General features: G+C 40.2%; 2 protein-coding genes across 4 annotated transcripts; both read left to right on the top strand.

Moving 5' to 3' along the window:
• Positions 1–13068: 13068 nt before the first annotated feature.
• Positions 13069–20118, top strand: LOC117473362 (glycylpeptide N-tetradecanoyltransferase 2-like). The gene is made up of 11 exons (XM_034118919.1): positions 13069–13287; positions 13556–13700; positions 15375–15493; positions 15650–15741; positions 16629–16745; positions 16883–17053; positions 17738–17846; positions 18672–18842; positions 18963–19130; positions 19372–19509; positions 19917–20118. Exons 1-11 carry the CDS (start codon positions 13168–13170, stop codon positions 19938–19940), a joined length of 1374 nt encoding a protein of 457 aa, XP_033974810.1. The 5' UTR covers positions 13069–13167; the 3' UTR covers positions 19941–20118.
• A 1536-nt stretch (positions 20119–21654) lies between these two features.
• Positions 21655–69314, top strand: svild (supervillin d). Of its 3 annotated transcripts, none has more exons than XM_034119167.1 (30): positions 21655–21992; positions 34995–35529; positions 41411–41445; positions 44944–44996; positions 46644–46741; positions 48008–48092; positions 49749–50329; positions 50972–51104; positions 55328–55363; positions 56147–56294; positions 56954–57037; positions 57310–57396; positions 57652–57835; positions 57955–58127; positions 59104–59265; positions 59485–59621; positions 60048–60195; positions 60649–60794; positions 61039–61214; positions 61406–61541; positions 61755–62055; positions 62348–62502; positions 63729–63831; positions 64036–64243; positions 64328–64461; positions 65291–65446; positions 66064–66207; positions 66884–66996; positions 67472–67627; positions 67971–69314. In XM_034119167.1, the coding sequence occupies exons 2-30, from the start codon at positions 35144–35146 to the stop codon at positions 68055–68057; spliced, it is 4545 nt and encodes a 1514-aa protein (XP_033975058.1). In that variant the 5' UTR covers positions 21655–21992; positions 34995–35143; the 3' UTR covers positions 68058–69314. The 3 variants fall into 3 exon arrangements, with proteins under 3 accessions (XP_033975058.1, XP_033975057.1, XP_033975059.1); XM_034119166.1 differs by having other exon boundaries at positions 47990–48092; XM_034119168.1 differs by lacking the exon at positions 55328–55363 and having other exon boundaries at positions 47990–48092.
• Positions 69315–72089: the final 2775 nt, after the last annotated feature.

The following is a 72089-nucleotide window of genomic DNA, read 5'->3' as shown; positions in this document are numbered from 1 at the left end:
TCCTCTTTTGTTTTCTTTGTTATGTTCTCTGTATTTTACATGTTTGTGTTATGTGTTATGTGTAACGTTGCTGCCTTCTTGGCCAGGTCAGCATTGAAAATGAGATTTTATCTCAATGTTTTTATCTGGTTAAATAAAGGTTAAATAAAAATAAAAAAAATAACCCATATTTGCTCCACGATGGTAGTAGTTAAAAAAAAGCTTGCCAGCACATTTGACAAGACAATAAACGAACATAATCAATTGCAGTCACAAACTTTGCTCAGTATCTTGCACTATAATTTATTTTTTAATAACTTGACATTTGATAATTATCTCTGCATACCAAAGTTTTAGTTCTACTTTAGGGAATTGAGAAAGACTGGCTGCCTGGCAGTTATGTCTGGTATTTCATAGATAATTGGTCACAACAGGAGTTCAAACTGATTCACAGTATGATGTCATTTTCCTTTCCCCTTTTAAATATTGCCTGAAAATGTAATTGTTACTCCGACGGATTCATTCAGTCATCTTACGACAATCCCACTGTCTCTGCCAGCCAGTCATCCGAGTGTTGCCAGTCCCTCTGATGGCTCAGCATACAAGATCTGTGTGTGTGTGTGTGTGTGTGTGTGTGTGTGTGTGTGTGTGTGTGTGTGTGTGTGTGTGTGTGTGTGTGTGTGTGTGTGTGTGTGTGTGTGTGTGTGTGTGTGTGTCCTGTAGCTGCATACATGTGCACGTCTTTGTATTTATGACTCATCTGTGTGGAGGATTGACTGCATGCCTTCTTCTCATCCGGTTGTCTTGTTATCCTGAGATTTCCCATCGACGCGAAAGTGTGTGTGTGATTGTGTAAAATATATGCACATTTTGGGGAGAGTATGACACTATACAGTACATGCTTTTCCTCCTTCTCTTAAGGGGATCGCAAGGCCGCATGGTCAGCCAGCCAGTCTGTCACAGAAATTCATAGCCTGAAGGTTTACATCCTAATGACCTTGACATATCATGTCGTGCTACCAGTACATTTCCACTTGATCTACAATTCAGTTTGTAGTATCATCACCAAAACACTAATTACCAAAGGCTGAAATTCTGAGCTGTATGCATACCTCAATATAAGTATATTTGTAGTCCCTTTGGATTTTAATGACCCCATTAACCTCCTTTTGTGGACGAACCTCTGGGCAAACTGACAGCTTTTTAGACATTATAGCTTCTATTTTAAATAAATTACCATAATTTGCTGAGCAAATTCATGCCTCCAACAGACTGACACATAATGTCAAACCTCAACTCACTCACAGACTCGCCTTATCTTCTGTCAAGCCGTGACGTTAATCTCCCAAATGTCTAGGGCTTGGGAAATGGTGCTGCCCTGTAAAAGTAGCATGGTTTATAGACAATTATGAGTACACATTTGTATTTTAAATAAACTGTGTCAACTAACTGTCATATTGTGTACATTAGGGTTGTACAGCACAACAAACTAAACATTGGTTTCTGTTTTGTGTTATTGTTCAGATGTATCTACACTGACCCTTCTGTCTCATCTCCTTTTTTGTCTTTGTCACTAAGGATCGCAGCTTGAACGGCCTCTCTTTGTCTTTGTACGTGTCAGAAACTGCTCCACTCTACAGTATGTATATGTGTATTCTTCTGCCCCTTTCTCCATTCCTTCCGTCCCAACCCCTGTCTCTCTCCCTCTCTCTCGGTCTCTATGAGGGAAACGGAGCCAATGTCTCCTGCTCCATCACTCTCCGTCCGTCTGTCTTTGTGTGATGCTCCACATCTTTTACCAATGTCAAAAATAGACCTGTTCCCTTCTGCTCCTTTTTTTATATTGCCCCCTTTCGCCTCTCTCTGTCTTTCATAGATGTCAGGGAGACATTTGTGTGCTCTGAATGAGGAGTAGAGGTGATGCTTGGATGTTTTGAAGCAGAACTGTCTGTCTAACCGTCGGAATGCAGACTGAGACCTATTGATTTCTGGTTTACGGAGGGATCAGAAGCTAATCTGTATGGTGTGCACACAAACAGAATGACTCACACACACTTATGTACAAAAAATAAAATGCTCACACTCACTAACAAATGTTTTCCCCCCATTACAGTAAGTAAGTGTTCATGCACAAATTAACAAATAAACAAAGGCTTTCATGGAGAATCAAGAATGTTTTCATTGAAATTGAAGTATTTGGGCACGCACGCATGCACACACACACACACACACACACACACACACACACACACACAAACAGTACACTTAAGGTCATAACAGGGGTGTACTAAATGCATTTTGATTCGTCAAGGTACCATCCATCGGTTAGAAAGATTATTCTCTAATACACAAAGTCAATTAACACATTTACATTTAGACATTCACACTCAAACACAATACACACACAATCATTCATGCATTTCAAACAAATAGAACCAAGGCAATCGTTTTAATTGTCTTATTATTTTCCAAGCAAAGGGATTTAGTAGGCTCACAGGCTGAGTCACTCTGACAATGACACTCCCCATATCATCAGCTCCCCTTTTATTATTTCCTCTCTCCCACCAACTCCTTATATTTATTAAGTTCATCCGTCATTTCTGCCTTCTGTCATGTTGATTTGCGGTGAAATTCAGATGGAACAACAGAGCTATAAAAACTAAATCAGAGCCGTATCTTCATCCTAAACTTTCTTCGTCTGACCCCGAGGTTTTCCAAAAAAAGATGATCCTTCTTAGTGTTTAAGCTGAAATTGAAGGTTGATGTAATAACAGATTTTGACAAGTAGATTGATAGGATTACGGTAAAGTTTTTGAAAGAGCAGGATTGATTGTAGTCGTGGGACGATTTCTGAAACTAATAGCGCGGTAAGAATAGGGTATAAGAGATATGTCTAAGTGTTGCATCTTCTGTCATGATGATTTGTGATGAAATGTGTATGAAATATTGTCCTGGATTGAGACAAACTGTTTCCTGAACTGACGCAGAGTTATCTGTCTGACCCAAAGGCTGCAGCTGTCAGATTGAAAATAGTTTTTCCTTTAGGCTTGAACTTTTCTGCTTTGACACTTCTCATAAACTGGCGCAGCATCCTAAGTGAGGTCACTGGCTGAGTTAAATGGGTAACTAAATTATTCCAGAGATATTGGTGTCAGACAAATGTATTTATAAAGTCCTTTTCATAAACAGCCTTGTCAAGAATTCTTAGCAGAGAACAAAGGATTATAAATGTAGATGGAGACAAAAGACAAAAAATAGAACAAAACATTAAAAAGTCATGATATTGTTGGCAGGTTTTATTAGCATAGTGATGTTGTATGAAGTAACCATCTTTCCAATTCCATCCCACATAAAGTGCATCTCACACACGTAATATGAGCCAACAGGAAAATAAATGATAGAAAATTTCGCCTGCAAAAGCATCGTCTACTTCTACCGGCTTCATTGGCAGGTAACCAAACCCAGCATATGGAGGTTCACTTAAAGCACAAAATGAGTTTGGCTGCAAGAATAATGGGAGTGACTGATACGTTTTGGTATGCACAAACCAACATGGACAGAATCCAAAAGAGGATTTGTTTTCTGCCTGGAATATTATCAAATGAGGGGGTTTATATAGTTGCATGAATAGAGGCAGCGTATACATGCTGGTAAATGTGTCTGCAAAGTTACAGACAGTGGGGGACAACGCAAATTAAAACTGTAGTCAACTAAAACTTTTATAACTTTTAAGCATAAAAAAGTTTTTGTAAATGCTATACTCAATTAGTAAGTCATTTGATGTTTAATGAAGTCCTCAGGTAATAACAAATGTAGTTGTTTCGGTAATGTAGTATGTTATAGGAGAACATATTTAAAGACATGTAATAAATAAGGGGAGGCTTTGGTGCAGTTTTCATTGTGTGTGTGGGCTTATATTTTCCTAAAAGTAGTGTTTGATTTGATATGACTGCCTCCTTGACTGGTCTTAAAAAATTAAAAAAAGATTTTTGATTTCATGAGACATCCTGGTTAAGGTGAAATAAATAAATAAGGTGTTGGAGAAAGTGTTGTTAGAAGAACATTTTAAAGTAAGTCAATGTAAATTGAAAAATAAATGGTAACTCACACAAACCAATTAAAAAGTAACTCACTTTTACTATATATACTTTAAACTTGTTACAGGAGCCCTTGTTTTCTTGTCAAATGAGTACATGTGTACAGCTCTCATGTTGGTATCACAGTGGTATCAATCTTCTCATGAATGCTGTAAGAAAGTAAATAAGCATCCTTTCCAACAGTAAACATGTTTAAAAATTCTTATTGTTAACTTGTACATTTTCAAACTTGGCCCTTAGTCGGTGCATTACATTTCACACTGCTTGCTTTTTTTGTTTTAGACTGAAATTATTCTTGATGTCTGCAACTGACTGGCTAAGCTCATATAATGATTACTAAATCATTGAAAAACCTTAAAAAAGCTCATTGTAAATATTTGTCCTTTAAATAAATGTAAAAGGTTTCAACTGAATGCACCCTGAAAGAAATACAAACAACGAACTCACACAACAAGAATCAGATTTAGTTTTTTTGCCGCAATTTCCCATAAAATCACCTGATGCCAAATGACTGCTCTCTCCCATTTAAGTCCTTCGTATTTGGAAAGAAAGCCATCTTTGCACTGCTCATATGCTTTACATTTTTTATTCCATTGAGAACATTTGTGTCTGGTCATGTTTTGTGTTTTTGTGAATTGGCCCTTTAAAGCAGGCCAATTCAAAACATTTTCTTTTAGAGAAGCTGTCGTCTTTCATTTCAGTCATTTGATCATTCTATAGGTTAGACATCACTTACATCAAATGCTGTAGGCATTCAAGCTCTGCCATGTTTCCAATTATAGCCAATGTTAATCGGCTTATTTTTATGAATCTCATCATTGCATGGTGTGTTCATTTGGCTGCTAACTGGATAATCTTTATTTTCATTTCATTTTATTTCATGTCAAATGCTATAATGTGGAATTGACAACAGGAGGCCTATGTTGAATGCCATGCCAGGCTAAAAATAATGAAAATGCTGCCTTGAATGCAAGCCACTCATTCTTAGGAAGGCATTGCATTGACTAAGAACTTAAAACATACCATTACCAACCTTTTCTTCTGAAAACCAAACCAGTCTTAAACATATACTTTGTTTACCTTGTATTTCCTGCGTGGGAGCTGAGTGGGAGTTGTCCCTACACCTGTTATTGACATTATGCTGCATAAAATGTATAAAGTTGTTAAAATCCAAGATATTGGGTACCGAATAATCTTAATTAAATCCACCTGCAAACAAGTTGTAGTAGCTGGCTGTGGTTCACATACAAGATTGAAGTTTGGAAACAACTTTACAGACTAAATCTATTTATACCTCCCTGTAAGTAAGTTTCCAAAGTCCTTACAACTTTTCTATGAGCAGTCAAGGAAGTAAATAACGATTTTATTTGATTGTTAAATCTTGATTGTCCTTGAGAGTTGTCAGGAATTTTCCTTTTCAATCGGGCCAAATTGAATTTTAGAAAGGTACAGAGCAGGCAGGTGAAATGTGTCTCCGTCCACTTTTTCCTTTTCATTCCTTTGCAGGCAAAAAACAAGAGAATAAGAAACACAGAGAGAGGTAGAAAGAACGGGAGGTAAGCTGGAGGTCAGCCACCGTTGTAGATGTAATGGTCATTGTTGTAAAGTCAATGTTTCGATCTCCTAGAACAGCCATTTACTTCAAAAGTCTTCCCCTGTGTCCTTGGACAAAATATTGAATCCTGCTCGCTCGCAGTCACTGTCACCATAATGTCAGCTACATGCCTTAAATGTAAGATGGACAAAATGACAAGTTGCCAATAACACTGTCGGCCAGCTTCAATATTGAATGCTGGTCCTTTTTCTGCAACAGAATTTGGCTCGGAGAGAAAGTATTTAGCTTGGCACTCAAGGGGAATGCAAATACGGTTGTCCAGCCCACTCAACATGGCCAAATAATTATAGACAAACGAGGTTGCATGATTTAAGAGGGAGGGTCTTCCAATCAAGACAAAACCAAGCTTTGTTTTTCGGAGTTGTTGACAACATCAAAGTATTGTCTTGGGCTCTTTGATGAAAAGATGTTGATTAGGACACATAAGGACACAGAAAGCACTGATTCCACAGGCAGAAAAATACTGGTGATGCCTTCGGTAATTTTACTAGACAGTTAGACTCAGACTTCTTGTTTCATGGCTAATTTTGAAAAAGTTTCAACTTTCAAGGAGTTGGTTTCAAAGGTTTGCTTTCTTGTAGCTTACAACATGAAATGTTTTGATGTTATGACCACAAAGGGATGTATTATTTATCAATTTAAGCCTGCGTGTTTATGTGAAAATCCCCCGTCTGTTTGTTTTATCCTCACCGTTGGGGGGAGGCAGTTAGCTCAGCCTCAGGCCAGACACCGTTTTTAAGGTAGACAGCCCATCAAGGTGAGTGACTAGTGTACAGAATAGAAAGTGTACTTCCTGCCCTTAGAAAATACTATGTTACTGTTTTCCACAACCTATTTGCTAAACAAGATCCTGATATTGGAAGTTGTTGCTATTAGGTGATGACACTAACTCGTTTTTAAAGTTATGGACGAAAATGCACTCCAAGTCAGGGACACTGAGATCAATCATTTACCTTGAAAAAAAAAACAATGCTATTTGATAATGATTTGAAAGATGTCAACTCACGTACACATTCAACACATGAGACTTCTTTAAAACTGTGATGCAAGATCGTTTTAACAGGTCATTATGGTTTAAAAAAAGTCTCATACAGAACAAAATGTAGGTTAATTCATTAAAATTGGTTTGCATGAATACATTTAATTCATTGGCCTAAAAAACCCTTGTTTCATTCGATACGCTCAGCCTCACTATATTCTGTGAGGCCATTAGCTTTAAGTCGCTAATGTTAGCAAACGTTTGCTAGTAACTGAAGTAAAACGGGCATTACTGAAATAGTTTGGTAGATAAAAAAATCTTCTCTACTTCTGCTACTATTCTTCAGGTTTATCCTTTCATATTTGTCCAGTGACAATGAGTATAAAACAAATACAAGGAAAGATAGAAACAAACTGACATAAAAAAGCAATAGTGCTAATGTTAGCAACTGTTTCACTGAAACAGCCACAAACACTTTGGTGAATATTCTCTACTTTTGCTACTTTTATTCAGACGTATCCATTTATCTTCATCTCTTGACAATGAACGTAAAACAAAGAGGAGTAAATAGAAAAACAAACAGAGATAAAATAGCAAATAACAAAGCCACTTCCACTGCTTGCCAGTTATTGATTACCAAGACTGAATGCGAAAAGATAAACAAATATTGAAAAGCTGTTGTGTCTCGTAAAATCTGTTAAGTTAATGTTTTTAGTTCAGTCTTGTATCCTGTTTTATTTTGTAGTAATCTTTCCTTCTTGTTGCAGATCACCTCACTTCCTCCCTTTGTGTGTTTTCCCTCCACTGTGATTGTCGACCCCGCCCTAATTGTCTGCACCTGTGCCCCCTTAGCCTGCCTATAGATCCTGGGTGTTTCTCAATCGCGAGGATATTGGCTTCCAAGCCAATATTTCAAGGATGCTACGTCATCAAGTGGCGCAGCAGGACCGTTCCAATGTCCAGCATACTTGGAATTCCACCGAGGCCGCGTCCTTGGTTTGGGGAAAATGTTGAGGCTGCACATGGGTAGACTTCGTGTCCTTAAAATTCCCACAATGCTTTGCGCACGGACCAATTTCCCCAAATCAGTGGCGGAAAATGTAAGGCGGGGCCTCTCATATGACGCACACCTGGCACACTTGTTAGCCTGTTCCATTCTTCTTCGTTTTCCGAAGCCGTGGCTTGGAAGCATACTTGCTTCGTTTCTGAAGGAAGTGACTTGGAAGTACGCGACTACCAAGCCAGCATCCTCGCGATTGAGAAACGGCCCCTGTCTCCCTTGTCTTGTTGCCAGTTCGTTTTGTCCCATGTGCCAGACAGCCAGCGTCAAGTCCATGTCTTGTCCTCAGGGTATCGTATTTGCTAAGAGCTAAGAGCCGAGTTTGGAATTTACTTTGTCCTTTGCATTTTTTGGAACTACTTTGGTTAACTTTTCCTCTTAAGAGTGTTTTTTTGTTATCTACCTGTTACCTCTACGGAGTGATTTTCTGTTGTGCACATAGTGCAATTTTTTCAGTAAAGACTTTCTTTTGTACTTTGTTTGTCGAGTCGTGCTTTTGGGTTCATACTGGTTTACCTAGCCGTCACAAAAGCCCAATCATTCCTATCCGCTGATGAAAAGTATTCACTAAACATGTGGAGATCGTGACTTATTTGACAGTCACGACTGACAAGAAGAACTGAGATGAATGAAATACGTAAGTAACAGAGAAAAGACAAGGAGGAAACAAGAAGCTGAAAGAGAAATCTGAGAGACTGAAGACAGCAGAGAGAAAGAGAGATGCAGAGATTGTTGTTCATTCATCCGACCTCTCAAACAACAGAGTTACAGACACAGAGACAGACGAGAGAGAAGGGGGAGAAGAAAAAGCGAGGAGGATCTTGTTCGGCAGAGAGATCACAGCAATACAGATCTATTTACAGATTAGTAATGGGTCTGACTGTGTCTGTGTGTCTGTGTGTGTGTAGTCTGATAGTTCTTGCAGTATGTATGCACACACACACACACACACACACACACACACACACATACACACACACACACACACACACACACACACACACACACACACACACACACACACACAGCCAGCCAGCCATTAGGGGGAACAGTTTTATAAAGGTGACCCTCTCAATATCTTAAACATTCAAACGATGCGTTCATGTCCCCCCGTATGTATTACTCTAGTGCAGGGGTGGGCAATTATTTTTTCCATGGGGCCACATGAGAAACTGAAAATATTGTGGAGGGCCGGGCCAAAAGGCTGAACTCAATTCTGCATAATATTAATTGTATTTCTTTATAAAAAGCAGTAAATAGCATTGTTTTGACAAGCTGGTAAGAGTATATGTTATAGTTAAGCAATGAAAAAGTGAGGTTGCCTTACAAAAAAATGTCATTTATTAAATCAAATTTCCCAAAACAATGGTAAACAAAATGAACGTTTTTCACCATTTGTGACTCATATTAGTGAACATTTTCAGTCACATTCACTCAAACACATTTTGAGTTTCATTTACTGTTGGAAAGAGGTTCTTAGCATTCTAAAGACATCACAATATTGTCTTTGTACTCCAAATATTAAGCAAGATACATCATATTGAACTGTCACTAAACATCACTGAACTGTGATTTTGAGAAAAAGGCTTCCAAAGAAAGTGTCCCAGTTCACTGCTAGTTGGTGCCTTTACATGCCAACATTTGTAGTCTAACCACCTCATTTGGTGTTTTTAAGTTCTCTTTTCTTGTTCAGTGAGAGAAATCTAGTCTCTGCTGGGCTTTAACGAGTGCATCAAAGTCAGGTTGAATGTCTGAGGTGGAGATGCGAAGCACAGCTGACAGATGATCATCAGTGAGAGAGGATCTATACCTGGATTTCGTAAACTTCATAATTGAAAATGTTTGTTCACATATGTATGCGTGTCCATGCACTCGTTTACCTCCGTGAACAGATCGCTCCCTGTCGTCGTCCCTTTCATCGACCGCATTGCTGCCAGCTCCTCCGTAATCTTGAAGTCCGGTGTTATCCCGCGGACGAATACGAGTAACTGGGCTGTGTCGCGGACATCACAGCTCTCGTCCAAAGCCAAGGAGAAAAAGTCGTAACTTGCCACTTCACGTTGCAGCTGAAGCTCCAGATTCCCCGCAATGTCCTCGATCCTTCTAGTCACGGTTCGCCTGGACAGCGGGACTTGCTCAAATGCGGCTTTTTTTTCAGGGCATATTAGTGCTGCAGAGTCCACCAAGCACTCTTTGACAAACTCCCCCTCCGAGAACGGCTTACTGTTTTTAGCAATTTTGTGGGATATCACAAAGCTGGTCATGGTTGCTGCATCACTGGATGTGTGAAGCTTGGTAAAAAAGCCTTGCTGCTTTTGCAGCTTAGCTAGCAAAGCTTCCGATGTCCGCGCCCTTTCAGCGTCAGTCAAGTTTTTATATTTCTCCGCGTGTTTCGTCTCGTAATGTCGACTCACATTGTACTCCTTAAACACGGCGATCTGCTCCCCGCAAACTAAACACACGGTTTTACCTCCGACTTCAGTAAATAAATACTTAGCAGTCCAATTTTTGTTGAAAACCCTGCATTCAGCATCTACCTTTCTTTTTTTAGCGGACATTTTTTTGAGGGCTAAAGTCGTCTTGTGACAAGGATCCAATAATGTGCACGTCTTGATATACGTATTGCGTCATTATGCACGTGAATAAAAAACAACTTCAAAATAAAAGCAATGCAGCTTTAGTCCATGCATGAGGTAAAGTTAGAAAATATGTTTATTTTGTAATTTCCAATTAGCCTTACACGGGCCGGTCAGAGTCAACCAAAGGGCCGTATGTGGCCCGGGGGCCGTACGATGCCCAGGTCTGCTCTAGTGCCTTCTTTTTTCACTTGTTTCACTTTACCTCAACAAATTCACTGCTACATCCACGCCATTTTGTGCAAAACATGGGTGACGAGTTTGAACAATAATTAAGTTTTGATGACTCAAGTCGACAATTCATTTTTGCGTTATATTATATTGAAGATAAATAACTGACTGATAATGACTCAAGAGAGCACTAGCACAGATAGAAGATGAAATGTATATGTCCTTATATTGAAAAAAAAAACAGCTAATGGCCCACAGAGACAACAAAAACAAATGCTTTCATCAAACCTTCATCCTCTCCCTCCCTCCTGGGTGTGCGGCTGAGTCCTTTGTGTCATGTCCTGCCTGCGTCTCAAGAATTGGTGCTTCTCCTCAGGACAGAAAAGTGCACTGACCACGAATAATCAATAAGACTTGCAGTATGTTGCATCATGTTGCAACACCTCAAGATAATCATGCTCTTCTGCCCTGTCATGCACCTCTTTGTTGTTGAATCAGAACTTGTTTGTGAACTTTCCCCGACTGCACACGGTCCACTCCTTCACTCTGAGTGGTGACAGGTGTTAGTAGGATTGTGAAGTAGAGACAAGTATCTGAAAAATCTATTTTCTGTGTATATTTTAGTTAAAAACACTCAATCACTATGTATAAACACTACAAGTGGTTATAGATATGTGTTGCAAAGGGCTCAGTACTCATGAGGATGTTTTAGAGATTATAAAGCCCTTTGAGACAAACTTGGATTTGTTTGAAAAATGGACATCTGCCCCCTAAGATAGATACAAGCAGAATGCAAATGACTCTACGGGGATTTCGGTAAACACATCTTGGGACAGAGTATGAAGTAAACCACGCACAATCCAAAAGATGCACACGCTTAATGCACTTTTTTATGTTTTAAAGGTCCCCTATTATACTGTTTTTCATCAATATATTATAGGTCTCAGATATATACAAAACATGTCTCGGAAGTGTTTGGCTCGAAATACCAAACAGATCATTGTAGCGTCCCATAATCCCCTCTGTTTCAGCCCTGTTTCAAAAGTGCTGATTCTCTGTCTGTTACTTTAGATGAAAATAAGGAGCCACTCCCCACGCCCCTATGAGAGATATTTGGTTAAAAAGAACACAATGGTGCTCTAGGAGGAGATTCAGGTGATAAGGTGGGCGGGGGTTACCTTGGTTGGTGATTGGCTAATGGTTACACAAGCCAAAAAATCGTTATGACATCATAAAGTGGTCAAAATCTGATCAGCTCATTTTCAGACAGGTTTTTATAGAAATGGATCAGGACAAAAAGTGAGCAAATCTTTTTTCCTGAAACTTTCAGAATCTCTTCACACAGAGGGGACACATGTTGATGTATAATAGACATGAAAAGGTGGATTTTGCATAATAGGTCCCCTTTAAATAAACATGTAAGAATGAAATTAATCCAAATCTAAATCCAGAAAATAAGAAGTTAGTAGACAATTTCAAGCTTTGCAGGGTTTGAAATTCTCTTTTTTGTCCTCCTGCCATTTTGGAGGTGGATTCCAAATCTGCCAGGCTCTGCCATTGTTTATTTTGGCTGGTGAGTGAAGCAACTCTACCAGCATTTGGCTGGTGGTTTGTTTTAATTTTCAACCTTCTGCTGTCGCTAAATTAATGAGCGTATCCTTAACTTTAAGCAGAAAAAAGCACATGTTATAAAAACACTTTTAGAACATTTCTGGCTACTTTTAATTTGTTATATATATATATATATATATATTTTATAAAGAACAATATCTCTCTAATTTAAATTGCTTCACTGTTCAAACAATAAGTTAATATGTGCCCTTGATTTCATACACATCGTCGTATACATCCTTAGTAGTAGATACAACTATGAAAATGTTTTTGGTGTTTTTTAACATTACTTTATAATGTTTACTAAAAGAGTGATGTTTATTAAAATGGGTTTTGACTTTATTGTTGTGGGTAGAATCTGTTTCAGAGAAAATGTCAAATTATTTAGATGAAAAATATATTCTTAGCCATATTGCAGCGAACAATAAACCAGCAAAAATATTTTCTTTTGATCACTTTAATATAAAACAATTGAACCCATGTAGCTGTAATCTATATCAAATTGTAACATGTATCCTGTACAATTCAATAAATGTAACCATTTGTGTGGCTATATATAATAAACAACAGCTTGACATTAAGTCAATGGTCATATTGCTGAGTCATTGTTAACATGTTGTTCATTACAATGACCCGATTATCATGGGCACAAGAGATATAAGGTTCTGGAAGACAATATGGGAACTGTGCAATTAGACGACTTCAACCAATTAAATCTGCTGCCTGGATCAAGCTGCTAAGCTTTAATCTGCCGCTAACTTTATCCAGCAGCTGTCTGACATGTGAAGGCCGTGAGAATTTGTATTTCATTAAATTGCACGTATTGTGTGCAGTTATCTATCGACTGGGTGGGAGTTGGGTTGGGTGGCCACCCTCCTCCCCTCACTGCTCGCCAAGATAAGAGCTGAAAAACCACAAATGTTTCAGAAAACACCCGATTCACCCTCAACTTGTTCACAACAGAAACTTGTTGTACAGACGAGAGTAGGTGAAATTACATTCAATATTCAAGAGTCTGCATGACAATGTCTTTGAGTGATAAGCAACCGACAGAGAACGAGAGTCTAAAACGGAGCAGAAAGAAGCAAAAGAAGGAAGATGCCTGGAAACCAGATGGACCCAAGGACCCTTTTTCTATGGTTTGTGTCTTAGTATAAGTGTGAGTGCATTTGTGTATTTTAATATGTGTGCCAGTTTGTGTTTGTGACTATTTGAACTCTCGCAAACATGCTTATTGTTGGGTTGTGTATTGTATCATGAAACAGGTAAATGTGTCTATCATAACAACCAGTTTTGGCTGCAGGAATAAAGATGACGCCTGCTGGCTGCTGTGTGCCGGTCAAAGATCAATCTTCTTGAAAAGATTATAATGTAACTTGTCCTTGCCTGTCTTGTTCTGCCCTAAAGCTGGACTCTCTTCCTGAGTCGAAGCAGCAGGAGATCCAGAAAGCCCTCCACCTCTTCTCCTTGGGCCCAACTCTGCCCAAGACCCTGCAGCAGGCCAAAAAACACACGTACCGCTTCTGGGAAACACAGCCTGTCCCCAGACTGGGTGAGAAGAGATAACTGTTCCAGCTATTGTTTGTTGGTGTACTCTAAAATGAAAGCATTGGCTCAAATGTATAACAAAGGCAAAAGTAATATGCTTTTTTGCTTTCTGTGACAGAATAAGAAGAGAACATTGATCACAGTTAAACATTTGTTAGCTAAATATAAGGCAATAGCCAGCAGCCAGTTAGCTAGCTTAGCATAAAGATTAGCAACATGGGGAAACAGCTAGCCTAGCTCTTTCCAATAGTAACAAAATCCACCTACCAGCACCTGTGAATCTCACGAATAGGTTAAACACGTTTTGTCTGGTTTGTTTATCAAAACTGCATCATAAAAATGTAAATTTGGGGGTTTTGTGGTTATGTGTTGTACTCATGGCTCTGAGCTGTAGCAGGTAATCAGTTCAGTGGCTGTGTATCGCAATGACGCTCGAAATGTCCCATATAGGCCTACGTCTGTTTCCGGTTATTTTTATTTTTGAAATTCAGTTCCTGACGGACGCCAAAAAAGCCAGAGATTATGGAATTAAACATATAAATAAAAACAAGGATAATTGTGTGTTATTGTTGAGTAAATAACAGTGTGTTATTTAGAAAAGAATAACAAATTAGCAGGAAAAAAAGATTTAAAAAATACAGATTTCAGTATTCTGAGGCTCTGAGCCCCATTTATTTTCCTCACAGATGGCAAAAAAAGTCCGACGTTATACGATTTAAAATAAAAACAATAATCGTGGCTTGATATTGAGTAAGAACATGTTTTTATGAACCCCACAGCTTCCGGTCTTCCAAGACCCGACCGGACAAAAAGACGTGGTGCAGGCACGAAACATACTACCAATAGAAATACATTGCTTTTAAAATCGTTCTGTGTGACATGGAAAAAAGGGGAAAATCGTGTTGGTGAACACGAATCAATAGATTAAATGTCGTGACTATAACACGAAATGCCGTGAGACTGGGTTGGTCAACCAGCAGAAAGGTAACTTCTACCAGTCAAAAAATAGTTTTGTACATAACCCTTAGACCGTAAACATTTATTTTATTTACTATTTTGTTGTCAGGCTAGCTGTTTATCTGTATTTCCAGTGTTTATGTTGGCCTACTAGCTGCCGTTAAAAGCTTTAAAAGACATATTTAAAGGTGGGGACCTTCTTTTTCTCTAACTCTCCTTCAACAAGCACATTCGTATTTGTAAAAGGCTAAAACGAGCTTTACAATATAAGAATATTTGCCATTTACTGAGAGAAAAGACTAATGCAAACCCTTCCAAGCTACTTCTATCAATTTATTGGACACACAGTCTTACTTTTTTACAATAACATTAGCATAAACATCTGTGAGCAGACATGGTCTCATATTCTTCCCAGTAGTGCATGTGTATAGTAAGGAGCATTAGACAAAACAAATACAAGAGTCACTCCTCAAACATTGCTCTGGATGCCCTTAACTCTACTTCTGATTACAGCCGTTGCATACTAATTGTATTAATGTTCAATTCCCTTTTATGCAAAATAGTAAGGAGAAGCTCTCTAATCCTATTTAAACATTATTACAGAGCATCCATTTAAAAAAAAGCCATTACCAAAAGTTAATAAATCATTCACTGTAATTACAACATTGAGAATTAAGTCATGATTTACTTCAATTGTTTTTCTTCATACTTGTGTCCTCAGGTGACAGTGTTGAGACTCATGGTCCAATAGTAGAGGGTGAAGCCAGTGTGCGTATGGAGCCCTACTCTCTACCTCAAGGTTTCTCCTGGGACACTTTGGACATGAGCAACCCCTCTGTGGTAACTTACTGTTACAGCAGTTATTGTTACAACATTAGAAACTTGATCACACATATTTGTCTGATTTGGGTCTTTTAGATGTAAGGAACTGTACTTTTCTTAGTATGAGGTAAAAAAGAAAAATACTGAAATCTAGGAAAATTAATATAATTTCAGTTGAAAGAGCTATGCACTCTGCTCAATGAGAACTACATGGAGGAGGATGACAACACTATGAGATTTGAGTTCTCTTCGGATTACCTACAATGGTAAGCTTCAATGTATATCAGCAAAAATGTATCTTGCCAGTAAGCCTGCTGGGGGATAATGTGTGTGTAACAGTGTGTGTGAGCCTTTATGTGCAAGAGTGTTTGAGTATGTATATCTCCCACATTACAGAACCCATCAGCCTAATTTTTTTTTGTGCTCATTTATGACTGTATGCTAAAATAACACTTGTGGTTATTGTTATTCACACATATTGTATTGACTGTTTTATCTTATCTAAAAACAAGTCTGTTGTCAGGGCTCAAAAACTGACAAACATTGAAAAGTTTGGTCTTATTTTCTACTAAAGTTAGGCACGATAGAAGATTATTAAACCCTGTTTTTGTTATCTTCACCACCATCTTGACTTAAAGGTTGCCGTGATTGACAATTAAGGTCATCTAGTGAAAATTACCATGCTCTGTTTGAGCCTGGTCTTGAATTAATACACCCGAAACCTCTCATTACAACTGCAACACGACTTTGTGAGTTGCATTAAAGTATTTAATTTGTTTTGAGTCTAACAACATCATTTTTCCCCACTCCACATTCCAGTCTGACCCCCTGACATGCCGTTATCAGTTACAAGCCGGCTACTCTAATCTCACCGCTGCCTTTTGCCTCTGTGATCTGCATAAACGGTATCTCTGCCTTCAGGAAACACTTACTTCAAAACATAATTTTGTTTGATACGAATAATTAACATTCGTATTCCAGGAACTGGCACAGGTATTTGGCCCTGAGGTTAAAGAAAGCTGCTGTGTTTATTCAGTTGAGTCATCTCAAGCTCAATTCTTTTATTAGAAATGATCTCTAATCAGAGTTTGTTGAACTACCCCTGCATGTTTTCACAGATTCATGTTGCAGACAATGTGATTCTCTTTCTCAGGGCTTTACAACCTCCTAACTGGCTGGCTCAGTGGCACTGCGGTGTACGAGTAGACTCAAATAAAAAGTTAGTCGGCTTCATTGCTGCTCTTCCCGCAGATGTCCGCATTTATGAGACGTGAGTAGGTCATGAATATATGCAACGAAATGTGAAATATGAGCAGTATTAGTATTCAGAGCACTTGCTGACAAAAATTGAAGCAATTTGAACTGCAAGTGTCTCAAAGCAAATGCTTATAATGTGGTCTCCTGCAGGGAGAAGCGGATGGTACAGGTCAAATTTCTGTGTGTTCATAAGAAGCTGCGCCTCAAGCGGATGACTCCTGTTCTGATCCGAGAGCTCACCAGACGAGTCAACCAGCAGGGCGTCTTCCAGGCTGTCTACACTGCTGCCTTAGTGCTGCCCACACCCCTGAGCTCCTGCAGGTAGTAGCTGCTGCACAGGGTGGATTCACATTGATCTGAATGCAAAGTGAAGCCACGATTAGCACTTTTAAAGCCGCTGAAAAAACGTTTTAATATGGGGGATATATTCTCTGCCAAAGGTCACAAGAAGTTTGGTTATTTCAAAGGGCAGACTTTTGTTTATGTATTTGCTTTGTTGACTTGTTTAAAACAGCACAGTGCATTTGGAGAAACGTGATGTAACGTTTTAAAGCTGCCAGGTCATTGTCAATCAAAGCTGATCTAATCACACCAAGAAGCAGATATGCATATAGAGTTAGAGAGCTAGAGTTTCTTAGTTTGAAACCCAAAATGTTTCTATTTTGGCACGGTGGAATGTCACTAAGTACATTTACTCAAGTACTTTAGTATGATAGATTATAATAGGTTATGATGCAGAGCAGTATATACAGTATTTACAATTGGTTCCTTCTTTACCTGCTGCAGCATTAAAGCAATGAACACATGAACACAAGAACAATTATAATACAATCATTCACTTTTGGTACTTTTGTACTCTTAGTATATTTAGTTGGTAATACTTTCATATTTTTACTTGAGTTTTTTTCTCGTAAGTTTGTTGTTAGTGAGTGTTTTTGAGAGTTTAATTTGAAGCATTGTTCTGCCTTTACTGTTCTAACCAAATAACCAAACTCCATCTTTTAGGTACTGGCATCGCCCTCTGAATCTCCGAAAGCTGATGGAGCTGAGCTACCCCGGTCTGAAGCAGAACATGAGCCTGCAGAGAGCTGCGAAGTTCAACCGTCTGCCTGATGTGAGTGTGTGCTGCCACCTACAGACAAAACACATCAGTGCCAATAAAGTCTGTCATTGGCCTGATATGACTTCAACTGATTGACGAAGAGTCTTAATACACAATGTTAAAGGCAAGACATAACAGGCAAAAAACAAAAAAAAGTTCATGCACTGGTACATTTTGAAGGTTTGAACAATTTGTGCTTCCTGTTACACATCTTTTTTCATATTATAGGAAAAGAACAACCAAAAAAAAAACTTTTCTTAAAATTATTAAACCTAAACCAGAAATTGCCACTTCAGTGACACACAAACCTTTCATTTTCATTCCTATCAATATTCTAAAGGTTTTCACAGAGAGTTTTATACATATATCATTCATGGTGAGATTTATATAAATTTGTATTCCTAAAATTTGGGTTGGTTTGACTTTATGGCTTTTGACAGTATTTTCTGAATCCAGCTTTCTAGAATTCCCACTCCAAAAAACCTTGACTTTAATATGTCAACAAAATGAAACAAGAATTTTAAACCTGTCTTTATTTAATGTTGATATTTATGTTCTGGAAATGTATGCAAATAAGCTCATATTTAATAAGAAAATGCCTCAAGTCATTTACATTTTTAAACAGAACATTTCAGAAATCATGTAATATGAAAAAAAAAATCTTAATGTAAATGTAATCAACTGGTGGAGGTTTCATTCTGATATACATGAGTTCGAATGAAACCATTTTCTCCTGCAGTTTCTCCAACTAAAGAATTTGTTTTAAATCATCAGGAATTTGTGATGACAAGCATCCATATACTGAAAGTCTGTTTTGTTTTTCCTCCTCTCTTCCAGGTGACAAAGACCCCAGGTCTGCGCCGTATGACTGAGGAAGATGCTGCGGGGGTTCACTCTCTGCTGCAGGCTAACCTCAGCAAGTTCCACCTCAGCCTAATGTTGTCTTTACAGGAAGTAGAGCACTGGCTGTTGCCGAGGGAGAATGTGATCGACACCTATGTCGTGCAGGTCTGACCTTACAATTTGTCTATTTAAATATTTAATTTCTTTGGAGACTAAGTGCTTTCCTTACAAAAAAATCTCTACTGCATTATTTATTAACACATTCCTATCCCTCCTCACACACAGGGTGATGATGGCACACTGACCGACATGGTGAGTTTCTACAGTGTCTCCTACAGGGTGCTGAATCATCCTGTGCACACTGACCTGAGAGCAGCTCATCTCCTTTACGTTACCTCGACCGCCACAGACCCGGTCGACCTCATGGAGGACACACTGGTCCTGGCTCAAACTGTGAGTGTCAGAATAATAACCCCCCTCATTTAAAAAGAGCGCAAGGTGTTTGACTTTTAACCTAACCTGGAAACATACAAATAACTTGGCTTACATTCCCTCCAATCTGCATATGTGAAGTTAAATAATCAGTTTTAAAAGACAAAATTATATGTATTAGCGTTCGTATTTCTGTTTAATAAGTGTATATTTGGTTCACTGTGATTATTAACAATTAAATTATGTTTTTCCTCACTGACAGAAAGGTTTTGACATCTTCTTTGCTCTCGATGTGATGGATAACCAGAGTTTCCTGGAGAACCTCAAGTTCAGCATCAGTGACAAGAGCCTTCATTACTACTTGTACAACTGGATGTGTCCTACTATGAGCCCAGACAAGGTACTGAATAATGTAATATCTCCATCTGCCAAGAAACTTGACTATAAATGACTATCATATTGGATTATTGGTAATTTCAAGCACTTCATTTGAGTGCAACTTAAATTACATAACTATAAAATCTCACCATTACTGAAGTGTTGGATCCAAGTAAGGGCCTGATTCAAGCAGGATAAGGTTTGATCAACTGTTTCTAATCTTGATTTGTGATATTGTACACTTTCTTTCAATACCAGAAAGTAAGACTGGTAGAAATTATTTTACTACAGCTTAAAAATCAGTAACCTAAAATGACTAGTACAAACACAAACACTACTGTAAGTTTAGTGCAGGACGATTGTTGTGTTTAATAGCTGCCAGTCATCAGTAACTCATAATGGTACAAGTAATGCCTGTATGTTTTTCAGGTGGGCTTGGTGTTGCCCAACTAACCTGCCACTAAAAGGAGGCAGAGTGAAGAAGATGAATGGAACACAGTGATTTGCAGGAAATTGGGAATCAAACTGCATGCACAGCATTGATGACGTTTAAAATGTTAACAGAGAAACTGTAAAACTGAAACACTCTCAAAAAAGTCAATAAAAGAAAAATTATTCCATTTGTTTTCATCACCCGGATGTCAGTAATTTACTGGGTTCAGTGTTATTGTGACAGGAACTTCTGCGTGCATGCCACCTAATATCAAAGCTACCAATACACTGATTTGATTAAAGAACAAGGTCATTTATCATTCTCACTTAATGCACTTATATATCCCCGGGCGCCGTACATAATGGCAGCACACTGCTCCTAACACTAGGATGGGTCAAATGCAGAGAAACCGTTTCGTTACCTGTACTATGTGATGACAATAAGTTGAATCTTCTTCTTCAATATAAGATCACAAACTGCCAGACGTCAACGCAATCATCTTAAGCCACATTAAACATCATGTGAAATAAAAAGCAATATGCATGCTTTTGAAAAATCAGAAAGCATGTTTTTAAAAGTGTAACCCCTTACACACATTATAAAAAAGCTACCAAGACAAGATGCTTTAGTAGGCTATTTACTGCTCTTACAAATATAACATCTGTATCTTCCAAGTCAGCATGTCACTCTGTCTTTGTGTAACCTTACGTGGAGAAGAAGAAGAAAGCTGATCATATTCACATAATTTCAGAGTATCATGCTTATTTCTGACTGAACCCATTTTACCGTATTTCTCTAGTAACAATATTATCATTGTTACTACAGAAAGAGTAATTTGTACTATTCAGCAGGAACTGATTACTAGCCATAAATCCTCGAGGTACAAACGTTGTCTAAATACAAACAGCAGGGGGCATTGCAACCTTAACATTATTGCGATCCTTTTTAATGGTGTCAATAAACAACAACAGATGGAATGTAGATGAAGGCATCACCTGCTTTGCATGTTATTGATGCGTTTGATAATCACAAACATAAATCCAGTGTGTGTTAGACAGTGAGAAAAATAAAGCCATAGAAAGACAGAAAGATAGATAACAGGTCGACAAATCTACCTTTACCTTCAAGGGCTGTTGAAAGAAATCCTACTACTTCGAATAGCCTGCAAGTCAAGCTAACACAACTAGAATCGTGTTATTGTACATGTAGCAGTCGTGTAGATGATGCAAAACGAAATACTTTAAAATGTTACTGTCGATCAGTAGTGCCCACTGCCCACCCAGATTGTCCTTCGCCCTAAAATGGTACAAAGATACATTTAAGGGGTCAAACATTCTTAATTTGGAAATGAAGAAGAAAAAACGAAATCAATATTTTGTCCTACTTTTTTTTACACATTGGATAATTCTTTACATTTTATCAATAAAGCCACTTTTTACATTTACAGAATTTACATTTGAATATCGTGCAAATGACTAAAATTATTATATTTTCAAAAGCTCCTTTACGTTTAAATAAGTAAGTAAGTACAAGAAGCCTATCTAAAGTTTAAGAATTTGAAAACGTCTCTAGAATGCATTTGAATGCTCACTTACAACTTTTGTTAGGCTGCGTATAGACAAAGTCAACATTTGAATACCACATTAAGCAGAAGCTCGTGAACGCACCACCTCCCTGAGTTTGGACCAATCAGAAGCGAGTAGTCATTTTAAGTTTGAAGTTACCGGACCTGTCTGCTGCTGCTCTCACTGTCTGCACCCTGCCCGGGCAGGACAGAGCCGTATCTCTTCGGTGAAGGATGGGTAGAGCAAGCTGAGCTATTTACAAAAAAAAAAACAGAAGAAGCAAGGTGTCGATATATATCTATTTGTCTTTCCTTCTCGTCGAGGACTCGCTTGGGCTGAACGTTAGTGACGTGCTGCGGTTAGCTTTGTCAGGAACTTTACAAAACATACGTGCTGTTAAAACCTCAGACAGTGTGCTATTTAGTTTGAACAGCTGTCTAACACGGCTCCAACAGTCTTATCTCCGTGGATGTTGTGTATGCTGCTGACCTCCATGAAGAATTGCAGGTATGTTATGCACGACATGAATTGGCAGTTTACGTTGCAACATTGTTATGATTGCATTGTTGCAGCGCATGTTACTATGAGGCACTAAATGCAAGCTTCCTCTGAACATATTTCACAGGTGTATGAGGAAATGCTAATCAGTGCGAGTCATATGTTTCGCTACAAATTGTTACATTCAAGGTCGAGGAAATGCGTAGTTTTGTGTGGAAACGCTGTCACGAAATCTCAAGACTGTCATTGCATGTGTCAGGGTAGTTTCCCGCATTATTCATCATCCTAGCTCTTAAGAAAACAATGGTCACAAAATAAATACATGCTTTTTGTCATGCTTTTGCCTTTTCCTAGCTGCAGCCTATGACATATCTTAATACTCCATTGAATGCAAATGTTTCTGTCCCTGCTTGTGACATATCAATGGACAGAAAGACCACGCCAGCTGGTTTTATCCTTTCACCCACTGTCTTCTTTTAGAAAATTGGTCAACAGAGGCTTTTTCTAACGACTCAGTCCCTTTGCAAACAGTGACAGAGAGGAGTGAGCTGTTGGGGTTGAGTTCTGCAAAACCACCTGTGAAAACAAAGTGATAAGATAGAGTGTGAGAGCAGAAATGGCTGTCACTCTATACCCTTATTTTTTCAACTCCTACAGCCTACAGTAATGTCACAAGTTGGCACAACATAGTTTGGAATCAGAGTCATGTTTATCTGTGTCAAACTTCCCGAGCTATGCAAATACTTGCAAACTGCTTGGGTAATGTCTGTGTACATGGATGAGGCGTATTTGATTTTCCTTTGAGATAGTGGCAAATGTGAGGTCTAGCCTTTGTTTATTCAGGGTGTATTTCTTTCAGCAGTCATTTAAACTTGGTCTGGCTCTTATCACTTGTCAACAGGCTGCACATTCAAAGGCTTATGTTCAAATCAATGTCATTTTGGTGAGAACAATTGTGTAATCTGATCTTCATAACAGTGTGTCTTCAAACTTGAATGTGTAAAAGTGCAACCATTCATTAGAAGAGTACATGTTACTCTTTTTAAGCTTCATATCCGAGGGCTATGGTATTTGGGGCTTGCTAGACTGTATTTTTCCTCAATGTACGGCATCTTTATGGCCTCTGTCACAACAGGTTTACCTGCCTCAGCCAGCTGGTGTTGAGCAACAAGAAGACTGATGCATGCCTTGATAAGACAACTCTGACACTGAGCAAGACGACACTTGTTACACTTTAACTAATTAACAACACCACCCAGCTTCTTTGTGTTACTGTTGTTGTTGAGAAATATCGAAAAGTTAGTATTAACTGAGTACTATCTTGAGCAGAACAAGCAGGGTGTGGCTCCTGTCATGCTAACATACATTCTGCTGCTATTTACCTGCCTCTCCTTTGGACCGTGTAAAGACCCCAAACAAAGAGACAGACGCTCCATTGTTGTTGAACAGAAGTGAGTGTTATGTGGTTATCATTCACCTGAACGCCTCGTGCCAGACTGGGGGGGTGGGTTTGTGTTGCCTCTGCAGGGATTTTGTTACCTTCGAGAGGGCTTTTGAGGTGTGGATGTGGGATCCTGCTGCAGTGACTGACTTGTCTTGATCTTCACTGGAACATCAATGTGTTATTCTTTAAAATAACACTCTTTGACATTTAAACTGTACATCATGTTTCAATGCCTGAACTGCTTATATTATTAGAAAGCTATAGCAAGGAATGCAGGGGTTTGAATGACAGTGGTGTTGTTCTTTACTTCTGAGGACTTTTCCTCCCCCTAAAGCCTCAGATCAGTTAATGCAGAGGTTCCAAACCCTATTCTCCAAATAGCAAACCCCCAAACTATAGTACATGCTCCTACATAAACACAATTCATTGCTAACAACAGATTTACTCAGAATGTGCCAAGTTATGAAGGTGTGGGTGTGAGATTTTATTTGGTACGCTGAGTGAAGAGAGATCCAAAATATACACTTGTGCCTCAATTTAGTATTAGATGATCAAAGATTTACTTTTGTGGATTGGCTATGTCATGCTTTCATTGCTTTTTACATTTTCGTATAGAAGAATTTCCCCCTAATCAGTCGTTCTGCACATTATGTTGTTATATAGAAACAGTATTAGTATATTGAGCATTCTTCCGCACGTGTTACTTAACAGTTAAATGACAAGATACAGCTGAGCTGCGAAACTTGGCTGCACAAAGTCAAACACGAGATCCACCACTCAACCCCATCCTTCCCTTCCGACCTATCCTCTCTCCACAGCTCTCAGAATGGTTGGATGTCAGCTGCACTGCCAAAAGGTTCTGCCGTACAAATATTTATACAAAGCAGAAGGGAAGTGACAATGTGAGCAATAGGAACTCCACAGGGAAAGTACTGGGGGTTACCCTCAGGCTAATCTCCACTAAGACATATTTATAAACCTAGCTAGCAGTTAGAGTGGACCGCTTCCAGCTTCGTCACCAAGACGCTAACTGTATTTGGTCAGCCACCGCACAGCGAGGTCCACTTCAATGACGTCGTTAACCAGTGTAATATTTGCATGGCACATAAACATATGGTTGTACTTCAGACTTTCATTTGATTTGCACACACATAACACTTTCCATGTGTACGGGCAGCACAGGGCTTCTCTCCATGCTAGTTTTGACTTTGTTTTAGCTCAGTGCCAGAGCAGAATTTCGTCTGACACCATCATCAACTAAAAAACAAAAAGCCTCAGCGAAAAACACCAGTGTTTTCAATCTCAGTCAAAACAAGTACGGTTATGAGCAGCTTTTTCTGTGCATGTCAACCAGGGTTTAGAGCCTTCATGCGCATGTGAGTGACAGATGTTGCCATGAAACCATCCATTAGTAAAACCTGCTCTTAAGAAATGCATATTTGTAAACCATATGTAGGGATATAGTCAGAGCAGTGTGGTTAAACACGGCAACATTTGAATGTGATCTATAAGGGGATGTAAAGGTTGCCTTAAATCTATCCTTAAGGACCAGTGTGTACGAGTACATACGAGTACGAGGGTATTTAATTGGTACTGCACTCTTTCTGCCTATTCTTAGTTTAATTGCCCATAAATTGTGGTTTTAAACATGTTTGTGCTTTATCACCATGAATATGAAGCTGGTTAGCTAAGACAAAATAAGGAGATGGCTATCCTGGATTTGTCCCAATGCACTAAAATGTTCCTACAATGCATCTCAAACCAAATACATGGCTTTTATTATTTTTTTAATCTAAAAAAAGTCCAATGTGAAGCACAATAAGTCCTGGTTTATGTGCTGGGAAACCTTTCAGCTGGCTCAGCGGTTGCTATTCAATGAGCGGAGACTTAAGTCTTAATACTCCGCCACATAATCCCCCCGAAACCAAACTTCGGTTTTGGTATGGATTTAATAAAGGAGATATAAAGGGTTAATTTATGGGCTTAAGAGGTATTTCACCTTCAGGGTTCCAGCCTTTTGTGCTAAGCTAAAGCTAAGCTAACTGGCGGCTGGCTGTACTGTAGCTCCTTATACATATACATACAGACATGGGAGTGATATCGATCTTATCGTCCAACTCTTGTAAAAAAAAAATAATAATAATAAATAAAAAAAAAAAAATAATAAAAATAATTCATATTTGCGGAAACTATTCCTTTAAAACGGACACATGCATATTTCCTTTTCTGATATCACATTATATAAATAAAGGCATTATACATCATCTTTATGTCTTGGATTTCAACATTTATATCTATTTTCGCCATTTCATAATACAATGGAAAGGCTAACCGCCTCAGTACCGCTTACCATAGTGTTCCTCCATGTCCGTCTTTTCCACTTACAAGAGTTTAGGTGGCATTACATGCTTAATACCCTTACTGTTAATGCTCCATCTCCCAGCCATGACCCATCCCCCTGCTGTAGCAGACCCCCTTCACTCACCCCCTGCCCTGTGGCATTCCAGCTGTCCAGATGGTGTCTGCTCTGCACTGTGGACACCAGCAAGCGAGAGAGAGAGAGAGAGAGAGAGAGAGAAACCCCACTGGCAGGATTCACCGGATGACAGCCCCCCCTCTCTCTTTATGTCGCCCTCACTTTCTGCTCACTCTTACATGGGGACATTCTGGGGATGAAGTCCATGTTGATAAGTTGTTGACAGGCGAGAAAATCTCGTTAGTTTCTAAGGCGAGACAGCTCAGTATTTACTCTGTAGTGAACTGAAAGAGGGAATCACTCATTTCTGTGTCCAACCCCAAGTGTTTATATAAGGAAGTGCATGCGTTTTACACATAGAAGTCATACCACAGGCAAAACATGTGCGAAAAATAAGGATTCATGCGTGTTATCATGAGTAGAGTAATTGTTGTTATGAACTTTTCTTCAGTAACTAGTCAAATTAAAATCAGGAGTACATGGAATAGGAACACATTGAACAAAACATCAGTTCTACTCAAAGTAACACGCCTAGTTCCAGTTTTAAAAATAGTTGAAACGGCTTGCTTTGCGTGTTCGGGTGAATGCCTCTGTCAATTTGCAAATGTTTCACTCTTTCCATCAGAAGTTGGCAAATGTAGTGCACCTGAAGTGTTGCTGGAGTGAGGCAATGCTTTCCGTATGTTGGAGTGAAACAAAGGGTAGCAATGCGTGTGAGGGTAGGGGCTTTAACTGCAGCTACTACAGTACATCTGTCCCATAAAAACACTGCGTGGGTGTTTGTTTCTGGCCCTCTAAAAGGAATCCGCCATAGCTGTGTGTGTGTGTGTGTGTGTGTGTGTGTGTGTGTGTGTGTGTGTGTGTGTGTGTGTGTGTGTGTGTGTGTGTGTGTGTGTGTGTGTGTGTGTGTGTGTGTGTGTGTGTGTGTGTGTGTGTGTGTGTGTGTGTGTGTGTGTGTGTGTGTGTGTGTGTGTGTGTGTGTGTGTGTGTGTGTGTGTGTGTGTGTGTGTGTGTGTGTGTGTGTGTGTGTGTGTGTGTGTGTGTGTGTGTGTGTGTGTGTGTGTGTGTGTGTGTGTGTGTGTGTGTGTGTGGGTGTGTTGTGTGTTGTGTGTGTGTGTTGTGTGTGTGTGTGTGTGTGTGTGTGTGGTGTGTGTGTGCTGTGTGTGTGTGTGTGTGTGTGTGTGTGTGTGTGTGTGTGGTGTGTGTGTGTGTGTGTGTGTGTGTGTGTGTGTGTGTGTGTGTGTGTGTGTGTGATCGCCCAGCTAGATAAACCCCACCCTTCCTACTCCACTCCAGCCTCCATGATTGCAGCCTTGTTGGATAGCCAGTGTGTATTCCTGCCTGTTGTCATTCTTCAGCTGTGTGTGTCTCTGTGTGCACTTCAGTGTGTATTTCTGTGTGAGTTTGCTTGTTTGCCTTCCCATACGTCACATTTAATGGCTCCTTTTCAGTGCTGCAAACAGAAAGCCGGAAGGCATGGACAAAGAACTAGAGGAAAACACAGATGCTTCTCTGTGTTAAACTTCATAGCTCTATTGAGTTTGAAGGATGTGTGCTCTTGTCCCCCTTGGAAAGCATCACACTTTCTTCCCCTGGTGACAATGGTAGTTCCGCCTCCAGCAGGTCAGTACAGTTTTTACAGTGTCAGTTACTTAGGCAAAGCAGAGTGCAGGCATGAGTACCCGGGGGGTTGTTATGTCAACTGGCTCTCGGGTGACTGGCTGCAGTCAGCAGGACTTTTGGTAAAAGGGATTTCAGGGAGTTTGTGTCTGTGTGAGTAAGAGAGGGGAGAGAGGGGAGAGAGGGGAGAGAGAGAGTCTCAGGCCCTGTTTTCGCCCCATTCTCCTCCCTCTGCAGCAGCAGCAGATCTCGCCCTACCCTCCGCCCCGTACCACCAGACTGGGGCCCCTTGGCACCCTGGAGACACTTGCCCCACAAAGCCATCACATCCACCCCCCACAAAAGCCCATTCTCTCCTCAATCCTTTCCATCTTCTTTCCTCGTTCGCCCTCTGATCTCTGCAGTTCTCTTGTTGTTTCCACCCTTTCCTTTTCTGTATCCTCAACCAACCAAACTCTTCTTTCTGATTTTCCTTCTATCGCCTCGTCCCATTCTTCCACTTCTTCCCTTTGTTTCTATGCAGCTCCAATCCAGGGGAGAGTTGAATCGTGTGAGTGATGGGCTTTAGCCATGTTAGACAAACACACCCCCACTGTCATCCTTTGAAGCTCTCTATTAGTGAAAGCCCGTTTCAACAGGATGAAGTGTTGTGAGCTTCGACAATTGCAATTGAAACGTCACTCTTCCAGAGGTTCCTAGGCAGTGTACTTAAACCGCCTTAAGTGCTCAATGATTGGTTTTAAATGAGAAACACATTGGCCACTCAGCATGTGATTGATTGTTGTATGAGGGTGGCTTAAAATAATGTGACACACCCTGACCCGCCCCCACTCCTTGGCTGGTTTCTGGTGCGTTTGTTTACCCGGATGGATCTGTTTGAAGCCAGTGCTTAATTTCAAAGATGGAGTTATTGGATTAGCGACTGGTGACCCGTACTCAGGCCTATATGCTTTCAATCGTTGATCACATGACCTGGTTGTAGTTATGCACACCCATGCACAAAGACATGCAATATACTGTACACTTCACAAACCGTAGGACACTGAGACCGATGAGACCAAAACTATTACTTCTTTCCCGGATGGTACATTTTTTATTTATGGTGCAAAGTTGTGCATTTTATCATGAGGATATATGGAGATTGCTCCCCTTTCTAAATCGGACATGTGCTTGGACTGTGGCATGTCTCCATGCTTTAATGTTCAAAAAGTTCCTTATTTTTCTCATACTGCATGTGCTTCAGCATCTCTTTTCACCCTCTGCCTGAAACCATAGCCCAGTCTGCTCTGATTGGTTAGCTGACCGGCTCTGTTGTGATTGGTCCACCGCTTAGAGATGTCCCGCCCCTTAGCCTCTAACGTAGAATGTGTTGGAGCGCTAGCCAATAATAGCGCGGTTGTTACGTACTAGTGATGTCACTACTGAAGTAAACAAAGGAGTCCATTGGAGGCGTTTCAGGCAGGCAGGGAGGCGTGTGGCGCAGTGGATAAAGCCTTGGTGTTGGGATAAGGGGAGCGCAGGTTCAAACCCCACTGCAGTCAGCATGTCGTTGTGTCCCTGGGCAAGACACTTCACCCCAAATTGCTCCTGTGGGGATTGTCCACAGTATTGAGTATGTAAGTCGCTTTGGATAAAAGCGTCTAACAAGTAATATGTAATGTAATGGGGAGTGTGTGGGAGAGAAACTCCCTCTGGAGGGAACTTTGGGATCTTAGCCTTTCCGCAAAAGCTTCACTGATCCGCTTGGAGGTTCCAGCTTAGACCAAACCTCAAAGCAAGAAACAATCATTTTTAATTCACCCAGATTTCCTGTGCTTTAAAGATACTACCAGCTTTTGTTTGGCTTTATTGTCCCTGAGATTAGCTGAGAATTCCCCGAAGCTGTACCATCTGAAGAAATATTCTTTGGAAAATGTACTGCCAGTCCTTTTTTCCCTGCTATAGTGTTATTTGCAATCCATGCACTGGCACCTGGTTTTGTGTGTGGAGCAAAGTTTCCACTCTCCACCCTCCTCTCTCAGGAAGAATGTGTGTCAGGAGCTTGCTGTGTCTTTAACGGCCTCCTCTCTTTTTGTACAGCCAAGTTAAGTCTCTCTGATGTTTGCAGTAACTTTATGTGGATTCCTGAAGGTTTACAGTGGCAACAAGTTGTCCTAACACAAAGGGTTGGTGCTAAACAAATACCTTGTGTAATGCTTCAAAATGTTAGCAGTTTCAGGTGGAAATCTCTGTGTGGATAACTAAGAGTTCAAAGAAAGATAGGAGAAGATAAACTACTCTAGGGGTAGTTCCAAGAAAGCTGACCACTGTCGAAACATTGGCCAAATATAAGTCCCTAAATGTTCTCTAAACAGAGCTTGCATGCACATTGTTTGGGGTCTCGGTCAATGAGGTGACCACTTTATCCCTCTGTCTGTTGAAGCTTCACTTTGAGGGTTACACACGTAGAGAAATCTTCTGCATTTAAAATCCCCATACGTTTTCAATCCGCTGTTTATGAGAAGGGTGTAGACTGCATTCCTGACCTGTCCTCCTGTGTGGACATGTGAGTTCTGAAAAGATTCACAGTCTGGTGATCTACAGGTCAGCTTTTGCCTCTGGGGCAGATTTCAGTCTGGCCCTTGTCTTGGAATGAATCAGCGAGTTCATGTATTTGTGCTAATCTGTCGGACATGTATTCTTTTCCCATAACACGCCTGCCTCCCTTAGATAACCACATGAGTTGGTTGTGAGTAACAGTGACATAATAGTGACATTTCAGATGCTACAGTTCAATCAGGTGAAGAAAAAGAGTCCAAATACCATCCATCAACAAATTGTAAGGGATAATAGTTGAATTGTCCAACTACCGGTACTCCAATAGGACATGCAAATCAGACCAAACAAACATAAGCATTGACAGTTCATGTGTATGACTGCACTACAGTTTATAAAATGATACTGTTAGATACAATTAAGTTTAAACACATTTGGAATAGGGTTGCGCCATATTTGATGTTGAACATTGCAATAATTAGACCCTCCAGAAAAACGCGGGCTAAAATCCTTGATTATGCGGGCTAAAATCCTTGATTATGCGGGCTAAAATCCTTGATTATGCGATTAAACATGCGGGGTTTTTATGTGATTTTATGCGGTGAAGTTGCGAAATATGCGGAAATATGCTAAATATGCGAAAAGTTGCGAAATATGCGGGAGGCGGAAAAAAGGTGATTCTTCTCCCACACCCTGTTACTAGGCTACTACTGAATGAAAGTGAGCCCTTTTAAAGAGTTCCTATGATAAACAAGCATACTAGAAGCAAGCTACATCACAAAGTGTTATTTATGTATTTTATATGGGCTATTTTAATCACTCTCTCTCACACACACACACACACACACACACACACACACACACACACACACACACACACACACACACACACTCTTCTCCGCCTCATTCTGTTTTCATTTACTCGTTCGTTATCTGACCAGCTTCAATCTTGTAGGCTACTCACCTCGTTTCTTGTAGCCCTCGAAAGGGTTTTGGAGGTTGATGCCTCGGTGAACGCGAGTTGTTTGGCTTTCTTGTCCGCAGCAGCAGAAAGCATTTTCGAATGTTTGAATGAATCAAAGTGGGTCGTCACCGTCGATTTTCTCTTATGCTCCAACACACAGTTGCACGGGGTGCAGAATAGTTTCCCCCCACTTTCGTGCAAGACATCGGGGTACTGCTTTGCCCGGTCTTTAGCAGAAATGTTCGTAGGCAAATGAGATGGATTCGATTTGTTCATCTTGGTCAGAGCCGTATAATAGTATATAATAATAATAGTATAATAGTATATTATAATCTATATGGCGCTGATCTTGTTGTTTTCTCTCTCGTGTGAGTTCCACACATTCACTCTACGGTGTTGTTTACCTGCGCGAGCTGATGACATCACTACTTCACGTTAACTTTTTTTTCCCTCAATTTTGTGTGGAAAAATGCGGGGATTATGCGACCTTTTAATAAATATGCGCCCTTTTAAAAATCTGCGCCATTTTGCTGATTATGCGGTAAATTATGCGATCGCATAATCGCGTTTTTCTGGAGGGTCTAAATAATGATGTCGCAACAAATACAACGCTATTAAACTGACATAAGGTCTGCCTTTCTGCTGCTTTCATAATACTGATAAAAAGTTACAAACTGCTTGTTCAATAGAAAACTGACATTTACATTTGAACGTTCTTTACTCAATTAGTCTGAAAGCTGCGGGTCTAGTCTTTTGCAATATGAGTGACGATGGCGAATACATGTTAAAAAACAATATCTAATTTTGAACCTTAAGTCAGGTACTCAACTGACCAGCCGTTGGTTATGTCAGAAAAATATCTACAGGGTTTATTGAATAAAATAAAAAGAGCAAATATTCTCACACATTTGTAATTGTCTCTGAAATGTCTTGGCTTTTGCAACTTCTGCAATTGTGGTATGTTGCATTTGTCAGTCGGCCTAGCACTGCTATTATGCAATCCAAAGTAACTGCTTATAATGGCTGAAGGGCTTCGCAAAGATGTAAATATTTAAAAAGCGGGCTATCATGGAGTACTTAGGCTTTGGAAAGGAAATGATGACACTAAATCCGATACTGTTTTGAGTGCAGAGGTGATGTCTGGCTGATGAACCCACTCAAAGTGTTCTCACTGCCCTTACCCATCCTGGCTTTCAAGAGTTTTGAACATTTGGCAGCCGTACGAGTAACATTTCCTGATTTAATTGAGCGTTTATGAAGAAGGATACGGGGCACAGCAAGGAAGTGACACTCTTGACCTTTGTTGAGACAGATCTTCCTCTCATCGTAAGTAACAACTCCCAAAGGGCCACAAAAGGTCAGAGAACGTTCCGGCGATTGGAACCAGAGGACTGTGTTTGTTTACATGCCCTGAGGAGCAGAAATAATATCGCCCGCTTGAATTAGCAGGTAGTACCATAACTACATACTCTGCAAGAAATGCGCACTGTTGTTAGAGAAACAAAATAAATGCATTTCCTTTGTAGTTTTTCTTACACTCCCTCAACAAACCCCTAATTTAAATGTAACTTTCTCACCACCTTTATTCTGCGCCCCCTATCAAGGTTTAAACATCTCTCTCCCCTTGTTTGTATTTCTAATGTAATAACCATAAATACGTGAAGACACCTCGGGGTGTTTTTTGCAGTGTAAAACGCCTACCAGAACAAATATTCCCCGACGAGTTCACATTAGCTAATGTTGATGATTTTTCATGTATGACTTCAGCCCCCCTTGTTGCTTAAAATAACAGCAGCAGCTTCCAAACAAAGCACCCTCGATGTTCTGGGTCTCCACGAACAAGCTTTAGCGTACTCTAACCACTCCTTTTATAGGTAGTGACCTAGGTGAATTATGTAAGCTTGTGCACAGTCCTGAAATCAACATCCAAACTCTTTGCCTTCATAAGGCAATTTCGACTTTGGAGTGACATTCAGTGCTAACCCTAAATCAAGTCAAGTAAGATTTCTGCTTTAAGTTTTGGATGAGGAAAGTTGATTGGCCTATAAGAGGTCAGAAAGATTCATAGTTAACTGCCGCCTTAATTGTAGATATATATTTTTGGCGTTTTTACCATGAATTTACAACCAAAACAAACCTTATTTTGAAAATGTTTAGCCTGACAACCCTAGAGTAGAAGTGTTTTGCAACTCCAGTAACAACCTTTTTTCTTGTTTGGCTGCAGAGCTCTTGAAGACTTGATGCAGATTTTAAAGGATACACCACTGCCAATACATGATGTATGATATTCATTTGGTTTTCATATTATCCAGTAAATTCCTTTTTAAAATGCTTTAGAGCCGATCCTGGCTTTTCTTTCTAGAATATGTTACTTTCCGGCTCAGTTTAATTGGCTATGGTTACTTGTCGCGGGACTAGCTGCAATCCAAGTGCTGATTTGTTAATTTAACAAACAGATGTTGAATTTATATCTCCACAGTGTTGGAAATCTCCGGGCTTTATAACAAGGAGCAGACCGCATGTAATGGTCCAGCAGAGTTACACTTTATGGTTAGACTAAATTTAAACCCACACAAGGGAGGCCCTGTTTAGCTCACCACTGTTATGTTAGGTGCAGGAGGGACAGCAGAGGTCAAGGTGAAGAAAGACACACAGAAACACATATTCCCCGACATATACACTTATTTCCTGTGTAATCTTTCAAAGCCATATTTTCTTAAGGGGACCAGGTTCTGGTTGGACTTCATAACCCAGCAGGTGGTCGGGGGTCAGGAGGGTACACTGGAGATTGGTTCAAGCTTGTCATCATTACAGGAAAGGCTCTTGGGAGTCAGCTCATTTATTTCACCTTATGACCAGACTCACCTCTCTATTCCCTGTTGCCCTGACACATTCTTCACTTTCCCTCTTTCTTCACTCATTGCTGAGATTGTTCAGACATCACAGTCATTTATATGACCCCCCCCCCCCCCCCCCAGAACCCATAGGATAAATGCTTAAAAGATACCAAGGGGCTACTTGAACCCCCTGTCCATCTCTAGTATCAATACACTTTCTTTATTCACTTTTTAACAGTTTTGTTCTCCTTGGGCAGAAGCATCGTAAGCGCACTTGTGAAAAATGTGTGCGGAAAAGCCCCTGTGCTTGGTGGTGTAGAGTATCTAATACTATGCACACATACATTTTATCACTCTTGTCAGCTGGCAATGAATTTATGAACGTGCAGTTTTTAAACCTCTGCGTATCCACATGTGTGGTTTTCTGCTGTGTGAATAAATCATGGGAAAAAATGAGCTCAACTCCTGATTTTTTTTTTACCTACATTTGATCCAAAGTTGTTAAATCGTACATGTTGTTATTGGGCTAGATGTGGAGAGGGGTAGATGTTAAAGGGATTATCTTATTTAGAGAAGCTGAAGCCTGTCCCAGCATGCATTAGCTGAGAGGCCGTGCGGATAGATTTCAAGACAGGGCTAACAACACATGCAGATATACAAACACATTCACACTTCGGCTTGGATTGAGCTTTTCTCCTGCTCTGTGTTTGTAGTAAATACAGAATCATTACGAGGTGGGAGAATGTTCAAGAGGTGATTGGCCCTGGCACAAAGCTTCTACTTAGTATGGAATCAAATGGGATCAAGATATTCTTTGATGTGTGAGCTTTACTTGCACTCCTCCCTCTTTCCAAATGGCTCCAAGTGAGTCCATGTAATAGAGGTTATATGAGAGTCTCGCTGTGGTGGTCCGCTGTGTTTGAGGCGAGCTGGCTGGCATCATCCCCACAGGGGGGGGGGGGGTGGGTTGGGGGGTGATAGCCGGGGCAGGGCTAACCAGCTGAGCCAGCTTTCTACGAAAGCTTGAGAAGTATATGCCCAGCCACATCTAGTTTCACACAGGTTTAGAGTGCCTGTCGTCTGAAATTCTACTCAATCATGACGCACTAACAATGTCTTCCTTTCTTGTTTGCAGCACTGACATGATTTTAATGGAGTGAGACACTGCTGTCAGAGGGGATCTACAAGAAAGCTGGTCTACAAATCTGGGGTAGGACAATTGAGGAAGCAACTTGGAATCTTCTCACCTGCATTTGACCCCTTAAACTGCATTGAACTCCAAAGATGGATGGACTAGACACCTTGCAGAGCTCGGCCCTAGAGACTAAGGCTGAGCGCATCGCTCGGTACAAGGCAGAGAGGAGGAGGGAGCTCGCCGAGCGCTATGGCAACGCGGACGAATTCACCTCCAAATATGTCCGTCGGGACAGGAAAATCGGAGACGCATCCGAAACAGGGTCATCCGAAAACAAGGAGAAGGAAAGGTGTGAGGATAACGGATCAGAGCAAACATACACCCGGAGAGGTCTCAGGAGTAAAGCAGCAGAACCGGAGCATACTGAGGATGAGCCAGTCAAAGAGAAAGAGGGAACCACTCGCCTCAAGACAGACACGGTTTCATCCTCTAAAGCAGAAGCTGTCTCCTCCGTGAAGACGTCCACCCACTTGAGGTGAGTTTATTCACATTGTCATAGACAAAACACCTATGTTTATACTGTTGTTCAGCCACAGTGTTATTCTTTTTGTGACATACACTTAGCCATAAGTTGCCAAGGCTCACATCTCAGGAGTTTAATTTATAAAATGATGATATGACAAAAGAGGTGATTACATGTGATTATCCATGTCCCTATCTACTGTTTATCCAGAATCTCGAAATGTTTTCTATTCACCATTTCTTTCCCCCTTTTAGCAGCTAATCATAATTTGCAATGTTATTCTCTGATAGGCTATAATATTACTTTTTTATATATATATATATATATACATAATTGTTTTCTCTTTTTGGTGAAGTTTTTTTTTTACATAAACCCAAAGTAGTTTTTTACCTCACTTCCACATGTAAATTATTATTTTTCTGACATTTCCTCAAAAAATGGTGGAAATGAAACACATGATATGCTTGTATGTATCTCAAGTAAAGTACAGCTCTTTATTATATATTCTTTAAATTGGAACATGATGTTCAGGTCCCTACAAATAGCAGTTTAATTAACTAAATTAGTTCTTCTACTTCATCCCCTGATTTAGACTTTTGCACTATTTGTAGGAAAGTGACTATTAGATTACTGTCAGAGAGCTTGCTGGCTCCTAATGCGTTAAGAGGAGGCAACAAGTCGGCACATTGGGAGAACACTTAGTTCTCTTGTTTGAAGTAAACACGGCCGCCAACATTTCCAAAATTGGCCATGAGTGAAAAGCAGCGGACTGCCTCATTTATTTTTTTCCTTGTTTTGCTGTGACGTCATGCAAGCTGCTTCTTCTGGTTCACTTAGCAGTCAGGATCTCACATGTTTAACGTGTGTGTGTGTGTGTGTGTGTGTGTGTGTGTGGGTGTAACAACCCGGTACTGTCACGGTGACCTCAAAGAGTTTTTCTCATTAAGTGCCAAGAATGTTCTTCTTCTGAATGTTGCACATAGATGGACCAAAACATGTTCAGTCGTTGGTTTTTGGGCTGTTTGAGCTGTAATCAAGCCGAGGACTCTGATGCGTGAAAACAGCCAGACTTGTCTGTTCGTGAAAAACAGCCAGAGGGAACGAGTAGGGAGAGAGAGAGAGAGAGGAGCTGAGATGGACAGAGTGCTGAGATAATGTCAGAGAGTGGGGCTTAAAGGGGGGGGGGGGGGGGGGGGGGTTTATTAGGCTCTGCTAGATTTTCATGCCCTGCGCCTAATGAAGCAAGATGTCTATGGCTGTAAGCAATGTTTTGATAGATATGTTCGGCCAATTATATTAAAGGATTGGGAAAGGCTTGTGTTGTAATAGATTTCTAAAGAAAGTATGTGCAGCACGACATGTGTCAGCAAAGCTTCCCTTATCAGGAGTTCTACTTCATTCATCATTGTTTTTATGTTCTTTATCTCCCAAAATCTTATTTCCAAACATTTTTTAACAAAACATTTTTTTTCTTTATAAAGGGCTTTCAAATGTACTCAAAAACACTCGTATACGGGTTAAAATGTATAAAAATAATAAAAACAACTCGATATAAATTACACAAAAGCTGCAGTGAAACGGTTAGTTTTGATTTATGATTTAATGCAGAATTAAGTATTGAACGTATACAAATCTTTCCAAACATAATTATTATGCCTCATCGTGGATATGGAGCAAACTTTAATTTGTGTCGTTTTTTTTTTTTGGTTTGTGCCCATAATGCAATGGGGAAGGAACTGTTTTGAGCCACACAACACTAAGAATATTTGGCAAAATACAGAGTGAAGTCACACACAAAGTTATGGTTTTAATTATAGAGAACAGGATAGTGGGTTGACGTGTTGACACGTTTGTCCGTCACGTTAGCTTCTAATCTTGTCATTTGTTATGACGTTCGCTGCGTGCCTCGGTCCAGCTGTGCAGTCTCGTGTTTGACACCCTCGTGCAACACAGAGTTAAACAATGAGGCCAAAAACTTGAACATCAACGGTTTTATTTGCACGTTATGTTTCACCTTCAATAAGGAGAGAAGTGGAGTTCTCTACGTTTTTTATTTGGCATCCTTATATATATACATCTGAAGAGTATATTAATACAATATATTTCACATTCCTGGTGGACTCTCATGTGCTTTATGATTAGAGGCTCACAAGTATTTACTGTGCCTTTTGTAAGCAACATGTCTATCTGTGTGTTACTGGCATAGCACAAAGGAAACTGGATCTCAGCTGCTCCAGAGATAATGAGAGCTGTCGACAAGTTTATCAGCCGTAGACAGGAATCCTTCCCTGTGAGGTTACAGTTGAAGGGCGACATTCCAAAACACTGTCTTCATATTGCAATTAACTGTTGCCTAAAATTCACCCTTTATACCTTCATATTTTATTTAAGAAAATACATATGTCACTACAAGTAAAGTTAAAAAGCTGTTTTCTGGTTTGAATCGCTTTTGATATCCAAAAGCGAGATGCTCGCGTTAGGAAGACCTTACATTAATGCATGTTTGCGATACAAAAAATGCAGCTGATTCTTAGAACTCATTTCCATCTATAGTGTGAAGGATTTGTTTTTCTATTTCTGAGTTCAACGCTCTGTGTGTCATTTTGCATGTATCCAAATCACCAGTCATTTTGCTACTGGCACGTTGAGGTTAGCCAAACACCAAACAGGACTAAATGGGATTGGGATAATTATTGTTTACATGGCTGAAGCGTGACACCGCTGTTCTACCTGCCACAAGAAGAACTGAGCTTCTTTACAGTTAAGCGCACAAATTAGACACATTTAAAAGGAAATCTTCTAACTATACCACAGTCATATCCCTTCGCTGCCCTATGTCTCTCTCACCTAATTCTGTGTGTGTATGACAGGATGTACTAGAACATAACAAGGAAGTTTACTCTTTTTCATTAATGACTCGCCCGCCTTGATTTCAATGTATGTTTTAACTTTTCCCTCTACAACTTCCCCCCCTATTCTGTCTGTGGCTCTTCTGGTCCTCTCTTCTTCTTTGGTTCGTTTTTATGGCAGCATAGGGCCAACTTGTGCAGCCCGCCCCCCTAAAGCCTCAATGTGGGTGGGTTTGATTAAGTGTCTCTGAGCCATGTGGTTGCACAGCAGTGTGTTAAAGCTGGATTTTTAAAACTAGGTGGCACCAGTCAGCCTGAGACTCGCCATGGTCCACACTCAGACTTTATTTCGAAGCCGAGCCTTAAATGGGGAAAGTTGTGTAAACATTTGAAACTTTGTGTTTATTTTGCACAGCCACAGATTGCTGAATATTTACTTTAATCTTTGCTCTTCAATTTGTAATCTTCCATCCCAATTTCCATTTCCAACCATATTCACACGCCACAAATACCTTGGGGTGGCAATTTTAGATTTCCCACGGTATATCGTAAAGCTGTACTGAGGCGTGCCAGCCAAAAAAACTGACAACATTTTCCGAGGTATCCTAACCCCAAGCCCAAAATGACTCCTAATAATATGCTGCTCTAAAAATTACTTTTCAACACAGTTTTAGGATTTAAATATAACACCAGTCCAGGAAAAGTCAGACGATACTGAGTCAGATGCAGTACTGAATTATGTTTATTCCCTACATCAGCGGTTCCCAACCTGTGGGCCGCGGCCCCCTAGTGGTCCGCAAAGGCATTTATTTTTGTGTACATGCTAAAGACACAAACATGGACATAACAATAACATATAGGAGATGACATTCCCATCTCAGACAAAAACAAAACAAAAACAGAAGAAATAAAGATACTAGGATCACTTCAACATTTCACAAACAAAAATAGGTTGACAACCAAAAACCACCAAAAACACAACATGGCAAGCATATTTATTGTTCCTTTAATCCCACTCCTCGTTAGAGCTCATTATTTCCCATTTCATGGCGTGTTGAGCCACCCTTTGATTTTTTGTGGCAATAGTTTTTCCAAAACAAATTGTATCTTTTATCTACTCTTCAAACACCTTAAATTAAGATTACTCCTTGATTGACTTTTAAAAATATGTATTTTAGCCAGAAGAATAGTTGTATGTATTAACTGTGTGCGGTCTACATCTAAAAGCCCAAATAAAATATTAAAGGGTGTAAATGTAAATTCAATATTTGCCGCAAATAATTAGCAAAACATTAGGATTTGTGTGGAAACATTTTCATTATTAAGATTTCTTTTTGTTTTAACCTCTTTTCCTTTCTCTTTCTTGATCCTGCTTAGCAACGGCCATTACAGTCCTTGACAGCGGTCTGTTCTACTGGATTTACAACGTGTCACATGTTCTGAATTGACCAATCATAACTTTATTTAGCCTCCGTATTGTTTATGGTTGAATGTGGGCCACGAAAACATTTTTGATTCTTAAGTGGGCCCTGAGTTGAAAAAGGTTGGGAACTGCTGCCCTACATAATATAACCGCACAGTCAACAATAAATGGGCCACTATACTCTGTCTGCACAGATCCGACTTCTTCAGCTCTCATATCAATACCTGGGCCAATACAAGGTACTTGCTAACAGTGTTTTTTACACAGCTTTGTCGAATACTCGATTGTGATTGGACAATTTAGAAATATCTTCCAAACAGACAGCTGCTTAAAGGAACAGATATTACTAAGGAGGATCAAGGGACGATGTGCAGTCATTTCAATACGCAGAAAGAAGTCCGTTAAATGTAATGTCAGCTAAACATTCGTTTCCTCCATCAGAAAACACCATGGAATACTTACTTATTATTATTTGTGGAGAGGACAAAACTTGGATTTATGATGGCTAAACTGTCCTCCGCAAAGAAAAGAGGCTAAAAGATAGAGTGCGGGATGTCAGAGAAATCAACAGAAGGATACAGACAGGAAGTTAACACTAATGGGCAAATGAGAACAGACTTGGACAGTAACAGAAAACCTCGATCAGTGCTGTCTTCATGTTAAATTACGTTGCTGTCGCATCGGGATCCTGACGTGGTGATCTTTTGTCATTATTGACCGCCTCTCTGCAATTATCCCGTACTTAATTTATAAGCAGCATCTGTTCTTACCGCTTTTGGTTCGCCTCCCTGTTTCTCAGTCAATCAATACCACACTAATGGATGTCAGTAGTTCCTCATAGGATGCTGATTGATCCAAACACAAATGCATTACTTAAAGCCTGAGAAGGTGAACATTTGTGTCATCTGGTGATTGCAGGATTTTGCCAGAACCCATCTGCAGCGCAAGGTACATTTATACACATCTCACAAAGTGATTGGTTGAGTCTGCGTAGGAGAGAAAGCAGGGTTTGAACTTCTCTATCCAGCTCATTTTTCTTAACATTCTCTACACATGGATCAGAAATGGATCCGTCTGTATTTAGCCAACACTGACCCTTTAAAAATGGCTGTGTTTGTCCCTATCCTGGACCTACAGACTGGCTAGGGGCCAACTCCCCTTCCTCAATAACCTCTGACCCCTCCCAGATGTCCACTACGACTCTCTATTGTGTTAAAAGCGGTCCTCTCCCCTCCTCCTGTTACATCAACGCTGCTACCCCACAGACAGCTGCTGTCCCCATCCATATTTAACAGCCATTACTTAGAGATGAATGGCCATCTTCAGAGGTTACACAGGCAGCGCGGTTATATCATTGCAAACATGGGACTGTAACAGCAGCATGAATACATGTTAGATCAAACACAGTGGCTTATTGCAGCGCTGTTGACAGTTTGGTTTATAATACAACTTTCTCATGTGGCTCGCGTGTACATTTTCGGATTAACGTCGCGTAAGTAAGACTTAATATCCTCATTATTCTGTCTAATTTGCGAACCTCAATAGCAACAGACGCATCATTTCTGTCTCATCACTTCAGTGTGTTGGAGTGACCTCATTTGTCCCCCTCTCTCTCCCCTAGGCTGCTGGAAACCGATGACACAGAGGAGCCAAAGGGTAAGACCAACTCTCCACTTATACTGCTCTCAGATCCTCTTTCCATCCACACACCGCTTTCTCCCCTAACTCATTAAAGTTCTCTCTAATACTCAGCTAATTGCTAATGTCAGATCACCTCCCTGGTTTATTGATGTTGGCTTCCTAATACTCTGAAGGAAAACCGATCTACTGAGGTCTCTGCATTGTTCACTTAACTGAGTAATTTAAAGTGAATGCTCTGCCTCAAGCGATGGTTTTCTCTTTTACAAAATAAGGGAGATAATGCTTGGCACGTGTGTTTAGTGAACGTGACTCAGTAGGTGAGCACTTTCATCTGTGCAAATGTTGATCATATTTATGTATGTACACTGGAAGCTTTTTCTTTGAAGACAAATAGCATTATGAACCATTTTTTTAAGCCTGCCAGTACAGAAAGGAGAAAATGGCTATGTCTACGCACGGTTCACTGGCTGCTTTTCCCACTCGTATGCAGCCACCTGAGCCCACAGCCCGAGTCTGTCTGTCGCCTGCCTGTCTGTCTGTCGCCTGCCTGTCTGTCTGTCGCCTGTCTGTCTGACTCAGTGGCCTGTCTGTCTGTCGCCTGTCTGTCTGACTCAGTGGCCTGTCTGTCTGTCGCCTGTCTGTCTGACTCAGTGGCCTGTCTCTATGCGTTTCTCTGCTCATGTATTTGATGTGGCGGTCTCGCTTTGTGTGTGTGCGTGTGAATGCTTGACTGCACAAGAGACAGAAAGGAAGTGATAGTAAGGTCCCTGCTTATTTCAGGATATGTAAAGCAGTGTTGTGTAAACATACCTTTGTTTACCTTCGAACAAAATTTGGAATTATGGTTGTAAAACCAGATTTTTTTACGATTTGCAAAATACTTGATTTTAATATCATGGTAAAAAGTTTAAATTGTTCCCAAAATCAAGTTGAAACTGATCTGCTGTCCAATCTGTTGTGTTCCCTGAAATAATTAATTAATTCACTTTATTTATATAGCACCCTTCATGCACACAGTACAATACAGTGCTTTACAATTAAGAAAAGCACACGTTACATGTGCACAGTAAGCATTAATGGAAGATGGCGTAGTCATGAGAAGTGCATTTGACTGAAGTGCTTACACACCGCCATATGTAGAGCTTTTTTTATCCAGCAGTAGTTTCTACCCTATTTTCAGTAAACTGAGTCTGGTGTGATGAGGAGAGGTTGTGATATCCGAACAAAAACAAGAAGTCAGAAACAAACAGTTAATTGCTACTAATGATTTGCTTCCTGTGATATGTTGCCACTAAGATATATTCATTTCATGACTGTATTTGTGTCCTAACTGAATATTTCTCAGATCTATTATAGAGTAGATGGATAAAGTCTATCCAGGATTATGTTCTCAGATATTTAAAATCCAATGCTATGATACACTCAACATATTTTAATCACTTTAAACATTTGGAGAAAATAATACAGAGTTCTGAGGATTTCCTGTGCATCAACATATTGAGTGTGGAAGATAAGAGTTATCATTGTGGAAGATAAGAGTTATCATTGTGGAAGATAAGAGTTATCATTGTAAAAGAAAGACCCAAAGAGACAGAGAGAGGAACAAAGAGCAGTCAGTGTTCATCTGTAATTGAGGCGTGCGAGTGGTGTGTGAAAAGCGACAGTGTGTGAGCATTATCGGTCCATTCACAGGCTGATGAGCTTCCTGTCCGAGCTGGCAGAGGAGTCGGGGCCCTGGAGCCTGAACGCCTCTGCTGGACACTTGAGGAAATACAAACATAAATACATCAAACTGGTTCATAGTGAAGTGAACACATTGTAGAAACCTTCAGTAAGATGTGTGTTTAAACTGCACACATGCATTAACCCATGTTCACATTAGCAGAGTGAAGATTGCATTAGGATTAATTTAAGCTCACTATGATGAAAAAGGTTATTGCTTTAAATGTGAGATAGATTCCACACTGCTCATATTGGCTTATATTCTCTTGTGTGCAGAGCCTATAGGCATTTGTTCAAGGAATGATATTACAGAAGAAAAAGCCCCTGTGTAAACAATTACAAAAAATGGATTGCCTGAATGTTGATATAATGACTAAATGGATCAAAGAAGATGAACAAGAAGGAACAGTCTGGTGCATCAGAAAATGTTACGACCTTATCGTAATACAGTCTATAAATCAGGAAACTCTCCTTATTACGATATCCAAAATCTAAGACGGTATAGAATCTCATATCACAATATTAATATCATTTAGATATAATCCCCAGCCCTGATTATAACCACATGCTTCTCCTATTGTGACAATGCAAGATGTCTGCTATGAGAAACGTCTTTTGGCCGTGACAAGGTCAAAGGCCCTTGCAATAAACTCTCAGCGTGACCGAGCACTTCTGATGGATGAAAACACTTATGGAACAGTCCGTAAACTTAAGTGGAGGTTTTTCCATCCCTGGAGTTTTTCTTTTTGACTCTGTCTCTGTCTCTGTGTTGAACATTTGATGGATGATGATGTGAAAAAGATTGGACTGCATTCAAAAAAAAGTATGAATGTGCAGTCGGTGGGGAATCACCAGTCTGCAATGTGTGCTGTGTCTGGAAACATAAATCTAAAGTATTCAAAATGAAAGTATCAGGCTGCAAAAGAATCGCTTCTTGGGGGTAAAAAGGGAGGGCGTCAGAGACTTTTTGGATATTGTTTGTTCATTTGTTTTCTTTGGAGCGGGAACAATATCAGCACGTCTCATTGTCAAGGCAATACAAACTGATTTAAAGTAGATGAGTGGATTTGAGCGTGTTGACTTAAGACATTTGTGTTGGTTAGGAATACCATTAAATGTAATGGTTTCCTTGCGTGCAGATTAGAAGGTTTTATTCTCAGGGCTGTTTTTGATTAGACTACCCGCATGAGAATAGAAGATAGGAACACGCACAACAATCAAACCAAAAAAATATGTATTGCATAATAATATCTCATCATTAACTCTTGGCAGCAGATAGATGCCGGATGGTTTTGGTGTGTCTGAATACACTCACCCTTGGCTGAGGAATACATTGCTACATTCATTTCCTATTTCAGATCCAAAGACACCTTATTAGCCAATAAGATTTGATCCTGTCAGTTCACCCGTTTATATTTTCCAAACTGTTATCCAGAGCAAGGAAAACTTTGACTGGACCTACTGAGATTCTGGTTTATGTCTGTGTGGGGGAGTTTGTGTTAATATGTGTGTACAGGCATGCACTGACTTATTACCTGGCTTAAATCTTGCTTGTGTCTTTATGTGCAATTATATTCTGTTTTCCCCAAAGAATTGTGTATGATTTAGCATGTCTGATCTTACCATATCCCACAACATTAACAGTGTATTATATTTTGGATACCAAACACACTCTGTCCTCCTTAAAACCCTTAATGTGACAAACTGACTAAACATCTGATATTCTGCTGGCAGGAAGCATTAGCAAATGTCTTCTTATTGTTGTATTCATGGTGTGTGTGTTCTTTCTAGTTGACGAGAAACCTGTGGATGCCAAGAGGACTTCCAAGACGTCTATTTTTAAGGTACTTTAAGGCTGTCTCCTTACTCCCTTTGTCCAAATGTTTCATAATCTCTTATTCATTTTGTGTGTGTGCGATTGTCTTGACAGCACACCAAATCCGGGCTTCAAAACTATTTAGAAACCTATGAGGGATGTCACAGATGCTATATCCATATTTCTTTCTGTCTAAGGTTACAATTTTTCATTCCCCTCGCTGATTTACTCCGAGCCCTTTTCCAACACAGCTGGTGAACGCTTCAACCCCCCCGGATCTTTTGCTCCGTTAATATCAAATTGAGCTGTTCCATACAGACTGAGCTGTCCTGCACCTGCATACACACCTCGCCAAAGTTATGACTTCACACACACAGTCAAAGGGGGTCTTAAAGCAACGGTGGGAAGAAGACGTCTAGAGATCCAGTCAGGAACAAAAGCTTTATGATGCCTCCTTTACTACGGGACATACATACATGCATGCTTAAAAATGAAGACACTGTCCGTCTTTCCCAGGCTGCTTAGGTTTCATCATATTGGATGTAAATAGCAGTTGTAACTTGGCCTTTACAGACCAGGAGGAGTGCCAAGTTTGACCAAGTGAACCCAGATGGCGGCAAAACCTGCTGGGAAAACAATCTCCCACCAAGAGGCCATCCCACAATCACACCACTTTTTGCTTTTATTCTTCTCTCTCCGTCCTTTGTCCTGACTTAGATCTCTTGTTATTCCAATGTGTCTCACATGAAAGTCATCAGTAGTGTTTTTCTTCGCTGTCTTCACTTTCATTCCTTATCACTCATCGCTGCTCCAAATCCCCCCGCTGAGAGCGATGGAGTCAGAGCGTCCAGCAGGAGTGAGGTTACAGTGTGGATTGAGGCAATCAATGTGTAGATGAGACTTCTGGAGAAAGATACAGCTCATTTACATTTGTTTCCTGGTTCAATTTCCTGAGCATATTAAAGCCTGTTATTCAGAAGGCGATGCTTTTCACGCTGGGTGAAAAATAAGTTCCTGGGTTAGTTATTTTGTGAGAAAGCAGCATTTCATTTCCGTTTTTTTTGGCTCACAGCTGGAGACCCACTTGTCTGCAGGTCAGCCCAGGGCCTCGGTAAAGTGTGAACTGATGCAGGTCTCACACAGCTGCACAGTTCAACTTCACACTATACACATGTTTTAAAAAGTCTGATATTAAACCAAAGCATGTATCTACCCCCCTTTTTGCGTATTTTTATTTTTATATTCTAATTGAAAGACAATATTAGACATAAATGCATCATCATTTATTATTCACGGTGGTGTATTTTTTTTATAGGTCATATAATATGTCTGGAAGAGATCTTTTAACCTTTAATGATGGTATGAAAAGAGTAAAAACAAACCCTAATGTCTCCCCTAAGGCCACTTTACTTTAATGTGGAAAATACCGTACAGGCTGCGCTCATCTCTCTATTTTTTCCTGTATGCACTCGTGGTGGTAGGTTACTACTGCACTGCCTTGAGCAACTCCACTGGAGCTTTTAAAGGGTTAACTGCTCCACTCAAGTGTATGGGTGGAGCTTTTACTCATTCATGCACTCCCATTATAAAGATTTTTTTTGTACAGCTAGTGTAGGAAGTAAGCAAAGTATTACCTAACCTTTAGGCTTTTTGCCGCCCTTCTCTCTGCCTGTAGGACCAGGAGGGGATGGAGGATGGAAGCAGCCGCCAACACACCAACAACAGGAGAAAGAGTCCAATAATGAGCAGCGACGAGGAAGAGTCCTCCGCCAGGTAGGCAGGTTCAAAGTTGATTTTTAATCACAGCAACTCCTGAATTAATCTGTAACTGATTCACAGCTTTGTATATCCTCTGCTGGGATGGTGTTAGTTGTGTCAGACTAGTTGCATTCACACTTTGAATAGACTCTTCATAATTAGAGTAATAAATGTTGTGGTCTGCGGTTCATTACATTATGCCACAACACGAGCAGCTAGAACAGATTCACCGTGACACAAACGCACTGAGGCCGAGCAGGCAGAGAGCAGCGGTAATTACAGGCCAATTGAAAGGATCTCTTGTGATGTGAACAGCTGCACAGATAAACCAGATAAACCTGCAGGGCTTGCCACACACTCTCTTGCACATGCATTTAATACACAGGCCTCAGTGCTGTGTGGTTGCCATGGTGATGCAAACCAGGCTGAAGTTAAAAGCTGGAGCAGTGAAACTGTACCCAGCGCGGTGACCACTGGAGTCTGGACTGAGCCGGAGAGTGTGTATTTATTGTGTCTATCTATAAAATCCCCCACATGCTGGTTGTGTGTAGATACTTTTCAGAGTTCGCTCACTGTTTTTGTTCACATGAAGTTTGAACTGACCCATACACTGCTTTCAGTTTCAAGTGAGATCAGGATATTTGAACTTAATGTTTTCAGCAAAGCTTTATTTCACTGCATCAAATAAACCAAACATTTTTGTATACATAAATCAAGCTGATGACAAAAACTAATGTAGACTAAATAAAATATTGCTTAAAAGCAAAAGTGAATGTGTCCAAGCATCACTGCCTTCCAAAGGTCAAAAACACTCATCAGAGGAGATCAATTATAAGCTGAGTTCACTTTCTTTATCATTACGCTGGCCGAGAGCCTACGTTGATTACTAAGTGCCATATCGGTGACTGGTTATTGATTTTTGGAAACGCCCTTAGGGTTAGTGAAAATAAGAACGTCTGCAGAAAAAACGACTTCAACACGCTTTACTCATTGATTTAGTAACGTTCAGTTGAGGTTGTTTATTAACCACTGTGTTCTAAGTACATTAAGTATACACAAATAATTGATTATGCCCCTAACTGTTAGTCATGTTTTAATAACATAAGGAAAATGTGATTGTGGCAGAACAGATTAATGTCATTTCTTAGTTTGTGGTTTAAATTCACCTTGCAGCTCTTTCCATTATGTAATGCCTGAATCACTTTTACCTCAAATGTGTTTTTTGTTTCCACCATCTTCGCCTGTTTTCCGCTCATATTTCAGCCTTTCCAAAACTGATAGGAGCAAGGTAATGGATGAAAAAGAGGCCCCAGATGACCCGTCATGGAAGGAGCCGCATGAAAACGCTTCCACTGAGGAAGAAAAGGTCTCATTTCTTTTTTCAGTTGATGCATTACAACATGGTTTCCATAACTCAATAGTCTGAAATATAAGAGTCATCTCTCTGGATTGTAATGTGGGGGGGAAAAAATCATATTTTGTGGCTCTGCATGCGGGCCAATTCCAAAATGCTTACTCACCTGCACTCTGGCTCTCTGAACCTCTGGGTCTGCTTTGGTTTACTTTTTTGTTTAGAAGATGACATGCAGACTGTAATTCATGTCACCAATGTACCGATGCAATGCAAACAATCTCTCACACACACACACACACACACACACACTCACTCTTAAACGTGTTCTACGCTCTGGTGTTTTTCATTTAAGAGGACCACCTGGTTAGCGTTGCACTTTCACACCCAGCTGGTCTCACGATTTGCTGCGTCCTTCAGCTCCTCCTGAATCAGCGCTCCCTCGTAAACTCTGACCTGTCAGTAGGACGTCTGCTGTTGCTCCAGCTGCTGTTTTATCGTCTGAGCAACAGCATACAGTATCACACTCAAAAGGGTGTGTTTACATGTGTCATTTCATGCTCCTCCTGGCTATTCAATCCAAGTGTATTTATAAAGTGCAGAGTTAAATACAACAGTGGACCAGTGCTGTTCAATGACAATAGAGCAAATGCCATAGAAACAAAACCGCAAAATCACTGTCTTTTGCATTTTAAGATTACTACTTAAATAATTTTCATGATCACATCCTTATAACAGTTCATATTTAATGTAAGCTCAGACCACACAAAGCTTTAGTCTCACAATAAAACTTACTTGACACAACATGTGTTTTCTTTTAACGCTATTCTCTCTTAGAAAAACAAACAAACACGAGTGACGTCCCAAACAAGTCTTGCAGATTTGTTGACCAGGGCACAGCCTTAACAATCCTTCTTGACACACTGGTTATTTCTTTTGATTTCACCCATTAACTCCTGGATTTTCACTTAATCCCATATCATAATCACCTTTGATGCAGCTTTCTGAAGCTCTGTTACGGCCCGTCCACACAGCGGCTTTGGAAAAAGCTTGCCGGCGGGCGTGTCTGAAGCTCGACCAACAACAAATCACATGAATCTCCCGCCCCTGAGACACAAGCAGCGGTTTGATTGGCTAGAGCTTGTACTGGCATATGATTTGATTGGCTGACGCTTCCACCGAAAGCTTCAGAAGCTTCAAAAGTTGAACATTGCTCAACTTTTGAAGCCTGAGATGCCTGGAAAGCTCCGCTCTGCTTCCCACAATGCAGTTCGGCAAAGTGACGTCACCCCATTCAAAGTGAATGGGCAGAAGCGTTGGAAGATTTTTTTAACGCTGCTGTGTGGACGTACCGTTACTCTTCTTTTCTTTTTACTTATATGCATTTGACTTTTCTTGATAACACCAGTAGTTCAATAAAAGCAGCAAAATAGTTAGAAAAGGAGTATAACTTCATGCTTGGGAAAAAGGGAGAAAGAAAAATGGTTTTCCACTGTTCATGTGGAAAATGCAAATTAGCGCTATTGGAAACTGTCTGGTCAAATAGCATTACACGCCATAATCACAGACCATAGAATACACTTAAAGTAGTCTTAGAACTTTAATGGTTATTTCCAGATTTTATAAATATTATTGCTGGTAGAAAATAAAAGCTTTCTCCCTCTTCATCAGCCCTCCAGTCTCCTCTCCGACGGATCTCTCCACCTCAGCAGGAACCGAGACGCCTCCCCCCCCCCTTCTCCTCCCCCCTCTCCTCCCTGCCAGCCGTCCTCTCTGCAGCGCCAGGACTCTGAGCCTCGGGGCATCAAGGGAATCCTGAAGAAATGCCGCTCCACCAGCGTGGAATCGGACCACAGCGAGGGTTCGGCGGCCGATTGCACACCGGCCCGACAGAGCAGCGTCACCCTCAGCCACGCCGAGAGCGAGGAGGAGGAGGAGGAAGAGGAGGAGATGGAGGATGAAGAAGAAGAAGAAGAAGAAGAAGAGGAGGAGGAGATCGAGGAGGAGGAGATAGAGGAAGAGGTCAACGGGGAAAATGACAGAGAAGATGAGTCATTTACCGAGAATACCACAGACGGAGGGTGCTTCAGCAGCGGCAGACCGCAGGCGGGGGGGAGCAGTGGCAGTGGGGGGAGCTCTGAGGACATGAGAAGCCCGTCGCCCCTCGAGAGCCTGGAGGCGTCCACAGTGTCCGAGGATGCTGAGGAGCCCGAGAGCAGCCTTGATGGAAGCCAGAGCGGCTCACTACAGAGGTCAATGGATGTACACAACCACAGCATGCATTCATCTGATCAGGGATAAGGCCTAGATGCACATATTTGTGTCTGTGCAAAGAAAAGGGGGTTCAAGTGTCCCCGAGTTCATTTCATTTGAGGTATATGATCTCAAATGGTTGCCAGGACTAGCATAACATGGGAATATCCTGGTAAAATAAAGGTACAAATGAATCAAATGTAATTAAAGCACCCAGAAGACAGTAAGTTTGAATGTCACAGATTCTTATATATACAGTAGTTAAAATAAATAAGAACTATAAACCTTTGACTAAGTAATATACAAAAGAAAGGTCAGGGAGTAAAGCTTAAAAAAACATACAACCTTCAACATCAGAAAAAAATGAATATATACAGAAGCTGCAGTGTAAAGAAAAAATTAATTGAAAATGAGAAATTAAATTTATGCAAATGTCATAGTAACAACTTTTTAATAACATATTTAACACAAGACATTGTGACTTTATTCTCTGCTCAGGAAGCCATTACTCCACTATATTTTAGTTTACTGCCATATTATATTACATAAAACCTTTAAGGCTTTCCAAAATGCATAGTGAATGTATTTTCAACTATGTTTTTTCATAGAGAAAAACATACGTGTCTTTGCCTTTATTTCAGACTGACGGAGGACACTGGTGAAGGAGAGAAGAAGGATGGAGTGAAGAAACCCAAAGCCTCCGACCGGATCGAGACCAAACTGTCTGATCGCTTCGGCCAGCTCCAAGATGCTGAAAACGCCTGGAAGAAAAAGGTAGGTTTTTACTTGAGCAAGCCTGTTTTTTTTGTGTCATTGGGTTTAGTATTTGGTCAGTGAGCAGGTTTGGGGAGGGTGTACAGGCAGGAACTAGTAACTACTGCCACATGTCCAGGCTTCCTCTCAGCTTTGTGTGCAGGGAAAGAAGGATTTGGCTGTGGACGCATTTCTTCCTCTGCTGAATCAGCTTATTTCCCCTGAGTTGCTGCCAAAAGGGCGTGAGGTTAAGAGGGCTTGGGGTTGCAGCAGATTTGGGAGTGGTGACGCCAAAGCCCAGAGATCCAGGGCTTAACTGGCCTACGAAAGAGAAAGAGAGACAAGCCCCTTCCCCTTGTGAAAATAAAATCCAACACCATGACCAAACACCTGAAACCTTACAAGCTAAAGCCCGCTTCCCTTTGTTGGTTTTTGTACTCTCCTGTTTTCTCCTGCTCTCAAGAGCTTCAAAAATAATTCCTTCCATGAGCGAGCTGTTCTGTTCTTTATAGACTTCCCCGTCTCAGAAAATATAAACATCCAGGTTACACAGTCTTACACAGGTCAGGGTTTAATGTTTAACACATGCTAAGATAACTGACGTGTTTTGGAAGCGGTGCATGCAGGTTTATACACGCTCTTCACCTATGCAAACAAGACCGAGTTTTCAAGAGGAAAAACAACCCGACACTCTCTGATGATAACCATTTCACGGACAGAGAAAGAAATCAACTACAGCAGTGGAACAACTCTACGAGCGCCACATGGAAATCCTTCAATTGGACACTGAAATTAAAGTGATGTCATGTTCATTTAAATGGACCATCTCCTGGCAGGCTGTCTGTCCAAATCAATGATCCTCCAGGGGGATTTCTGCTTTTTGGCTCATCCTTCATCCGTAGAAAAAAAAAAGAAAGAAAGTAAATCCACTCTCCAGTCTGGAAAAGCTACTTAATAAGTATGTACAGCCAGCCAAATACCTACTAATCCCCCAATCAATTAAACACTAACAACTGATGTCATTTTATATTTGTGTGGTCTGTCTTCATTATGATAAGTCAAAACAAAGTCCATGAGAAGGAATGTCTCATCAACACAAAACACATGCATGGAAGGGGAAGTCCAGAAGTCTGCGGATTTCTTCCTTTGAGTCTGTCTGAGGTTAGTGCCTGTGAATTTGTCTAAAACCTGCTGTGGGAACTGACATCACATGTAGATAATACATGGTTTGGCTAAATAATTGGCATTGACGCCGTGTCGGCATTGGCTATGGGGCATTTCCTCGCATGTGACCGTTCTTGTTACAGTTCTGCTTCTCTCTTGAGGAAAGGCCATTGGTTTTTAGGTTTCGGCATGTGATTTTTATCGTATACACTGCCAATCCGGAGCAGATGTTGTTGCTCTTTGGTTGATATGTGGGGGACCAGGGAATGCAGCATGCATGGTACACAGCATGGTCATCTTCAACCAGCTCCAGATGTTTCCTGTTAAGCCTGCTGAGCTGCTCTCTGCGCCGCAGCTGTGTTGTAAAGTGAGGCCTTGTTGTAAATTAAATGTAAAGGGGGGCATGTCTTCTCCTGAATAATGATTGTTATGATAAGCTACATTGACTGTTTGCAGCATGTCACTAGTTAATTACACATTTTACCAAGATAAAACAAATTAAAAAAATTGCTGCTTTGTTAATCTCAATTCCGTTTTGCCAGTAAAGTAAGTGAACTTTACACATGGATATTAAATGAATATTTTGATATCTACGATTTACTTTCAAGTCCCACAGGATATCTAAGTGTGTTCCAGTGATGATTTAATAAAGAATAGTCTGATTTGATTCATTTAAGACTAATGATCGTTTGGAAATATAGTCCCTGGTGGGTTGATTCCCAGAAAATGTATCGGAGATAATCCACTGAGGACGAGTGGATTTTCCGCAATGATTTGTGATTTTGTAGAAAAAGGCTCTTTATTTAAAAACACAAGCTAATACATTGAGTAAAACACATGTATACCTGATTAAAACCAAACAATGAGGTTAGTTTTTTACCCTGCCTTGCTTTTCATTTATTTAGTTTGCTCTCTTTGCATGCACTGTTATGAACAATCTGTTCCCCTTTTCATTTCTCTTCCATCTTCTCAAACTTTAAATGCTCTTAAATGGTCTTCCATGCCTAAACCCACTCTCTCCAGCTGTAGCAGTTTAATGTCGCCCTGCTTTGCTTTTTCTCCTCCAAGCCCCTCTGATAATTCCCCTTTCTTCTTCTCCTCCTGCTCTTTCTCCTCCTCCCTTCTTTCCAGTTTTCCTTTGTTCTCACCTGCGGACTCTACCCCTTTCTTTGTCTTTGCCACCCGCCTGTCAACCTTTCCTCTTCAGGTGAGTGTGTGTGTGCATACACATGTGCTATATTCACCTCTTTGCACAGACATGTTTTGCTCTTATTGCTCTACCTGTGCTCTGGACAACCTCTCTCACACGCTGAGAAATACCAGCGAGAAATCAGAGCTGTCGACACACTTGCTTTTTGGGTACTTGAATGTGGTCTGCTGGCCCTCAGTTGGTCCATATCTGTGTCAGTGGTTTATGTTGAGGTGCTGGCTGCACTGTACAGCAAGGCAGGGCTGAGAAAAATGGTTTCCTGTGGGGGCTTTGAGGCCCTGGGCCTTTCCTCTCCTCCCCTTCCCTCCAGGGTCCTGTCAGGCCAATGTATTTCCCCTCTCTGATCCACTCCAGAGATGGGCTGCTGGCTGCACTGAGAACGCTTTAGGACTGCGTGAGATAATGGGGATCGTCGTTCATGTGCCCTAGTGCTGTACTAAAAGACTGAATGTGATGTAGTGTGCACGAAATTTAAGAGTGGCATTTCTGAGCAGTAATAGTTTAAAGGTACAAAAAACAGGATTGTCCTATAAAAGTGTGCAGAAACAGCTCTATATGTCATATTGTTTCATTTTATAAAGTCAGCGTGAGTTCACTTTGATGTTCGGCCCCAGTGTGTCGTCTGTGTGTGCATGCCAGTGTGATTAAATGCTTTTCTTTGAACTTTTGTCTGGTGCCACGCTAATATTTGACCAGGCCATGCAACATGTTTGACATTAAAGTACAAAGTGTGTGTGCACTGCTGTGTGAGAGCAACAGAACAAGAGAAAGGGGGAGGGGGGAGGTTGTTATGTGTTTTGATTGTGTGGAAGATGTGTGAGGGAAACTTGTGTTTTTCCATTGTTACCACATGCCTTCTTGAATATTGTAGCATGTGTCATTAAGTCAGGACTTATGACACATTGCATTACTCAGACTTGTTATTCAATATTTTAGTTACATGGAGGATTAATTTCCACCTCCTTCCTTGCCAGGATGTCAACAATGATTGGTTAAGCATGGATGACGAGTCTTGCTGAGGGACATGTCAACAGATAACATGTATTGTTAGACACAGGATGACAGTGTGAGGAGTAAACGTTTGATCCTCCTGTCACAGAGTCGTTTTTTTTGGGAAAGACTCTGTATATGATTTATAAACATCATGCAAAAGTGGCTTGTGTATATATATTTTAGTTACATATAATAGATGGTAGCTGTCTACATTAAATAAATTATTAACTCAAATTAGCCTTTGGATATAACAAACTCTAATGTGTTTATAATGTATGCAATCAATCTTTGGGCGAGAGTAAACCCAGGAGTAAATTGAACTTTCAGTTTTTAGCCATTTACTTTTTAGCTCCTAATACAACTAGAAGTTCTGGTTAGCTGTTGCCAAAAATCATGAAATGTGTAAGTAAACAATCCTACAAAATGAAGCTACAGTCGGTTACAGTCTATTTATTTTATTTTCATGCAGAAGTTATTATGATAATGATTTGTACACATGTATCTTGTAGACAACTAATACAGGTCCGGAGGTTAATTTAGAGAAACAACGTTTAAAGTTGGTTAGACTGCTGATCACGATTAGACATTTTTAATGCCGCCTATAATTTTACATCAACAACATTGTAATGACATCAGTGTGGCAGCGGTTCACCACTTTAACGTCTTTTTAAACTCTGAAGCTGCTGACATCTGTGACTGTTTAAAGTTGACTCCTCAGAGCTTACCGTGCAGATGATGCTGTGAAATACAGAATGACAGTCAGCAGTTCACACGGATCATCTTTCATCCTCAAAAGAAATTCCTCTATGACTGTAACAAGATGTTGAGTTTTGGTAATCCTGATCATTTGTTTGTCATTTACTTTCTTCTCCTGCAGAAAAAACGTCCCAGCTGTGAAGCCAAACAGGCAAAAGTACTTCAAAGACTATTCAATACAAACAGAAATACATACAATCACCGACCACTTTGTATAATCACTTTGCCTAATGCTGATTATCTGCTTGGAATTTATTTTCTGTGCGTTTCTCCTTCCTTTTTTTTCTGTTTGTATTATCTGTAGAAAGGATGTGAACTCATGCTACATCCCATGCAGTGGATTGCTCATTATTAGAGAAGGAATATGGGGTGGCAGCCAGTAAAAAGCTGAAGCAGGGCCATATAACGCTTCAAATATTTCAGAGTGGAATATCATTAATTACTATAAAACAGCTCAGGGGTCCAGTGGGACCAGGAGTGCAGTAAAAACGCTGCTAACTTAGTTTTAATGGTGGAGTTCAGGTGCAAAGATGGCAGCAGGAGTAAATCACATAAGGAAAGCTCTACTGAATAGCAGCCATTTGAAGGTTTCTGGACACTTTTGGTGTTTTATTGTCAGGACTCTACATTCTTCATGTTTTCTTTGCATAAAATCAAGTATGGAATAACACAGTAAGACCTTTTTGGGGGTAGTTGTTTTTGGCAGAAGCCACGCTCCCACAGAAATAAATTAGAAAAAGGTTGGGATCTGTCATAATTCGCCCTTAAATTCACTTCTGGTGGCTTCACTGTCTTACTCCGCCTATCCTCATGCAAGCCGGCTTGCTCATTCATGATGATTCCACTGGGTCTTCATAACTGTCTGTTCATGTGTGAAATGAATGGACAGTAATGATCTCAAGTCTTCATGCTGAATCTAAAAAAATAAATATCCCAACAGAAATCCAGTGTGGATTTGGGGCCCAAGGTGTCGCTGGCAGACAGGATGAAGGTGCTGAAAGACAAAGAGGAACAGTGGAAGAGCCGAGGCAAAGGAGCAGCCAACGACTCGGTCCAGTTCACTGTGGCTGGACGCATGGCCAAGAGAGGTAACTGCAGTGTGTGTGTTTACTCAGTGTGGTGAGATGAGTGCGTGCTTATTGTTCTACTGCGGGAGGCCGGGCCAATCGTGCAAACTCTCTGTGACCTCTGCATTCCTTCAGGTGTCTTTACAGTTGGCTTAACAATATTGTTTGTTTTATATTACACACATACATAAAGACAATTGAAAGCAGACATAACCTTTTCCTCCTCAGAAAACGACAGCTAATTAAACAATGTGATTTTTTTTAAAGAATGGCAAACAGCCCCCTAAAAAAAAAAGCATATACTGTATAACAATTTAGCAGCGTCATATCCAGCCTACAATGAGTCGGGGCTATAATATAATAGGATATATTGCTAATTAGATTATGTTGGACCCAATAACATGAAAATGATTAGTCAATTTATTTTCTATTATATGGCAAAATGTCTTTTAAATAAAAAGATCTACGAGTTAATCTAATGGGATCATTTGACGCTTGTCTTTCTCATATATTCACCAAATATATATCTTTGAAAATGTTGGAATATTACTGTGCATTTTTTATTATGTTCTGGCTATTTTAGACAAAACAATAAATCAAGAAAATATTTGACACTTCATTAATAATGTAAATATGTTGATATTGCAGCCCTAATAATTTCCCCCTTTGTCTTCCTCCAGGTCTTGTGACAGACACCGGAAAGGATGAGTCGCCTCTTATTGCCCTCAAGAAGTGTAACGCCACGCCTGTCAAGCCGCTTGAAGGTCAGTCAGTCAGTGTGTGAATCATTTAGTTAATCAGGGAAGTCATTAACCCGATGTGTCTGTTAGGGCAGCAGATGGTCTGAATAATTAACATGTAATTATAGTCATGGTCATTTTGTGTCATAAGGTGCAGATGACACGGAACAAATGTAAATGTTGGTAGTAGTTCTAATAGAATTTGATGCCTTTTATACAAATATATGAATGCCAAAGATTGATGTTGGATTGTAATACTGAGTATATTCAGCCTTTGTTCCTTTTTTGCTGAACAGAAATCTCCAGTAGAACAGATGTCAAGGTGGAAGGAGACAAAAGGCTCGACAAGCTTGAGTCTTTCCTCGACAAGCTACACAGTAAAGGTACATTCCCCCTGTTTCTTCCATATGAGATGATGGTTTATCACACATTGTGTTATTGGGGATCTATTGTACACGTAGGTAAACAACTTTGTTATTCCATATTTGTTTAATTTCAATCTAAACTCTCCTTTACCGATACAGGATATCCAACACATTTTGTGCACATGTGTTCACTAAAATCATTAGCAAGAGAACATATCTATATAACACTTCCTTTTCTATCCTCTTTCTTTCCTTCCATGGTGGGGGGGTCAGGTGTGAGCAAAAACAAGATATCCACTGTCGAGGTGACGGCAGAGACGGAGAAAGAAGTGATGACTCTGGACGATGACGAGACATTCGGCAACTTTTACAAAACTGTCTCACCGACATCGCTCCATGATTCAAGTATGGTTTTAACAGAGGAGGACTTCAGCCAGATCCATACCAATACACCAAAGTTAGTGTACAATAATAATATCTTTGACAATTTTAAATGACTTATGAGTCCCTTTTTTTCTTCTCAGGTAGGTGGCTTCCATTAAAACTGCCCACTGTTCTGTGTTTGTATGTTTTCAGGCTCACGTCAGCCGTGACAGAACACAAGAGAGCGGTCCGCCCCCCCAGGAGGAACCAGGGCTCCAGGAACCCTCTGCGGGCCCTCGCTGCTCGCAACGACATCCGACAGGTCTACACCGAGCAGAGGCTCAACGTCGCCTCCCTGGAGACCAAGAGGATCCAAGTGGAGAGGAGTAAGACTACTTAACTGACTAAAGTGATAATGAGGTTCTCAGCATAGCTAGGATAAAGTCTCCTATATGGCAAGAGCTTTCAAGCACAAATGTTTAATCTACAACAAAACAGTTTGGTATTATGCCTCTATAAAGATATGTTGTGTTGTTCATGATAAACTGACACGGTCACAGTGGCCTTTAGGGGTTTCTGTGGGTCGCAGTGTGCTCTACTGGTGTATGAAACGTATCCTTATAAGAGATTACAATTGTAATACCGGTGTGGAATCTCATAATAGTCCAAAAAATATAAAACAAATTCAATTTCCCATAAAACATTGACATTTACTTTTGGTTATAATTGGTTGTTTTTTGTTGTTTTGTACTTATTATTTTGCATACAAAGGGCAATATTAACCTTTATGACTCCAAAAGTAACGTTGCAGTGGCTACATATTTGTCAGACATTAATTAAGACACATTTTCATATACAGAACATAAATGAATAACTTAATCTCCTGTCCAACAGTCTCCAAATACAATGTGCACTTCTGTAAAACACAGCTGTTTAATTTGTTTATTATCCCTAAACGCATTGCATGAAAGCTAAAGTTGAAATGGCAGGCCAATAAGCTGTACTCTATGACTAAAGCTGTTCTGAAAGTGCAAGCAGCTGTACATACTTATCTAATGCATATATTCAATTCCTTTTTTTGAATAGTTTTCACGGGCTAATCTGACCTCAGTGACGTTTTCACAGCGATAGAGAAGGAAGTAAGATCTGCAGCCGTGTGTAGGCCGCTAAGTATAGCTCACACAAAACAGACATTTGAAAATGTCTCTTACGATCTATGATATAAATCTGATCCTGGTCTTTATTTGTTATAATGAGAGAGATGGCAGAGTAGATCAGGGAATACCTACTGTACGCTCAAGTGTTTCAACTCAACTGTGTTCATTTCTAATGTCACTGATCCTTTTCTTCTCTCTTTTAAAGTGGCAAAGCACTCCAAATCAAATCTCGCTGATGTGGCCTTGGCGGGTCTCGCCAGCAAAGAGAACTTTCGCAAGATCAACCTGCGAAGCGTGAAGTCCACCGAAGTTGTGACCAACAACAGCACGCTGCCTTTCAACAAGCTCATGCTCATTCGCATCAAAGGTCAGAAACTCAAGAAGGTGAACTGTGTTTTCTGTAAACATGTGTTGAATGGAGGTGTCAGGTATGGGGATCTATAGTAGCAAGGGCTTCTTGTGTTATCTCTTAATGATGTTCAGTTAATAAACCACAACAAAAGGATGCTCAATACCAGATCAGTCATGTATGTTTCAGATTTAAACTGCTGAAGTCAAAGTATTAAATGCTTTATCATGTCTGCAGGTCGGAGGCACATCCAGGTGCGTCTGGTGGAGCCCACATCCCACTCTCTGAACAGCGGAGACTGCTTCCTCCTCATCACGCCAAAACAATGTTACATGTGGAGTGGAGAGTTTGCCAACGTCATAGAGAAAGCTAAGGTAGAGAAGAATGAAGAAACTGCTTTGGATTTACATTTTTTGATAATTGTTGACCGTACAGAATAGTTTTGAAGCTTCATTTTCACATTGACGTTCAAATAATAAATCAATCTATTCATTCTTTTGAAACTCAACACTTCTTCCTAGTTGCACATAAAAATAGGCTACAGTAATTATATTCATTTGTAGATTTCTGGATTGTTCCCAACTCATGTGAACTTTTTAAAGGTTGTGATTATTCTGTAGTCAAATGTATATTGGAAAATTCACAGATTTGTTTTCAATTTGTTGGAATCAAGCAACAGAAAAAGAAAGCCTTAATTCACTGCTAACAAATCCATTAAATAAAGTTGATTTCAAATAAAAAGGTTGAATACCTCAAATACAGGCGTGACATGTACTGTACCATATGTTTTCTGTGACCAGGCGTCGGACATGGCAGCGTTCGTTCAGGCGAAGAGGGACATGGGGTGTAAAGCCTCCCAGGTGACGGTGCTGGAGGAGGGCATCAACACGGACACTAGATGGGCCAAAGAGTTCTGGACCCTGCTGGGAGGACAGACCCCGTACAGAGGTTCATACACACATACAAGAAACAGAATAAAATATATCTATATATACTATAAGTACAACGAAAATAATACTTTATATTCATTATTCATCTTATTTTTACATATATTTCTTTTAAACCTACTGGGTGTATTTCACATTTTCGGTTCCCCTTCAAAACTATTCCACAAAGAAACTAATTTGACTATCAGACATCTTTGTTTTGCATTTTTTGTAAAAATGCACTTCCTCTAGGTTCATACTTAATCTTCACAGTTGTAACATCTTTTGGAAACAGTAACAAAAATGACCTAATACATTACCTTTTAGCGTTTTAATTCAGAGAAAAGCGCTATCAAAAACAACAGTCTTTGTTTCATAGGATATTTAAAAGGTAAAGTAAAACATTAGATCTGTTTTTTTTCCTTAAGAACACACATGCTTACCCTGCTTTTTGTTCTGTGTGTGTGTGTTATAGGAGCGGGGGAGCCAGAGGAGGACGAGCTGTATGAGACTGGAGTGTTGGACTCTAACGGGGTGTACCGACTCCTGGGAGACAAACTGGTTCCTCATGAAGAAGCCTGGGCCTCCATCCCGAGTGTCTCCTTGCTCGACTCCAAAGAGGTAACACTGCTACTATATAGAAGAATAATGACCATATTTATGTTACGAACTATTTTGATCGATTTTAAGCCTGAAAAAAAGTTAGACTGGCATAGAAAGTATGAAAAGTGACGTTATTATATCTTTAAAAAGAGTCCATAATAGTCCAGACAGACATTTCAGTACACGGTGTTTGTTTTATTTGCATGTTGTAACAACTGCAATCCATCTTCCCCCTCCCCCCGCTGCCAACACCCTACAACAGGTATTGGTGTTTGATTTTGGCAGTGAAGTGTACGTGTGGCACGGGAAAGATGTGCCCTTGGGTGACAGAAAAGTTGCTGTGAAACTGGGCAAACAGCTTTACAGTGGCAGCTACGACTACAGCAGCTGCAGAGTTAACCCTTTAGACGCCTCCTGCTTGAATACAGATGTGCCTCAGTGAGTATCACGTGTTAATACTACCACTTTTTATTGCTGTTTACACATTTGTAAAATAACAGTGTTGCACTTTTTGCATGCAGAAGGTTAGTTGGACTACTGGTGGTGTTATTGTAGCCCCTAGTGGTTTCATTTTGCTGGTACAGTTGTACACAGGATTTATTTATTTTTCTTGTATGTTTGATTTCCAGGCAGGGGGAGGGTCGCCCCAGCTGGGCTCTGTTTGGCCGGCTGTCGGAGCACAATGAGACGTCGCTGTTCAGAGAGAAGTTCCTGGACTGGGCCGAGAGGAAGAAGGAGGAAGCTGCTCAAGCAGAGGAAATCAAGGTAGACGAGATTAGACTCAGGATGTGTTCATTTTTGGAATTAGCAATGACTCAGTGTTTGTGTTTTACATGAATCAGTAACGGCTTTCATACACTTTTTGGATTATTATTAAAGGAATTTAGAATAAACCCCGTTTCTAATGCCATTTATTCATGAAAATCCTGACCAAAGTAACACATTTAAACTTACTGAAACTTTCTTTTGTCTTCTCAGAGCCCAGTCCACTCCATTGACCGCCCCACTCTTGACCTGGAGCTGCAGCCATGTGACGCCAAGGCCCTGCTGGACAACGAGCCGGCCTCGGTGAAGACCCTCCTGGAGGGGGTGAACGTGCAGCGGGGCCACGGCCTGGTGAGAGCGGACGACGGGAGGCAGGCGGAGTTGGCTACAATAGCTGTAGATTCCTGGCACATCAAAGAGCACGGCGAGGAGGAGCTGCCTGAAGAGAGCCTGGGCCAACTGCACGAAGGCGACACCTACATCATCCGCTGGAAATACTCCATCACCACTCTCGGTGAGTCATGTGTTTTGGCACAGAGGTAGCCTGAAGAATAAACAGTGGAGGTTTAAATATCATGACAAAGTGGTAAGACCTTGGAGAAGATTAATGGCATTAGTATCTGCCCGACTTCACTCGTTAGTTTTAATGGATTGCAACTGGAAAAAAAACACATCTGTGAGGCAAATGTAAGTGTGGTTAACAATGTTTGACAGATGAAGAGGCTATAGTGTTACATTTTAGAGTTACAGCTGTCCAGAAGTGAAAGCAGAAGTTCTTCATTTATCCACTTGTCCGGTTTTCACAGTGGGTAAGCGACAGAAGCCCGGGGAGCTGAGTGCCGGCACTCCTGGGAGAGAGAGGACAGCTTGTTTTTTCTGGCAAGGCAGTAAATCCAGCGTCAGTGAGAAGGGAACTTCGGCTCTGATGACGGTGGAGCTGGGCAGCCACAGAGGATCACAAGTGGGTATCAGTTCATCACAGCCACACACATCCAATCAAATCTATTCTCTTTTTCATGTTAAGTTTCCGATTAGGACTCTAAAAAGGCCAGTTTTTCTAGTACTGTCATGATTAAAACTGTGATAAACAACATTTATTGCATTTAAGACCGTTTTATGCCACATATAAAATGATTTAAAGGTCCCATGTCATGGCCATTTCTACTGATCATAATTCCATTGTTGAGGTCTACTAGAATAGATTTACATTGTTCAATGTTCCAAAATCACATTGGTTTCTCATACAGCATCTCTGTGTATAGTATGTGTATTCACTCTCTGTCCTAAACGGCTTGTTGGAGCTCCTGCCCCCCCCCCCTCCCTATGAGCCCACTGTGCTCTAATTGGTCAGCTCGCCCACTCTGTTCTGATGAGTCCACCACCGTTACAGCGGAACATCAGTGATCATGTGTTACAATGGCGTTAGCCACAGTTTCGCCGCTGCGAGGCTCCACTAGCACCCCCCCCCCCCTCCAGCGCATCACAGTTTTGCCGCTGAGAGAGTGTGTGTGTGTGTGTGTGTGTGTGTGAGGAGCTCCACGGATTGGTCCATTGGGTCGCCGTTACGTCACTTGGTTCCCGGAAGGAAAAAATGGAAAAAGAAAAATCTCTAACGAGGCGTTCTGGGGCAGCATAGACAGGTCTTTTCTGTGTTAGAGTTTTACTCGCTACAGGGTGCACTTTGAGGGTTTGTGACTTTGCAGACCGTTTACATGCATAAAAACCTTCATAACACACAAGGGGACGGGTAATAACCGGAAAAGCATGACATGGGACCTTTAAAAAAAGTAGAATAAAAATTAAAGTACAGCTTTTCAAAAACAATAAACTTCAAATTCTTAATAATTAGGGAAAGACTTTTACAAAATATCCAAATAAATAAAACATAATGAAATAAAACCCAATAATCAAAACAATGAGTTGAGTCTTGTGCCCTGTAAGCAAAAAGGTCTGTGCCAAAGTCTTATTATGGGAGGTATAATAGCACGCACACACGCACACACGCACGCACGCACACACACACACACACATTTTACACATTGAACAATATTGAGGTCAGTAAAAATGATCAGGGTTGTGTTCATGTATTGTCAATAAGGTTATCATCAGGCCTTTTATTAACAGAATATGAACACATGAATGTTGGATATATAAAAGTGTGTGTTTTTTGTCTTATTTGTTCACCAGGTGTTGGTGAGTGCAGGGAAAGAGCCTCCATGCTTCCTCCAGCTCTTCCAGGGAGCTTTGATCATCCACAAGGGCAGTAGAGAAAACAGTGCCAACAACACAGGTACACAAATATACTTTTTTTTTTTTTTTTAAGTGTTGCCCTATATTCCAGCCAATTTACTTATAGGCTTTGGATCACTGCATACAATACTGTATCAAACTCAGTGTTGCCAAATGGTGGCTTGGGACTTGTTGAACACGTTTTGTCAAATAAACACAGTGAATAATGTGACATTATGCTTTTATCTGTGGTTCATCTCTGCAGGCGGCTGGAGGTTGTTCTGTGTCCGTGGAGAGGCGGAGGTGGAGGCGTCGCTGGTGGAGGTGGATTGCCAGCATGCCAGTCTGCGCTCTCGTGCCAGCCTGGTGCTTCTGAACGCTCAGACAGCCGTTCTCTTCTTGTGGCACGGCTGCAAAGCACATGCTGGAGCCAGGCAGGTGGCCAAAAGAGCTGCAGACAAACTCACCCAGAGGTAAGGAGCGAGCAGATGGACGTTAATATGTTTAGTGGACGAGCATATGTGGACTGACATTGTTTCTGTGTTGGTGTCTTCAAGGTGTCCCTCAGAGTTAGGTCTGAGCAGCAGCAGCAGTGTGAAGGTGGAGGAGGTGGAGGAAGGGTCTGAACCCACAGAGTTTGTGAAGGCTCTGGGCCCGCTGGACAAGAAGGCCTACGACTGCATGCTGCAAGGTGCGACCTCACATTGCATACTATGCCTTGTGCCTTACTTTGTTAAAAGCAGCTCTCATATCTTTAGAGGCTGAACATGTCAAAAGAATATCAATTACAACTAATATTTATATTGTTTTCCAGTAACTTTTATCCAAATTCATTCCTGATAATAAATGCCAAGTAATCATTTTCAGAATTGTAGACCCTTAAATAGCAATTTGTAAAACAAACAATTATTGAATACTTTACATTCAAGTTTAGACTTTTTTTCACAGTCTGGGATATGTCAAAGATTAGCAACAACATTGATGTTGATGCATGTCATCTAACACATAATACAGCACCAATCCCCCCCTAGTGGAAATCAGGAAAATAACATTTATTTTCCACTAAGGACACGCATGAGACAACGGCTCAATCTGGTTGAAAAAGGTTAGCCAGGGCCCTAGATTAAATATCTGATATCCTTTTTATATATATTTTTAATTAAATGCTCTAATTGCCATGGGATCAAAAACATTTTATTGAATTTTTAATGGATTTTAATAGGGAAATGGTTGTCCTTAAGGGCCTGAGTTTCTGTATTTTGGCTGCATTATTTAATTTTGACTTATTGAGGCTGATGTTAAAGATACAAATTCAGGAGAAAAAAACGTACTTACAAATTGTATGAAATATGCATCAATGCTGCCCAAATGATTGAACATTTAAATAGGCCAAAAGTATCCCAAGTGAGGGAAAAACCATGTAGTAACTTACCAGCAGAAATAAGAGCACAGCTTGTGTTCAGCGTGTGAGCTGATGTGATGAGACGTGTGTGTGTGTGTGTGTGTGTGTGTTTCTCCAGATCCAGGGAAGTACAACTACATACCGCGTCTGTTCCGCCTCAGCGCCAGCTCCGGAGTGTTCGAAGGGGAGGAGCGTCTGTATCCAGCCAGGGTGTCGGAGGGAGTCATGGCGATGCCCTTCCTGCAGGAGAACCTCTACTCTGCACATCAGCCAGGTACCAAACACCTGTAACAATGTTATAATCCAGTGAATTAGGTTTTGATAATTTGTCGTATATGGTATCCTAAAAAAAGGTTAAATAGCCAGCTGCAGTCCGTTCAATTCTCACTGTTTAATGGTCTTTACAATCTGTAAAATGGTTCTGTCCTTGCCTGAAAAAGAGGAAAACATAACTAAATGGATCAACCAGCAACTGTATTTATTTACTAATAAATACTTATCTTTGTTAGCTTAGTTATCAGTGGCTTGACTGAGTCATTTAGTTAAATTAATTGTTATTTGTGTTTTTGAGATTGATCATGAAAAATACAGCGTTTATTCTGTTCTTGTTAGTCACCTTTTAATGTGAATCAGAAATTCTGTTAAAAGAGAGTCTTGGCAGGTTTCTTTTCACATAAGGAAGGACAAAACTAAAATCACAAAAAAACTCAGTTACTCAATGTTCCCTGTTTAAACCTTGAAAACGACACAATAAGACGCTGGTTTTGAAAGAGCCTTTCACAGCTGTTGATGGATGTGTTTTATTGTTACTGTCAGCCTAACAATACCTGGACTGTAGTGCCTCTTCCTGCTGCTGGGTGTTCATGTCCTTGCTCTGCCTCACCTCTCCAGCCCTGTTCCTGCTGGATAACCGAATGGAGGTGTACCTGTGGCAGGGCTGGCAGCCTGACGACACTCAGTGCACCGGCTCTGCCAAGATGCGCTGGAACAGTGAGAGGAAGTGTGCCATGGAGACTGTGCTGCAGTACTGCAAAGGTCAGAGGTCACATACATCCACTGTAGCTAAAATGTCTGGGGTCTGTTCGAAATCACATACTAACATACTACCAACAATTATAGGTATGAACATTTTTTGTATTGGATAAATGCTTGGATGTAAAGTAGATTAACAAGAACTTCTAAGTACGCAATAGTAGGTTAATGGACAAACTGACCTGCCCCCATATTGCATTGTGGGTCTTCAGACTATCCAATGGAGGACTGCCAGGGAAAATGATTACCTGTTTGATAAGATAAATACTATAGTAATGACAGCGAGACGTTAGGGTTTATTTAAGAGTAATAAAGGCGGGAGCTAGACATATAATGCACAATAGAAAATATATTAATAACTAATACTAATTGCCTTCAAATCCTGGAAAATATTAAATTAAGTGCTATAAAACAGTCTGCTCGTGATGGCATACCTAATCGTTAATATGTATGCATTATGTTAGCATGAGATTTCGAACATAGCCTGGATCTACAGTAATTGATCAGGACATGTTTAGCAGCCAAACACTTCCCTAAGCACTCTCAAAAAATAATGCTATTGCTTTTGTATTTACACCATCAGTATTATGAGCACACATTACTTGTCCCCATACAGTATATGAATTATGAAATGTAAAGCATGTTTTACTCATCTTCTACACTGTGGTATGATTTACAGAGAAGAACCCTCGGCGCCCCCCTCAGGCATATCTGGTCCTAGCAGGCTGTGAACCTCTCACCTTCACCAACATCTTCCCATACTGGGAGAAGGACACCACGATCACTTCAAAGGTGGGTTACTTTTGATACACATTACATTTTGATTTCTGATGTTTTACTTTACGAGTCTGTGCCGGCGTAAGTGGAGCTATCACAGTTGCTTGAGCTTCATGTAGTTGACGCAAGAATCCAAATCATCTCACTCAACCAGATCTGTTTTGTCAAAGTGCCAGCCCAAAACTATTTCTCAATGGGGTTTTTATCTGCCAAATGACTTGCCTGTTCTATTTTGCTGCCTTTGTTAAACCCTTTTTCAAAAGGTGCTTTATACATAAAGAGTTTTATTATAACATCACATCATTTTTAAATAAAAAGTTGAAGAAATGTAATGTAACGTTGATTCTTTCTTGCAGCAATTATCAATTTGGACACATTTTGATATTTTTTAAACCTGTTTTTTAGGATGTAAACCCTAGCTTACACACAAAGAGGAATGGCTCTATTTCTTTGCATTTATTTACCGGTTTTTAATGATATGTGTTTGCAGACTGAGGGCTCCAAGAACAAGGTGATGTTGGTAAAGGAGGCGCTGTCTCGCCTCAGTAAGCAGCAGTACTCCATCGAGGAGCTGACCGGGAAGCAGCTCCCAGAGGGAGTGGACCCTCTGCGCCTGGAGGACTACCTGTCCGACCAGGACTTCAAGGTAAGGCACTTAGCTGATCTCAAATAGGATTTTAAATAGCTTAAAGTTGATATATTGTTAGATCAGATTATTTATAAGCAGAATACATAGATATTCTTCGTATGAGAGTTTTGCGACAGGAAAGAAGAGCCAATAAAATAGCTTAAATGTTGAAAATAATGATTAGTCAGTCTCGTGTCATATTTTTATAATGCAGCAAATTACAGATTTGAAATGCCAAATATGTTGAGGACACAGAAAGATGCATACAGTAAAAAGCACTTGGCCCACCTAGACAAACATATTATTTATTATTATATAAGGCCTTGTGTAACCTTTGTCCTCTCACTCTGATGTTTTGCAGACACTTCTTGAAATGAGTCGAGTTGAGTTCAACGCTCTGCCAAACTGGAAGCAAAAGAATCTGAAGAAAAGCAAGGGCCTGTTTTAAAACAAATCTTTTTGTACACTCGCTGCCTGTTTTTTCATTCTCTCAGAAGCTTTTCTATCTTTTTTTTATTCCAAGAAAATAAATGGTCCTCATTTTGTAAAGTATATAGAAAAGCAAATGTACAATTTTGTTCAAATGTTGATCTATTTTTAATACCAATGCCATGTTTTCTTGTGTCACTAAAATATTTTAGCCGATCATTATGTGCAATTGTTAATCTTTTTGATGGCAAGATGTTTTCCTTGTATGGTAAAAAATAGTTACCCTTGCATTATAAATATGTAATATACTATAAAGGAGTGTGTTTTATATGTTACACTAGAAGGTGTCGATTTTCATGTAAGAATGTGTTTGCCTGTTATAAAACTGAGGGAGTTATTCATTGATTTTCCTATTTCACAGAGAAAGGCAGCTCTGTGTAATGGGATCAAATTGTTCATCAAAATGTCCTCACTTAGAGGATGAGAAACAAAAGAAAGCAAAACAAATCGAAGTTCAGAGAACAATCCCTATGATTTGTGAACATTTGAAAGAAACGTGGTGATTGAAAACCAAGATTGTATTCAATACGCCTGACTTGTATAATTGTAACAGAAATATATATTCAGTTTTCTGTTTTTGTACACGTCTGTGAATGAGTAAACTCCAAAATCCCATAGAGAATTTAAACTGAAATTGATCACATTGATGCTAAGCATAACTAAAACTCAACCATAACATTTGTTCATGTTTGGTACTGAATACTTCCTGGATCTCATGAATGACTGCCTGTGTGCCAGTGGTGGCAGCCCTTTGATCAACTGCTTGTTAGGGACCAAATTGAAACTGTTTGTCTTGTTATACATGTTTCTGTTTTTCTATGTGTGTCTGAATGTGTAAATGTGCAACTTTAAAAGTATTATGTGTGTGGATATGTAAGAGAGAGTACCATGCAGTATAAACTGCCTTTTATAGCTGTAGCTGACACCACAAATGAATACTGCAAATGTGATGTCATATATTATATTATGTGTAAACCATACTGTCAATAGGATTGCCTGTAATGTCTGAATTAGAACATTTCTGCATGATGTTCACAAAAAAATATTTTTCTCAGAAAACTTGTTATTTTTTTGTGACATGTAAGATCTGCATTACATGTGGAGAAAGCTTCCAAGCCACTTTTTATTTCATGGCACATAACAATAAACATGGTGGTAGGGAAATGAGATATTAATGCTCAAGGTTCCCTTTTTAAATAAAGTATTTTTAAAAAGGGTTTTGTTATGATTGTCTTTTAAGTAGCACAAACAAATACAATCTTTTGGTCTTTTCAGTTAAGACCTTAGACTGTCGTAGTAGGTGACGCACAGGTGTAAATAATTACATTAATAATAGCTTAGAGGGCAGATTCCTTAACGGTTATTAGTAAAACCTGTGTTTGTCCTACTATGCGAGTCAAAAATGCTTGTTGTGAAAAATAATTATTAGAAACATTATAATGGACACCTGGTTTTAGTAGATTTGTGTGCAGTTTTAGATGGAAAAGCCTGTGTTTCAGTGGAACAGTAAAGCATCACAGTACAGAGCCACTATTTTTCTAAATATCTTCGTGGGGTTTAGCAGGCAAAGCACTGGTGGAACAAATAACATAAATAATCTCAGCGAACTCTGCCAGTGAGCAAGCACAATACCCATCTGAACTGAACACATCCTGTATTCTTTAGTGACATACAGTAGCCTACTAACACAGTAGGCTATGTGTCAGACTAAGTCAGCATATTCAAAATGAGAAAATGTCTGTTTTTTTATTTCATTAGATGCTTGAAGAGCAGAAGTTAAAGCAGATCATGTTTAAAAATGATAAGAACACAGGTCTCACTCATAAAATAAACCTTACAATATTACATTGTGGAATCTGCTGAGAAATACAATATGCAATCTTCTAAATAATTAGTAAAGACCAGCCGCTCAAATATGATTTTGATCATTTAGGTTTTTGCTATTCTACTGTCCAACACTCCAGTAATTGGCCGTAATGCACCTGAAGCTGCACTCTGCCAATATGCCTACCCCCAGAAAAAAACACCTTTAACCTGCCATACATTTTGGGGCACTTTTGGGGCCAGCTGAAACGAAGCTAAAACACAACAACATGATAAAAGTTTATTTGGTCAATTAAGTGAAAGAAAGGGTGGAAAAAATACACTTTTACACACCCAGCAGGTGTGGATCCGAGCAACAATAGCATTCGTTTGGAGTCGTGTTTGCGTCTGCTTCACTAAATGTAAGTCAAAAATCCGTCTGTAATGTGCTTTTAGTTTCCACCAGCTCCTGACGGAAATAGGCGAACGTTAGCGGCTGGCTAACAGTTAGCTAGTAGCCAGTCGTTAACTGTTAGCCGCTAATGTTAGCATATGGGTAGGTAGCATAGCATACAACCGGGTACAACATCATAACAGATTTATAAATCATTAATGCTCTGGGCTGGAAAAACACATCTTAAAACATTCTGAAACATTTCATAGAGCTAAAGATGGCGTGATATTGTCTGTGTTTTGTTACAAAGAATGACCCCATATCACCCACGAATAGCCACTTTTAACAGTTTATCTAAGTAAATGCTCATTCGTCTGAAGACAGCGCTGGGGCCTGGGCTATGAATAAAAAGTAGTAACTGGATTAGTATTCATGTCTTGCCTTAAAATATTCACTCTGTGTTACTTTTTAATTAAAGAATAACTTCCCCTAGAGGTTTCTGAAACCCTCAACAAATTACGTCCAAAAAGTTAGATTTATAAGACATGACCTTGGTCCTCTCAATATCTAAGTATTAATTGTGCTGCTTTGTTGAGAGGGAGGAAGCGGGTTGTATTAATTAAATGTTTGATTAACTTCCAGAAGCCCATTAAAAGTCATGCTTTCCTGTAAGCTTATAGCCTACATTAAGTTAAAATTAATATTGACAGTCTTGTTTATATTTAACCACAAGAGGGCGTTGTCTGTCCAGGCTTTACACTCTACTGCTCTCAATTTAAATCCATGCAGTCTTGGGCCCTACATAAACAATAATTGATGATTAGAACATCAATATCGGAGTCTAAAAGATAAAAACTAAACTATCTCCTTGAAATAATCATTTTTTGTTGCTGGAGGTCTTTGAAAATCTCTCCAACACTGTCAAAAGCAGGATGATCATCTGTTATGTTCTGCCTGACTCATTGCTTTTTTCGAGCACATCTGTGAATCACTCACCCAGGGCCAGTGGCTTACTGTAAACACACAGTGAGTACCACGTAGAGACTCATATTTAAGCAAACTAGCTCTACATCAATCCCTTATGGATCCTAGTTCCGACAAACATGCAGCATCAGAGTTAATTCCACAACAGATGGCAGGAGGCAGCCGCCCCTTCCTCAGGTTTGTTTATTTATCTCAGTCCGGCGAGCATTAATCACCTGCGTCGCTCTGCCTTCTGGCTCAGGTGCCACAGCAGCCCACAATGCAGCTGACATGCACGCAAACAATATAGCTGCTAATACAAGTTAGTTTGAGCACGCTGTATATGAGATGATGGAGCTGAAAGGGCAGCTCTGCAAGGGAAAATAGTCAAGAGCTTTGATCAGGATACACATTTTGACTGAGTGTGAGCCTGAAGAACTGGTAAACTCAGTTTGAACTCATGCTTGAACAATATTTTAGTAAACTCAAGACTTTCCCATTCCTCTCTTTCTACAGAACTCTATACTGTTTAGTGTTTATACTGTCATACTGTTTTATATTTCCGACGGTTTTCAGTGTTGATAAACGCAATTCAACAGACTAACGCTGGAATAAGTGAAAGGCTGCATTTTCCAAATAAAAAGCTCATGCGTTGTCAGGTTCACTAAAACAGCTTTCAGTGTTGTTTTCTTTTAATTATTTTTTTTAAAGCTATACCTAGAGTAAACCTTGAAAACATGAAACAAAAAAAGTTTGTTCACCAGAGTTGACTATAGGCAGTTCTAGTCTGTACTTTTTGGAGCATATTACATGATCAATTTGTTGACAAAA

Source organism: Trematomus bernacchii, unplaced genomic scaffold (assembly GCF_902827165.1).
Source record: "Trematomus bernacchii unplaced genomic scaffold, fTreBer1.1, whole genome shotgun sequence".
Taxonomy (NCBI): Eukaryota; Metazoa; Chordata; class Actinopteri; order Perciformes; family Nototheniidae; genus Trematomus; species Trematomus bernacchii.
The sequence above is the reverse complement of the archived record's forward strand: the minus strand, read 5'-3'. Positions and strand labels throughout refer to the sequence as shown.

Coding starts and splice junctions, on each gene's coding strand:
- LOC117473362 (XM_034118919.1), top strand. CDS start 13,168: ATGACAATGTCTTTGAGTGATAAGCAACCGACAGAGAACGAGAGTCTA. Junction 19,131..19,371: donor CACTGGTCCTGGCTCAAACT/GTGAGTGTCAGA, acceptor CCTCACTGACAG/AAAGGTTTTGACATCTTCTT. Junction 19,510..19,916: donor CTACTATGAGCCCAGACAAG/GTACTGAATAAT, acceptor TATGTTTTTCAG/GTGGGCTTGGTGTTGCCCAA.
- svild (XM_034119166.1), top strand. CDS start 35,144: ATGGATGGACTAGACACCTTGCAGAGCTCGGCCCTAGAGACTAAGGCT. Junction 58,128..59,103: donor GAGGATCCAAGTGGAGAGGA/GTAAGACTACTT, acceptor TCTCTTTTAAAG/TGGCAAAGCACTCCAAATCA. Junction 66,997..67,471: donor ACACCACGATCACTTCAAAG/GTGGGTTACTTT, acceptor ATGTGTTTGCAG/ACTGAGGGCTCCAAGAACAA.